Source organism: Labeo rohita, chromosome 13, assembly GCF_022985175.1.
Source record: "Labeo rohita strain BAU-BD-2019 chromosome 13, IGBB_LRoh.1.0, whole genome shotgun sequence".
In the NCBI taxonomy this organism is placed as follows: domain Eukaryota; kingdom Metazoa; phylum Chordata; class Actinopteri; order Cypriniformes; family Cyprinidae; genus Labeo; species Labeo rohita.
This window is the reverse complement of record NC_066881.1, coordinates 1-71,812: the sequence shown is the minus strand read 5'-3', so window position 1 is coordinate 71,812 and position 71,812 is coordinate 1. Positions and strand designations below refer to the sequence as shown.

At 40.7% G+C, this 71,812-nt stretch overlaps 3 protein-coding genes and 1 long non-coding RNA gene across 10 annotated transcripts; 3 read left to right on the top strand and 1 right to left on the bottom strand.

The window, feature by feature from the left end:
• Positions 1-7,116: 7,116 nt before the first annotated feature.
• rtn4b (reticulon 4b) lies at positions 7,117-25,195 on the top strand. Of its 6 annotated transcripts, none has more exons than XM_051125922.1 (10): positions 7,120-7,964; positions 8,208-9,105; positions 14,316-14,375; positions 15,290-16,579; positions 19,332-19,539; positions 19,689-19,827; positions 22,416-22,485; positions 22,601-22,647; positions 22,828-22,886; positions 24,556-25,195. In XM_051125922.1, the coding sequence occupies exons 1-10, from the start codon at positions 7,491-7,493 to the stop codon at positions 24,596-24,598; spliced, it is 3,288 nt and encodes a 1,095-aa protein (XP_050981879.1). In that variant the 5' UTR covers positions 7,120-7,490; the 3' UTR covers positions 24,599-25,195. The 6 variants fall into 6 exon arrangements, with proteins under 6 accessions (XP_050981878.1, XP_050981879.1, XP_050981883.1 ...); XM_051125925.1 differs by having other exon boundaries at positions 7,123-7,964; positions 8,424-9,105; XM_051125924.1 differs by having other exon boundaries at positions 7,123-7,964; positions 8,397-9,105.
• A 4,120-nt stretch (positions 25,196-29,315) lies between these two features.
• ppp1r21 (protein phosphatase 1, regulatory subunit 21) lies at positions 29,316-59,453 on the top strand. Its single transcript, XM_051125841.1, has 23 exons — positions 29,316-29,559; positions 29,723-29,852; positions 30,027-30,095; positions 30,208-30,354; positions 31,493-31,594; positions 34,525-34,689; positions 35,001-35,059; positions 35,699-35,793; positions 35,879-35,931; positions 36,032-36,181; positions 41,914-42,015; positions 42,104-42,192; positions 43,020-43,156; positions 43,235-43,327; positions 44,868-44,995; positions 45,141-45,287; positions 45,549-45,641; positions 45,716-45,937; positions 49,074-49,109; positions 49,212-49,328; positions 51,778-51,876; positions 51,953-52,081; positions 58,750-59,453. The coding sequence occupies exons 2-23, from the start codon at positions 29,793-29,795 to the stop codon at positions 58,777-58,779; spliced, it is 2,322 nt and encodes a 773-aa protein (XP_050981798.1). The 5' UTR covers positions 29,316-29,559; positions 29,723-29,792; the 3' UTR covers positions 58,780-59,453.
• A 329-nt stretch (positions 59,454-59,782) lies between these two features.
• On the top strand, positions 59,783-68,150 carry LOC127175468 (stonin-1). 2 transcript variants are annotated; one of them, XM_051126549.1, is made up of 4 exons: positions 59,783-59,912; positions 63,977-65,842; positions 67,085-67,287; positions 67,414-68,150. In XM_051126549.1, exons 2-4 carry the CDS (start codon positions 64,006-64,008, stop codon positions 67,477-67,479), a joined length of 2,106 nt encoding a protein of 701 aa, XP_050982506.1. In that variant the 5' UTR covers positions 59,783-59,912; positions 63,977-64,005; the 3' UTR covers positions 67,480-68,150. The 2 variants fall into 2 exon arrangements, with proteins under 2 accessions (XP_050982506.1, XP_050982505.1); XM_051126548.1 differs by having other exon boundaries at positions 59,814-59,912; positions 63,980-65,842.
• On the bottom strand, positions 61,537-62,549 carry LOC127175469 (uncharacterized). The gene is made up of 3 exons (XR_007828994.1): positions 62,510-62,549; positions 62,297-62,391; positions 61,537-61,702 (listed from the first exon to the last, which is right to left on the bottom strand). It is a non-coding gene; the product is annotated as an uncharacterized LOC127175469 (long non-coding RNA).
• Positions 68,151-71,812: the final 3,662 nt, after the last annotated feature.

The window sequence follows — 71,812 nt, the reverse complement described above, 5'->3', positions numbered from 1 at the left end:
AATGCATGTGCATAACGGAAGCACAAAAACAAAGATGAGAGCAGAGAGAGATACGCCGCCAGAGAAACAGAGCTGATCAGACCAGATGAAGTCTTCAGTAAGGTCCAGGACGTCCTGAGACAGGACCCAACATCTCTCCTGCAGATATAGAAATATCCATGAATTAAAGACACCTTAAAATGACAAGAAATTGTCAGGCTATGTAATTTAATATTTTACACGACTCACTTTGTTCTTTCATCAAGTCATTCCAGACAGACTGGATGTAATGAGATCAGATCTCTGTGTGGAGCACTGACATCTCACTGGATTATTACCATTAATGGCAAAATGAACATTTGGAGATGTAAACTTATTAACGCATTACAAGTAATGTGAGTTACCTAATATTATTCTTTTTCCAAGTAACTAGTAAAGTAACGCATTCATTTTTAATTGACAAGAAAGTATCTGAGTTACTTTTTTAAAATAAGTAACACCAGTTACTTTCCCCCCCATTTATTGATTAAAAGCTCTCCTGTCCCCATGTTGAGAGAAATCGGGAGTAAGATGTTAGTTCAAGAATAAATGTGAACGTGCATTAATTGATCTCACTCACAAAAAACAGATTCAGTTCCTCAAAATGAATAAAAACTGTGAAATTCAACTCAGAATATGATGCAAACCTGCAATAATTAAATATGTTAAATAAAACAAATATTCTTTATGCATTTAATCCCATTTTATTAACCAGTGTCTTTGCTGCCGATCTTTGATGATCCATTTCAACCATACTAATAAGCAAAAATTACTCAAGATAATCTAACATTTGATTTTCTTTTTTTATTGCTGAAGAGTTGACATTTGTTTCTTCTGCGGTCTACTGTACAGACATGAATTTACTTTTCTCAAAGCCTGAGGCTTTTGGTGTGAAAAGGCTTTTACATTTGCCAAAAATAGAACTTTTTATATTAAAAACAAACAAGCAAGCCCTGCCCAGATTTAAAAAGTAACGCAAAAGTAAAGTGACGCATTACTTTCCATAAAAAGTAACTAAGTATCATAACTTGATAATATGCTCAGTTCAAAAATACAGCTAAAGAAATCTAGCCCATGAAACCACATGACAATAAAACGTGATTTTTGACACGTGACAATATTGTGACAATATTCTGATCCCGCTGAAACTGTGAAACAAGCTTCTAGTTAGAGCCCTGATCAGACTACAGTGAGCTCTGTGTGGTGTTCAGAAGATGACAGGCAGGTGAGTTTGATTCGGGCTGGAGCTCATCTCTGCAGGACCAGAGCAGAGAAACCCTATGGATAAAGACTAAACAATGGATACATATCTCAGAGTCTGTTTTGTCCCATGATGGACCTTAACCAGGTGCAGAGTCCTGGAATTGTTAAAATAATCTGAATGACCTTTTTTGATGGTGAAAACATGTCTGATCAGAAAGACTGAAAATGCTGACCATGCCAGCGATGGCGTCACTCTTGGGGAATCTTACGCATGAGGAACGGTTTAGCCACCATAACCTCCTCTGACTTTCTCTCAGACACTTCTGCTGGCTGTTCATCGGTGCGTTCGCACCTCAAAATGTCATGTATTCAACTGCCTGAGCAAGGTCTGCATCTTCCCTTTGTCAGGATGTGTGTAGACCCTTAGAAACTGAGAGAAAGAAACTGAAGTGGATGGGATGAGAAGATGTATGGAGGAGAATTTGTCATGACTGGATGACTTGGTCAAAAGTCACACCAGCCGCCGCTCGTCTCATCCTCACCGCCGCTCCATCACGTTACATCATCCCATCCACTGAGTGCCGTCCGGTTCAGTGCTTACGGATTCAGCATCAGATTGATTTACTCTCCTCTAACCCTAACAAACACAGACAGACTCTGCTCAACAACACTGTCTCATCTGCAAACACCACAAACATCCCTTAAACTTGTATTGCTCTAATGTTGCTTGTTGTCTCTTCTCAGGTGTGTGTTTGTAGGAACGGGTCAAGTTTATTAACGAACTCCATGCATTTCATGAAGTTGCTCTGGTTGTGCCTCTTCTCTCTTTCACTGTGTCCACAGAGAGATGGATTCCTTCTTTTACTATGAACATGATAACTGAAACTGAAACAAGAGATTCTCTTCTTTCTTTTATGTCTGCCTCATTATTTGCCTAAAGCTGACACTTCCATGAACTGAACTGATTCTGTAACATCTCCATGGTTTTACACTAGCCGTATGTGCTGCTGGTTGACCATGTTCCCCAAATAAGATAAATAATAAAGAATAAATAATTCTTCTTCTGGTTTGTAAATCCACTTCTAACACACGTACTGTGTTTGACTTTATTACCAAAAGTTTAACACGTGAAACAAAGCGCTGCATCTCTTTCACAGGATACTCTCTGAAACCAGCTGCGGCTCAAATCCGTCTCGTAGGTGTGTGGAGTGAATATCACTGTCTCCACCCTCAACATCGAGAGGTGAGGTGCGACCCTTGAGCAAGGCACCAAACCCCCAACGGTTTGCTGGTGGCTGTCCACTGCTCGGGGTGTGTGTTCATTGTGTGTGTGTTCACTGCTCACTGCTGTGTGTGTGTGTGCACTTGGAAGGGTGAAATGTAGAGCACGAATTCTGAGATGGGTCACCATACTTCTTCTCCATTACCTCCTTTCCTTTCCCTTTTTTTAAATAAGAAAAACAGACAAACCAACAACTTGCCCTATGACAGAAAACCAGTGCTGGACTGGTAATCTGGTATACCGGGCATTTTCCTGGTGGGCCATCGCACTTTTGGGCCGGTATATTCAACATCTATATGCTAGTGTTCTGATACACACTGACAAAACTAACTTTATAAAGATATGCACATTTCAAATTCATAGTCTCACTCTTCAATCAAGGCAGATCAGACTGACACTGATGACTCAACTACCATACAGGATCTCATCGTCTGAATTTCTCTTCCTCAGGTATGAACAGAATATTGAGCTGAGACTAAACAAACACCTGTGTATCCAAACAGCACTCATCAGAGCGTTTCAAACGTTTCTTTATATTCTGATTCATTCCTTTAATCTGAAATACTGCACACTAGAATCCAATGGAGATATGCTCTCATTAGCAACACAGGCACAGTGTAAAATATATACATGACTATACGAATACATCCCACGTGCACACTGGCATTGGACCGCTAGTTTCCTTTCCTCAGATACGACACTATATCATGTGTGATCATCTGACTGCAGGTCACACATCCACGGGGAAAGATGAAAAGCTCATGTGACGGGGGGGATTTCATTTCAGCTAAAAAACCTAAACCCTATTTAAAAACACCATTTGACTTCAGAACGATGGGAGTGGAAGAGCTAAAATGCAACTTCTTCCCTGTTTTGGCTGAAAAAATAAAGTCATCCCTGCGTCACTCTGTTGGACCGGCTCTTCGTGCCCAGAGATGCTGCAGTTACATACAGCTGTGACTTGGTGGCGCTCACACAGAGAAGAAGAGGCTGTAACAGCAGCAGAGACCACACTGAGCTGCTGCTGAACCACATACAGCACGTACATCTGGACATCATCTGGCAGTTTGAACACAGAAATACTGCTTGGCTTCCTTTACACACCTTAGTCATGGTAGATTCATGTTTATTCTTAGACAAGAATGAAATCGAGTCTGTGACAGACAGAAATACTGTGTGTTCAGTGGATTGTGCAACAACATACTGGTTATTCAGCTGACGAAACGTCTTTCAGAAAAACTTTAAGTTGTGAGTTGTGAAATTGACACATGATCTATGAGCTCGTTCTAGAGCACATGCCACTGTATATATATCCTGTAAATCAGCTGCTCACAGCTGCAGTTTCATCCCTGTTTCATTCAGGATGGCATCACCCCTGCACTACTATGTGGACCGTCATCAGCGCAGTAACCCCAGGTATTTCTGCCTTTCTTATGAGCGCCTCTACTGACAGAGAGAGAATATACGTGTTCATTCACCCCACCTCTTTTTGGCACCGATCAGGGTAAATCACATGCAGACACTGGACAGATATTTTGTGACCAACTTTTCTCTCATCCACAGTTACCGTTTCTTCTAACTCACACACTGTGAAGTGTTTATGTGCGGTTCATCATCAGTGTTTTGACAGCATGAGCAGGAGCTTCATGGCTCCCGTATCACCACATGTACACATCCAGTCTGTGTTTTGATGCTATCAGAGTAAAGGAAGTCACTGAACTCACAAAACTCATTTAATTCAGCTTTTGTCTTCTCAAGATGTTAACTGATGGACTGGAGTGGTGTGGTGTGGATTATTGGTGATGTTTTTATCAGCTGTTTGGACTCTCATTCTGACGGCACCCATTCACTGCAGAGGATCCATTGGTGAGACAGTGATGGAATGACACATCTGATGAACAAACAAACTCTTCCTTATCCTGGATATCCTAATTTTTAGGGGTGAACTGCTCCTGTAATGTGCTGTAATTCTGATGTAACAGGCTGCCCAGAGATGAAGGTGTCCAGTGCTGCTCCTGTAGCGTGAGTATCCGTCAGCATTCAGCTCCAGCACACTGTCCGGACGTTTCTAGTGATACTGAGGATTTTGATTAGCTGGTTTCAGGTTGGAGCAGGAACGGACACCCCTGTATCTCAGAACATCAGCCCGTTTGCTGTAGTTCAGTGTGTGCGAGAGGCTGTAAAACCGCAGGCGCTGCGGCACAGATCTGATCTGAGCTCCTAGAGACGTGTCATCAATAAAACAATGCAGCAGCAGCACACGGCCGTGCCAAACACACACAGCAGCACCGCATCTCTGTTTACCTCACGCTTCCGTCCCAACACCTGCACTAATGCTGTGTAATGTGTGCTAGTACACCAGTGCTGGACTTACATGTGCGCAAACGTCAGGGGGATTGTGGGTAATCAGCTGAATGCTCAGCACAGTGACTCGACACTTTTAGTCGTGGCACAAGTCCAACTCTCGCTGATGCAAACCTCAGACCGACAGAATATTCCCCACAAAACTCACTGACACTCAGCATTACCTCAGTTCAAAACCATGAGCATACACACGATTACTGCAAACTAGTCCTGTCCACATCTCTGTGATGGGTGTGGTTTACATACATCATCATTGAGAACATTATTTCATCCTGAATGAGTCGTTCTGCTGCTGTATCTCGGGTCTGTGGTACACATGCACACGTCACACACGTCTCAGATATGTCAGGCATGCAGGAGCAGCAGAGAATATGAGCGCATGATGGAGGAACACAAGCACATCTGCTCTCTGAGTCACGCCGTTCATTCAGCACTGTGACAGATGAAATCAAATATAGTTGATCAGCTCATCTCCAGCTCACATGGTCAGACATCTCGTCTATCTTTGCTCAGCTAATGAAAATAGCTCAACACTGAACCAAAACGGCATCACAGCGTCTGTCCGGTGCCGCTGAAGCTCTGCTCATCCTGAGCTCACGGCTGAATAAAGGCCTTACGCAGTGTTTGTTCACAAGATGAATGAGCTACAGCTTAGTAATGTTTTGACAACACTCTAGGCTCGTTGTTATATCTGGACTCGTTTAGTGAAGTACACAAGACGCTCGTGTTCAGTCGCCGGTGTAATGCGTGACAGATCAAACAATAAACGCATCTTGTTGAATATGTGAGGTCAGCAAGCCCTAATCCAGCTTTTTGGCATATTACCGTCGGCTAGTGAAGCGCTTCAGAGACCCTGCGAGAGCCCCAGTCCTCACACTTGAGAGCTCTGACAGATGCTCTGCTTATTTTGGTCTGTTATCATAGCGAGCGCGAGGGCCTGAGCTCAGATCAGTACAGAAGAATCTACTGAGACGGGTTTGAGGGGACAAGTCACACAAAAAACACATTTACTCTCCCTCCTGCTGTAGGTGTTGAGATATTTCGAGTGAAACCAGTGAGGTTTAGTGATGTTGGACTCTAAAAAAACAGCTGACGTATTCTTCAGGAGCTCTACTTTTGTGCTGCACAGGTTCATTTAGGTCTGAACGGCTCTGAGAGTCGCTGACGGCAGGATTTTTCACTGAACTCTCTTTAATAATGTGGTTCGCACAGCTCATATTACTAAGAGTCTGAGCGCTGCACTTTCATCACTTTGACTTATTTTGAGCAACTGTTTCACGATAGACTATAATATGCAGTCTGTCAATCATCCTGACTGTCACAACCAGGACATGTGTTTCTTATAAGAGCAGATTTATTCATGTTTGATAATCATAGAAAATCACTATGAATGTGTCATTTTAAGCAAATTAGGTACTTAAGGGAATAGCTCATTCACTCCCTTGTTCCCAGCAGCACACACGTGTGTGTGCTTTTGGTTTCTATATCCTGGTGGGGACTTAAACCTGAATACACACATACTAATGGGGACTCGTGTCACGATGGGGACCTAAATTGAGGTCTCCATGGGTACAAAAGCTTATAAATCCTACAGAATGAGATTTTTTGAGAAAGTAAAACTGCAGAAAGTTTTCTGTAAGGGTTAGGTTTAGGGGTAGGGTTAGGGTAAGGGGATAGAAAATACAGTGTGGACAGTATAAAAACCATTGCACCTATGGAGAGTCCCCACAAAGATAATAAACCAGACTGTGTGTGTGTGTGTGTGTGTGAGTGACAGGGACAGCAGCGCTCAGTAACCCAAGAGCATCTGCCATGTGAGCACGCTGATGGATGCAGATGTTTATGAGATGTGCTGCTCACTACTGGAGTATATATTGGAGTATATAAACTGCTCAAGACAAATCACCAACATTCATAGATCAGACTGTACATGTGCATATTTCTACACGTATGTGGACGGCATGTGCACGTATTTGAAACATGACCTGCGAGATATATGTGTAGCACATGTGGGATATACTTACATTTATATATAGTTCGGTCTATGCAGCACAACATACTACACCAAACATATATACACAACTTCACAGCAACTCTTTCTTTTTTATTTAACATCAAACAAACAATACAACAGAGAGAAAAAAATAAAATCTCAAGTATGAGTCTTCACAACTATCTGTTCAGATTGTATGAGCATCCTGTTTGGTTTTAGTATGTACAGAAAACACCATTTATGTGTGTGTGTGTGTGTGTGTGTGTGTGTTTACTGTGGTGCAAGTTTATGAGGTTAATGTCTAATCTAAAGCACACTGATCGAGCACATCACAAAGAGGCAGCATGAGAAAGAGGCGCAGACGAAACAGCGATGGGCGGGGCTTAGCGCTCTTCTGCCTCTCGATTGGCCACTCGTTACATCATTCAACCGTGGTGTTGACTGATTGGTGCAACAATTCTAGTCAATATTCCGCTTAGTCACTTCGGCGGAGTCTGTGAACTTTCAGCAGTCTCGGGGTTCGTCGGCTTTTCTCCTCTCAGAGAGAAACACAGCGATCGGCTCTTCTGCGGGTCACAGTCTGCTCTCACTCACGACACGACACACTGGAATATCCAGCACAGATTCCAGATGGAAGAAGCAGATAAAGTTTCCTCCAGCGCACCTGATGGAGCTCCGCACGATACTGCCGTGAATGAAGCCGCTGCGCCGGCAGACGAGACGCTGCGGAACGCGGAGAATTTACTGGAGAAGAACAAGACTACCGCACAGACGACTGAGGTAACTAGTGCTCCACAGATGACTGAGATACCTAATGCTCCACGGATAACTGAAAAAACTAGTACTCCACAGACCATTGAGATAACTAGTGCTCCACAGATGACTGAAGAAACTAGTACTACACAGACCACTGAGATAACTAGTGCTCCACAAATAACTGAAAAAATGAGTACTACACAGACGACTGAGATAACTAGTGCTGCACAGACCATTGAGATAACTAGTACTCCACAGATGACTGAAGAAACTAGTACTACACAGACCACTGAGATAAATAGTGCTCCACAAATAACTGAAAAAATGAGTACTACACAGACGACTGAGGTAACTAGTGCTCCACAGATGACTGTGATAACTAGTGCTCCACAGACCATTGAGATAACTAGTGCTCCACAGATGACTGAGATACCTAATGCTCCACAAATAACTGGAAAAATGAGTACTACACAGATAACTGGAAAAATGAGTACTACACAGATGACTGAAGAAACTAGTACTACACAGACCACTGAGATAACTAGTGCTCCACAAATAACTGAAAAAATGAGTACTACACAGACGACTGAGATAACTAGTGCTCCACAGATGACTGTGATAACTAGTGCTCCACAGACCACTGAGATAACTAGTGCTCCACAGATGACTGTGATAACTAGTGCTCCACAGACCACTGAGATAACTAGTGCTCCACAGATGACTGTGATAACTAGTACTACACAGATAACTGAAGAAACTAGTACTCCACAGACCACTGAGATAACTAGTACTCCACAGACGACTGAGATAACTAGTGCTCCACAGACCACTGAGATAACTAGTGCTCCACAGACCACTGAGATAACTAGTGCTCCACAGACCACTGAGATAACTAGTGCTCCACAGACCACTGAGATAACTAGTATTCAACAGACAACTGAAGAAACTAGTGCTTCACAGATCGCTGAGGTAACTAGTACTTTACAGATGACTGAGATAATTAGTACTACACAGATACCTGAAGAAACTAGCACTCCTCAGATGACTGAAGAAACGATGACTCCTCAAAAACCTGAAGAAGCCAGTGCTCCCCAGATAACTGAAGAAAGAGTCACTACACAGATCGCTGAAATAAGCAGCACGTCGCAGATAACTGAGGAAACTAGTTCTCCAGAAGCAGCTGAAGAAAGCGTTACTGCTCCTGCTAGTGAAGAGCCCGAGACTCCAGCTGAAGCAAAGCCTGTGACTCCAGCAGCAGAAGAAGCACCATCATCTTCAGTGGCAGCTGAAGCATCTTCATCATCTTCATCATCATCATCTTCAGTGAGGGAGGAGAGCGTGACTGCGGTGATGGAGAGCGCCAGTGCTCCTCAAGCTCCTCAGGAGGAGGAGGAGGCTCCTCACACAGAGCCGGAGAGCAGCACACAGATCGCGTCTGAGGACCGAGAGCAGGAGAAAGAGCCGCACACTCTTCATCCATCACCATCCCGTGAGTACGGCGCTGTTTTCCGCCTTCTTTGTGCGGTGCTGCTCGGGCGGGTTCTGATGCGGCTTTTGTCATCGCCTCTTTCTGAAATCGCAGCGAGCGGACAGAGATGCCGAGATCGTCTGATCGACCTTATGTCAGATGCTTGAGTGTCGCGGTGGTAGTGGTTTGCTGTTGCGGAAACGTGGCGTGAGACGGCATTATTGTGTGAATGTTGAGGCGGCATTATGGTGAATTTGGTCGACGCGGCCCGCCCGACTCACGAGACAAAGACACGCAGCGCGACAGGACGCTTCGCGAGGACGAGCAGCCTTACAGTCGCGTGCGTGTGAATATATGAGGCTTTAGATGTATTTGTCTGACTAATGAGGCCTTTTATACGGTTATTTAAAATCTCCATGTATGTGTGTCTTTAGATGTGAGGGTGGGACTGCTGTATGTAGAGACAGCATTCGACAGATGTGTTTACATATACAGATATATACATCATCATCATTCAGCAGGCATTGCTATATATTTGAAGAATTCAGTCAATCATAACTGATTGTTCAGACGTGTATGATGTTGCTGATGCTGTATTATGTAGCTGTTCATCAGAGATTCATTGACTGCGGCTGATTAAGAGTTTGTTCTCATGTTCTCAGAGTTCCTGTAGGTGTTGTCGGTCATAGGTCAGTTCTCACGAATCCAAACTGTCTGTTTCTGCAGCACCTCAGACTAATGTTCATCCGTCTGTAACACTCTCGTCTAATCATTCAATATCATTGCGCCGTGCTGCTCAGATCCAGCCTGCTTTCTTCTGTCAGGACAGAGGCTTCTTCTCCACATATGCTGCTGTTTCTTAGGAATTATATAACGCAAGGTTTTGTGAGTAGATTACAGTAATGACTGCTGGAGATGTCACTGTGATTATTAATTACGATCATCACAATTTACATTGAATGATGTTTTGAATAGCTTTGAAGCAAAGCTATTTTTTTTTCATTGTTTGAAGCAACTGCATGCCACATTTTTATATGTAGTTTTTTCTTTAAATATAAAAAAGTAAAAAAAAACAAAAAAAAAACCTTAAGATACCCTATAGGTAAAACACACAAACTCTCTGACGCACACACCCACATCTTAAGCAAGAAGAATAATGTAAGTGGATTTATTTTTATTTATTTATTTATTTTTTGTAATTGTGCCTTTGAACGATCACATAATTGTGGCATCTGTAATTGTAATCATGATTAGACATTCGATTAATTGTGCAGCCGTTATACAGTGGATGATACTGCTGTCAGATGTTACTGGAGTGAAACTAAGGAAATAAGTTCATCCAAAAAATGGAAATGTGCTGTTCATTCACTCATCCGCAGCCCTTCCAAGATGGAGGTGACTGTTTTTCTTGAGTAGAGGAGTAAAGGAGTTTTTTAGCTGAAACTGCGGTTCTTGGTGAGACTCATAAAATGCAAGTCAGCAGCTGCTCGTCTTTGAGAATAAAGGAGAGCGTATCAGGCGACACAAAACGACTCCCCTTGGCTCCTGATGATATATTGAGCTCTAATGAAGTGAAATGATCACTGAACATAATAACAGTGCTGAATAGTGATTAATAGATGCCCAGTGAAGAGTGCAACCCATAATGAATGAACATGAATGAATGCACTGAAAGTCAGATGTTTCTCACGGACACATCAGAACATGAGAGAAGATGAGATCAGGAGCAGATGAGGTCAGACGACAGCACAACCTGACTGAACACAGCGAACTCTCTGTCTCCCCATGTCTGTCCAGTCCTGGACCTGAGAATTCATTCTTAAATGACCTGCCTGGTTAAATATTAGCTAATTGCATGGTGAAAATGAGCGCACGGTGAGCAGCAGCTCTATTACTGGTGATGCTGCACTGGTGTGAAATCTATGACATCATCACCTAGTGATCGTCACATGACAGCAGCAGCGGTGCTCAGGGCTGATTTATAGATCAGCTCATACTGACATTAGCATTGCTTCATCAAACGAAGCCACGGCACAAACATCACATGTGTCTGAGACACACACACACACACAGAGGAAGAGCGGTAACGTGAGATATCATAGAGCTCAGGGTGATGCAGCAGGATGGACGACAAACTCAATTAGAGCTGATCTCAAACCTGTTTAGTCCTCCATGCAGGAAATGTCTGTGATTCAGCATGTACTTCCTGTTTGAGTGTGAAGTGTGCTGTATTGATCTGGACGCACCTCACGTCACCTGACTGTAGTGGAGAGGCTGTTCTCCTGCTGTCGTCTGTGTGTGTGTGTGTGATTTAGGACAGCTGTTGTCTAAATACAGACTGAGATGTCTTCATGCTTGTTTCCATCAGGGTGGAACAATCTTAAGTGAGTGTTGAGTGACGCTCGGCTTCTGTTTCCTTGTGAGATCCAGATCAACACATGAGACCGTAACACTTTATTCTGATAGTCCACCTCAGTTATTATACTGATTATCAGAAACTCACGTCAACCTATTCTACTAACCCTAACCTAAGAGTTTACTAGTACTCTAATGAGAGTTGGTTAACATGTAGCTGTAAAGTTACTTAATATGGAATTAAAGGCATGAAGATCATGTCAGCAGCACCTGATTTACTTACTATTATTAGCTGGAGGAAACGAATACCATCACAATATTACTATTGCATTTCACTAGTAAGTGTTACTAATAGCTACTAATGATGTTTAGTGTCATGGAAATGCACAGTAATACAGATATATATATGTATTCTGCTGGTGAGATCAGACTCTACAGCCTTGATTATATTTGCTCTTATTAAACTCAGTCTCTGCTCTTCCGTAATCTCATTTGTACCACAGATTAAACCATGTATTGCTCATCACTACCAGAGTGAAAAGTAACCATAGAGCTTATGACTAAATGCTTTTTTAAAACACTCCGGTATTTGTTATGAAAAACTGCAGTTTAAACATATTTATGATAAATATGAATGCAAAACACTGATGTCAACTTTATTTTGTGCTGTAACTTCAGTTTACTGTAATTATATTCCCTTACTTCTGAGTCAGTATCTGTGCGGGGTCAGAGCGGGCGCTTTCACAGACGGTCCAGACTAACCAGACTGAGCCGATTTAACCTAAAGAAACGTGCGCTGGCTAATCTCAAAATATGTCCGTGCCATGGATTTGTCTCAAGATGTACGCCAGTAGTGGCATGTTTATAAAAATGATTTAAATATCCTAATTAAACTATGGCCTAATCCTGGTTTAATTTAAGCCCTGTCTGTGAATCCAGATTGAGATGTGTTTACTGCGTAACTACAGCTGTGATCTGAACACACTCACTCCTGATCCATAGATCAGTGCATATGAAGACCAGTGACATGAGTAGATGCAGACGTCACTCTCTAGATCAAAACAACACATGATGCTGCTGGACTGCAGTGACCGAGGGCGGATTGTGTATCTGATGTGACGGATGTGTTCACAGATCACCTTCATCCGCCCGCCGTCACATGAGCGCAGTCAGTCTGTTTGTGACTCTCGCTGGATGAGGAATAAATCTCTTGGTTGGAGAGGATTGGCAGCTAGTTAGAGGTTTCTGTTGAGTATTAACAGCACTGCAAGCTCATGTGTCGTGCTTTATTTATTTATTTGTTTGTTTATTGTCAGTTTGTTTGTTTTCCAGGGTGTCCATATCACAAGTGCATTTAGCAGTTGCTTTGATAATCAGTAAATCTGTTGATTTATTTCTTTGATTAATCACCTTTATTTAAAAATGTTTCACATATCAAGAAGTTTCACACAGTCAATAAAATGTTCATATAGTGTATAAACATTATATTAAGGCAAAAAAATGTTAAAGGGTCGTGAAATGCATTTTCAGATCGTTGTATTATCTTTGTAGAATTTAGCGTAGTGTGGACGATTTTTGCACCTTTTCCCATCCCCATTTTCACTGTCGAAACCTTCAGTTAGAAACTCATGTAAACGTCCACTGCTTCATCACAGCGTATCCTCATCCTCCTGCGCAGCACACGTGTGATGAGTGTTTGATGCGGACAGTGCCGTAATACAGCCAAATATGAGTCTGATTAAAATTAAGCAATGCAACCACAATGACCATGTAGCACTGCACAACATCCTGAGCTGTTTATTGTTCATGTAATGAAGTGTGAGAGAGTGGCGTAATTGTGCATCCTTCACATTTAATTGTGAAACCGCACTCTTCCTGCTGTCAGAGAAAATCCTCTCGTGGGAGATACAGTAATATGTGTGTGTGTGTCTGTAAATATCATATACTGTTATAATAATAATAAATGACCGCACATGAGATCAGCTCCAGTCTCATCAGATGAGGTGTGTTTCAGATGAACAAACTCCTGCTGCTCACAGTCACTCTCAGGAGCTGTTTATCTTTGAAAGGATGTTTAAAGATTTACTTCATAAAATATATTGGTGCATATTTGGGCCTTTAATATTTGCATTGACTAACTGTGCCCTCACTACTGTCCTCATGTTGATTCCACATTGATTTGGATATTCATTGTGACAATTCTGTTTGTATATTTTATTATAATGTTGGATGCAATTGATTATAGAATCTGTGATTTGTAATTTTTTTTCAGTCAGCTGTTAAGCAAAAAAAAACTTTTCTGTTTTTTGAAGTTTGTGAAATAGGATTGACTGTAGAGTCGCTGTCATTCCAGACACACAGGCCTTACATTGACCTGAAGAACAGCACTGAAGCGGTTTGTGAGTGATCTGCTCTGCTCCATTTATGTGGATTATAAGATATTGTTCTGTTCTGCTTCAGAAGGAGCGTCAGTGCTGTTATTCAGGTGTGGTTAAATAACCTTTGACATGACGTGATTCACAGTACAGCTGATTTTATTCTGTATAGATTATTAACAGAATAGCATGTGGTGGCATTGTCACCATTTTAATGAATGACCTGTATTTAAGATGGTATTGTTTTTGAATTGTTTTTAATGCATACAAGAAAAAACGGCTCCTCGTAAACTCCTGAAGCAGCCCGTGACGCTGGCGTTTGTCACGCTGGTCTTGAATGTTCACAGAGTGAGTGTTGAGAGACTGACACTGACTCATTGTCTGAATCAGAGCTGAGCAGCCCCTGTAAAACTGTAAAAGATCTCCTGTAAAACTCTTACAGGGTGACTAGGGTTCGAGTCAGTGTTGTGTGTGTAACTGCTCTCCGTCATTGTTTTTCAGATGAACCTGAACCTCCTGCTGCTCCTGCCGTCGCTCCTGCCCTCCTTCAGTTTCCATCAGGTACGTTTCGTCTTTCCTGGTGTGCTGGTGTTGTTTTCGTCTCTGTCGTGTTGCCGTTTGATTATTGTTTGCATTTCAGGGTGACGTTTGACCCGTGCGGTGTGATGTACATGTAAAGTTAACAGCTGAAGTAACCGAATCAGTTCAAGAAGTGACAGACATGCTTGATTTTCCCTGATCTGCACTAGAGCTGTCATGATGCCAGGACTCAATACAGTACCAGTGAACCTTGTTGATTTTTCAGTCATATTAATACCACTATAAAAACTGAAATGCTGTTAAACACATTCCATTATTTGGAACTCCAATAAAGTGAATCAGTACAACCTTACTGACATTCACGAGTCACGCCTTCACTAAAATACCACTGGTTAAAGCACCCAAGTACCAAACTCACTCTGTGTAGCCGATACCATGGTAAAACTGCGGTGATCTGTGGTATTTGGTATTGAAACACTGGTATTGACAGCCCTAATGCAGAGTGAGTCTTGCTGCAGAATGTGTCGTGGCCCAGAGCGGCTCCGATGATTGATGACGTTAGTCTTGATTTGTGCCGCTTTGCTCTTTGTCTGCTCAGATGGTGGATTGTTCTGCCTTCATACTGACTTTCCTTTGTAGCGAGAGAAGTCTGGTCTCCTTCAAGTCTGTGATGCTTTGCATCAGTTAATCTTTACAGCAAGCCTCAGTCATCATATTTCATTCTTTCAGAGCAGATATGGATAAATAGTTTTTAGAGAGAGCAGCAGATGCTTTCACTGAAGAAGAAATGGTCTAGAAACATAATCAAACTCTTGGAAAAACAGAATTTTCATGTATTATGATTACGTTTAGTTTGAAGTTAGTGAAGCCTCACGGGATCATCCGTGTCCCAGACTCTGGTTAACCTCAGCTCATGTCTCACTCTGATCCCGCAGACCGCTGCGATTCTCCATCCGTAGTCTCACAGGTCAGCGCTAGTCTCGCTATGGATTCGTCGGGAGGTAAGGACTCGGCAGCGTTCGACCCGGATGTGCTGAGCCAGTCGGACGACGACTTCATGTTCGAAACCAAAAAGAGTCCATTCCAGGCGTTTTCCCCCGTGAGCGACGGCCTCGAGGAAGCCACCGCTGCCAGGAGATCTGTGGAGGTGTCTGAGAGTCCGTCTCCAGACCTGGTGCAGGACGCGTACGATGAAGGCCACGTGCAGTCAGAGGAGCTCAGGCCGGAGACCGATGCGGACGCGCCGCTTTCCCTTTCGTACGCTCCTTCCGACCTTTTCTCAAACGTCAACGCCGCGTCCGACGACCGACCGACGTGTCTCCCAGATATTCTCAAATCTTCTCCGCTGAACCCCGACAAAGTGGACTCGGGCTCGTCAGAAGGAAGCCCCGATTTCAGCCCGGTTCACAGAAGTGCGGACGATTCCCCAAATTCCCCGTTCCCCGCTATCAATCCGTTTGGATTCGACTCCAAGATCTTACTGCTGAAGGAGATGGCCGATGAGACGGAGGCCAGAGCTGTGGAGAAGGCCAAGCTGGAAGTGGAGAACATCGACGAGCAAAGTTTCACCGCTTTCGATCTTGTGAAAGAGACGGACGTGCCTCTGAAGAGTGACGGCCTCCCGAAGGACAAAGATGGAGCCGAGGAGCTCAGCCAGACTTCAGTTCAGACGGCCGACAGATTCGAGTGTCTCGGCTTCCCCGGAGGAAACGTTCGAGAGCCGTCTGATTCCGAGAGTCCGTCTGCGGACTCCTTCTCCCCGGTGCTGGACGCGGTCCCGCAGGAAACGTCGAGCTTCGGCGCGGAGCAGGAGCGAGGAGCCGTCGGGGAGGAGCTGGACGCCGCCGAGGAGGTGTCGGAGCATGAGGTCTCGTCTGAAGAGTTCGAGTTTGTGGAGCGGCCACCGCGAGGAGCCGCCGAAGAGTTCCTGGAAATGCAGGACAGCCTGGCATTCGTCAAAGCGTCAGAAATGCCGCAGGACGAAGACAGATCTCCTAAACCGGAGCCTCAGGAGGCGGCAGATCAAACGGCTGCAACCGAAGACGCAGAAAATCAAAGCTCTTACCATCTCCTCACCCAGGCGTCAGACAAACCTTCCAAAGCAGGCCTGGAGTCTGATTTCCAGGAAATTTCCCCAGCTCCTGTAATCCATCCTCCAGTGGATGAAACGGGAGCTGAGAAGACGGAAGCTGAAGTGGTCACGTGTGATCTGAGCGCAGCAGCAGGTAAATTCAGCACGGACCGCCGTCTTCATCGGAACTTCTCATTTACCCATCGTTTTCTGTCCGTGTACCTTCATCATTTGTGTTTTGTCATTTATTCCCCTCATCGTTCATGTGTCCCTCGTGCATCTCACCTTTGGCACGGCATGATGTTGCATTACGATTGCGTTTGCATGATCACCTTTCCCTTGATTTCAGCGTCTCACAACTGCAGCCCCATATAACAATGTGATTGGTTTATGATTGACTACTTGCTGTCATGTTTGAATCAGGATTATCTCAGATATAAGTAAATGTGAACAGTTTGTAGTGGCAGAGTATGGAGGTTTTCAGCACGTTTCTCAGCCGTGATGAAGCAACGCAGCAGGTGTGCTGTAGGTCAGGAACTGGATCACTGTGTTTACAGAGCACTAACGCTGCTCATTTGTGTATCTGAATCAGGCTGGACTTTATGCTCTTGAGTGTCAGGACTGATGTGCGGTGAGGGCGTGCAGGTCGGCTGAGCGGGAATGTCTGCGTTTATGGTGTGGAGATAGATTCGTAAGTGCGGTTTGTGTAGGCGGTGGCCGAGAGGAGCCGCGTGTTTCACTTTCGAGCGCTGCGTTTATCTCGTGTGTAGGAGACGCGACTCCCTCCTCCTCCTCCCCCTCCCCCTCCAGCTCCACCCGCCGCTATAAGCGCTGGTCTTCCTGTCGGCTCTGATAGCCTGCAGTCTCCAGTCACATCCACACGGCAGACATGGACGAGGCGCTCGAACGGCCTGCAGCGCACTGGAAACACAAGGGTAGACTCTTATCGCACACACTAGCTCTCTCACTAGGTTTATGACGCTTGAGTGTTTTTCCTTTTAGTTGTGCTGTGGATGTTTGCAGACGTGTGATGTTGGACTTAAATGCGCAGATGAGCTGCTGGTTGAGATGTGTTTGAATGCAAATCTTTAGCTGAACGTGCTGCTGTGACAGAGCTGACCTTTGCTCCGGGAGAGTGTCAGTATCGCGCAGATAATCTGGCCAAAGGTTCTGGGTGCGGTGGGTGAAAAGCAGTCGTAGTTTAATGATTTGCTGCTGTGTCTTGCAAAATGAGGCGGCCTAGAAGCAGAAACGTCGCTCACCTTGCGTGTGTTGACTCCAGCCGTGTTTCTCAGCGTGGTTTGAAACAGATCTGGAGTCCTTCACACGTGTCTTGCGTGCTGTCGCAGGAGATGCGTGTGATGAGAGAGATTCACTCCATGAAATGCCCGTTTAATGATGATGAAATCAAACTGTTTAATTACTGTATTCAATTAGCATGATGTTAACAGAGGCATTATACTGTCAAGAAATATGGCAATGTCATGGTGCTTTTCTGTAAGGGTTACACTGTTTGAAGGAGTTTTCATATTATTTGATAGCATAGTAATTGGTATTTTGGAAGAAATTCTGGTTATAGTGAAGTTTGAAATGGTGGGAGATTTCAGTCTTCTGTTATGACAGTATTCCACATTAACTCCCTTACTACACGTGGCCAAGCAATCTCCATAGGACCACTTTCGTTTTGATACATTCGCACAGTCATTGTGAACGTAGTTTTTGCTTTATCATGTATGTTTAGAGGTGAAAAAAAAAAAAAAAAAAAAACAATTAACGATTTTTGGCAAAAGGCTGAAGCATAAAATGTGGGGGGAAACTGACGAGGTTGACTGTGCACTACTAATCAAAAGTTTTTAAACAGGAAGATTTTTAATTTTTTTTTTTTTTAAGAAGACTCCTCATCAAGCCTGCATTTATTTGATCCAAAGTACAGCAAAAAGAGTGAAATTCAAAATATTTTTTACTATTTAAAATAACTCTTTTCTATTTGAATATATTTTAAAATGTATTTATACCGGTGATTAATGATGGAATTTTCAGCATCATTATTCTGGTCCTCAGTGTCACATGATCCTTCAGAGATATTCTGATTTGATGTTCAAAAAAAAAAAAAACTATTATTATTATTAATAATAATAATATTATTTATTATTATTATCAATATTTAAAACAGTTGAGTACACTTTTTTTTAAGCTGTTTTCAGCATAACAACAATAATAATAATAATAATAATAATAAATGTTTTTTGAGCGGCAAATCAGCATATTGGAATGATTTGTGAAGGATCATGTGACTGGAGTAATGATGCTGAAAATTCATCTGAAATCACAGGAATAAATTATGTTTTAAAATATAATATAAAAAGCAGCTATTTTAAATAGTAAAAATATTTTAAATATATATATTTTTTTTACTGTTTTTGCTGTACTTTGGATCAAATAAATGCAGGCTTGGTGAGCAGAAGAGACTTCTTTAAAAAAAAAAAACACTGAACACTTACTGTTCAGAAGCTTTTGACTGTATATGATGACAGGTTTCAGATACATTTTTCCCAAATGTATATAAAACAGCGTGCCACAGATCTGTGTGATGGGAGATGTGCTGCTGAAGATGTTTGTGAGTGTAATAGTAGACTGAGGTGTCATCAGATGTGTGTTTCAGTTGTGTGCGAGTACAGGATCAGACACACTTTTATGGACTGGCATCAGTCGGATCATCTGCTGGTTGATTTATGAGCAGGTTTCAGTGAATCAGAAGTGAGTGTGATCTGAAAGTGGAATCATGATCCACAGCTTGTGCATGTTCAGCATTTCTCATCTCATTGTCTGCTAACGTCCATCCCGTCCCTCGTCGCGTGTCGTCAGGCGTGTTCCCGTGCGGCTGACGTGTGTGTGCTGTGTTTCAGTGCTGGAGCTGCTGTACTGGCGGGATGTGAAGTCCAGCGGGCTGGTGTTCGGCTCCAGCCTCTTCCTCCTGCTCTCCCTCCTCACCTGCAGCATCGTCAGCGTCCTGTCCTACTCCGCGCTGGCCCTGCTGTCCGTCACCATCTCCTTCAGGATTTACAGGGGAGTCCTGCAGGCCATCCAGAAATCTGATGAGGGACATCCATTCAAGTGAGTCCAGAGCAGAAGCACCGTGTGTGTGTGTGTATGTGTGTGTGTTATAAACTTGTCATAGTGTAGTGTGTGTTCAGGTCACGACCCCTACATTAGTTCAGTTTAATAAATATACTAGAGTTGTTGCTCTTTTCTCATTTTCACAGACGGTATCTGGATCAGGAAGTCACTTTGTCTAAAGATGCGGTGCAGAGACACAGTGATGTTGTTCTGAGCTGCGTCAACTGCACGATGAAGGAGCTGCGGCACCTGTTTCTGGTGGAGGACCTGGTCGACTCGCTGAAGGTCTGAACAGCCTTTCTGTATAGTAAATGAGAAATATGTAAACTAACCTAAACATTTAGTAGAAGTTAAAGTAGGTCACGAGAAAAAAAAAAAATTGTATTAACTGAATAGTTCACTGAAAAAATTATGAATCTGTCATCATTTACTCCTCCTTAAAGGAGAAGTCCACTTCAGAACAAAAATTTACAGGTAATGTACTCACCCCATTGTCATCCAAGATCACATGTTCATGTCTTCCTTTCTTCAGTCATAAAGAAATTGTTTTTTGAGGAAAACATTTCAGCATTTTTCTCCATATAATGGACCGATATGGTGCCCTGAGTTTGAACTTCAAAATGTAGTTTAAATGCAGCTTCAGACGATCCCCCTTTTTAATCTCAAACACTCGTCTTGTCTTTCTCTCCCTGAACTCTGTGTATTCTGACTCAAGACAGTTAGGGTATGTCGAAAAATTCCAATCGTATTTTCTCCCTCAACTTCAAAAATCTTTTCAAAATCATCCTACATCGCTGCAGAAGAACAGACACAGTGTTTGTAAAGTGAACATGCAAAGAAGATCAAACACCCTTAACAAAAATGGTAAAAAAGTGATATAGGACGATTTTGAAGTTGAGGGAGAACAAGAGATGGGAGTTTTTCAACATACGCTAACTGACATGAACCAGAACAAAAACAGTTCAGGCAGAGCAAGACAAGACGAGCGTTTGACATTAAAAAGTATATAAATTGTATTAATTTTATGAAAATAATCGATTGTTTCGCTAGATAAGACCCTTCTTCCTCGTTTACAACCGCATTTGTGATCGTTTGAAGCTGCATTTAAACTGCATTTTGGAAGTTCAAACTCGGGGCACCATATCAGTCCATTATATGGAGAAACATCCTGAAATGTTTTCCTCAAAAAACAATTTCTTTATGACTGAAGAAAGAAAGACATGAACATCCTGGATGACAAGGGGGTGACTACATTATATGTGAATCTTTGTTTTGGAAGTGGACTTCTCCTTTGATGTTATTACTAAATTTCTTCTCTTCTCTGGAAGTTAAAAGATGATATTTTGAGATGCAGGTTAGGAGCAACATGAAGTTGAGTAAATAATGATGAAATTTGAAGTTATTTGGTGAACTGTCCCTGTAAGTATCAAAAGTGCATTTCATAAAGCTTTCAGTCAAATATAGTGGAGTAAAAGTGCAATATTTGCCTCTGAAATGTAGTGGAATTTAAGTATCAGGTTGCTTTAAATGCAAATACTGAGGATGTTTTCCAAAGCTGTTAATGAGGTAGAGATTACAGATACAGTTTAATGCATCTCTGTTACGTGTGTGTGGACATTGGCTCAATTTCAGTTCAGTTCAGAGAATCTGAAATTAAATAATGTGTAATAACTTGTGCTAAGCCCTCTTAACCACACTTCCTCATTACATCATCACAAGAAACATCATGACAATCCGTTCAATCTCCTTCACCTTCTTAAATCCATACAACCAAATGCAAAGCAACACCAGCTGAAATTGACTTTGCTCAATATTCATTCACTCAACTGACATGATTTTCCTTGAAACCTCTGAATTATTCCTTACATTCATACGTCGACAAGTGTCATCTTCAGGGGCTGGGCTGCTGTTGCGTCGTCTACCGAACGTGTGCCGTCTTCATCGTCCTTCAATACTTTGCCTGTCTTTACTGCAGAAGTCTCTTACCTCTCGCTCTGCTCTCTGGGCCTCTTATGATTGTTTCTGTCCCACACCCTCCTGCTGTTCACCCGAAACTCATCAAATGAAATCCCAGCAGACGTCAAAGACTCAGTACATCTTCAGATCAATCTTCAGTACAGAGCTGCTCTCTTCACAGTCCTGTCAACCTGTCAGTGTGACCTCCAATTCACAGACTGAGCGTGAGGCTCTCTCTTCAACAATAATTAAACTCCTCAAACCTACCGATAACACCTCCAGCTCAGCATCCATCGCCCTTTCTACTTCTCCATGTATTCAACCTCTGTTCACTGTTCAGCCTGTCTCAGTCTCAGTTTTTCAGAGATGTCCAGCTGTACGGAAGGACTGAGATCCCATCCCATCTTCTGTCCTATCTTGAATCCTCCTTCATCACTGACTCTGTCCCGTCCTGCCAAAGGTCAAATGTGAGTGTGTGTGTGTACTTCCTCCACAGCCGCTCTGTGTGGAGGTGTGCCCCAGGGTTCGGTGCTCAGTCCTCTTCTATTTCTGCTTCACATGCTTCCCCTTGGTAGTATCACATGTCACCGTATTCTGCACTTCCACTGCTGCGCTGATGACGTCCAGCTCTACATCTACAGCAAATATTACATTACCGCTGAAATCCAGTCCTCTCTGTCAATCCAATCACCAGAACCATTTTACAAGTGTCCTGTAACAGAGTGCATAAAGGATAATGTAGTCACATAACTATATTTGATGAGAACAATTATATATTTTTATTGTAAATCGATTGTATTGTAATGTACAATCCCAATAATAATCCTAAACACTGATTTACTCTTTGTTGTTGTGATCTGAAGTGTAGTCATATGCTTGTTGACACACTCGTTCAAGATGTTTTGTCTGTTCTGTAGTTCGCGGTGTTTCTGTGGGTCCTCACGTATGTCGGCGCCTGGTTTAACGGACTCACGCTGCTCATTCTCGGTAAGGACGCTGAGAGTTGATTTCACTTTATTCTATTCATTCGTGCTTCCTTCAGTCATTGTTGTCGTGGGTTGTTGTTCAGTGTTCAGTGGTGTTTTGATGTCTTGTGCTGCAGGTCTGATTGGAGCTTTCAGCGGCCCAGTAGTCTATGAGAAACACCAGGTAATGATCACGGCTGTTTTTCCAGCTAAAATCATGACATGTATGATTGATGAAACTGCAAAAGGTGATTTAATGAATGAATTAGATGGTTTGACATGTAGTGACATGTAAAGAAAAGATATGTAGTGTTTTCTGGAGTGTGTGTGTGTGTGTGATGGTCATGTTGTGTGTGCTCTGCAGACACAGATCGATCAGTTCATTTCCACGCTGAAGAACCGGATGAAGGAAGTGATGGGCCAGTAAGTCAAACTCACTCATCAGGGTTTATGTAGACTGGATTAGACATGCTGGTTCAGTCTTTCTGGTTCAGATCTGATCAATAAGCATTAACTGACCAGTTCAGAATGTTAAATTACTGTTAGACGGGATGAGTGTTTGTGAGGCATTAATAAAACCAGCAGGTGTGTCTTTATGAAGAAAGGGGTTTATTTTTTACACACCACATCAGATGATGAGGATTGACACACGGCCGTGTCGTCACACACCTGAGGTGCTGATGTGAACAGAACATAAAAGAAATCGACCAGCACACACACAGTACATTTCACTGTAATAATGAACCGATTAATCCATTAACGAACAGATCCTCCAGCACCCAGAGCATCAAAACATATGCAATAACTTATTCCCAGACCTCAAACTCAGATCAACAGGTCTGGTCTACTTCAGTCCTCATCATAGCACATCCACTGGTTTTAATGCTAAAGAAGCGTCATGCTGTGGTTCATGCTGTGGTCTGATGCGCAGCCTCTCAGATTCATTTGACATTGATTTCTATAGTGCTTTTTACAATACATTCCAGAGTTATAAATACAGTTATTTATTGTAGTTATATAAAGCATAGTATAGTGTTTATAAAGTATATGTAGTAGATTTTGCGAGCATGTCACATTTAGTTTATTTACTTAGATTTTTCTCTTTAAATAAAATAATAAACAAATAAAGTGTGATAATACTATTATACTTTAAAATAAAAAGGCAGTATTAAACACAAATCAAATTATTTTATAGTAAACTTAAAAATAAAATGCTAATATTTACTTCTATTTATATACAAATTTTCATCATTTTTAAACTTAAAATCAGCAAGCTTTTATTCTGGCGGGTTGCTGGCAAGTATATGCGCTTCCAGGTTTAGCCCTGCCGACTGAGGAACGTGAGCGAATGAAATGTCACAGTTTTGCGTTGTGCTTTGAAAACGGCAGCGTGTATCCTGGATCTTTCAGTTTGAATAGAATAGAAATCAAATACAGTAAAGTTCATCGGTCTAAAATTCTGAACTTATTTACAGAGCACTGTTTTTATTTTGGTCGTGCATGCGGACCTGCGTACAACTTGTGTGCACCCCTGTGTATAGGCTGTATCACAAATAAAGGCAGTTATTATTGGTTTTGGTATTGACATTTTGTTAAGTTACTTGTCAGATTGGGCAAGTAAATTTCTCTTTTACTTGCCCCTACAAAACATTCACTTGTCCTGGACAAGCCTTAATGCCGAGCCCTGCGTATGGTTTTAAAGCAGCTTTTCAGGAGATGCTTGTTTCTACATTATAGTGAGGAGTGACATGTAATCAGAGCCAACAGAGTCAAAGCAACATCCTTATGACACCGTATGTGTGTGTTTTTATGACATATCAGGACACATTTGTGTAATGACATGGGTATGACATAGCTATTACAAGGAGAGGGTGGCTTATGAGGACATTCTGAGTGTCCCCATAATACAAAAGGCTTATAAATCGTACAGAATGAGTTTTTTTGAGAAAGTAAAAATGCGTACAGTCTCCTGTGAGGGCTAGGTTCAGGTGTAGGGCCATAGCAAATATGGTTTGTACAGTATAAAAACTATAGAAGTCTATGGAAAGTCCCCACAATTCATAAAAACAAACCTGTGTGTGTCTTGTCTCAGGATTCAGGCCAAGGTTCCTGGAGCTAAGAAGAAGTCTGAGTGAGTCTGGAGCGGCTCTGATCTCCACACGTCATCTTCATCTCTCTCTCTTTCTCTCTTTCTCTGTCCGTCTGTTTTCTTCACTCTTCGGTTCGTTCACATGACCGCATCTTCATGAAGTTGCTCTGATACTGATTGTGAAACACTGGTTGCAGAATAAATGAAATGTGTTGTTTAATGTCTGAGAAACGTCGTTTTGGTCCTTCAGAGAATGAAATGCACTACAAACCTTTCTTTTTTAAAGAGGGAAGTTGAAGAGTGTCAGTATTGGCGTTTTGTGGTGTTTTAGTTTCTATGACTGTGATTTTACTCGATTGACTGGAGTTTCTCTCTCATACTCTGTCATCTTAGCAACTTTTCTAGACGAGAGTAGATATCGAGACATTTGAGCTCCCCTGCAGGATCATCTCTGGATGAACACGTTTACATGAAGCTTCCTCCGCAGAAGTTATTGTATTTAAATCTATTTATCTCTGGACCGACTCCTAAAAAGCGAGCAGCGTTTGCCATGCCAATAACTGTGAATGAAACGCGTCCCGTCGTCTGAACTCTGTGAATGCATTTTGACATGTTAATGAGAACCAATAAAGCTTCTAGATCACTCTGTCCCCTGCTTGAGATTATTCAGCTCTATTCAGCCAAATGAAGGTCGTTGCACTCGTGCTTTTCACCTCTGTGAATATTATAGTGTCACTTTAGTTAATATGTCAAAGTAGATTTTGTTCTCGTTTTGATTTTACTTTCAGTAGTTGTGTTGAGTTTTTGTCATTTTTATTTGTTTCAAATGGTTTGTAGCCAGTTTTAGTTTTAGAACATTAACTTAATGAGAAAGTTCGCACTGACAACTAGGTGAAATAAAATATTAAAAAATCTTGGAGAAGTCCACTTCCAGAACAAAAATGTACAGATAATGTACTCACCCCCTTGTCATCCAAGGTGTCGTTCATGTCTTTCATGTCTTTCTTTCTTCAGTCATAAAGAAATTATGTTTTTTTGAGGAAAACATTTCAGCATTTTTTCTCCATATAATGGACTGATATGGTGCCCCGAGTTTGAACTTACAAAATACAGTTTAAATGCAGCTTCAAACAATCATGAATCCGGTTGTAAATGATCCCAGATGAGGAAGAAGGGTCTTATCTAGCGAAACGATCGGTTATTTTCATAAAAATAATACAATTTATATACTTTCTAATGTCAAACGCTCGTCTTGTCTTACTCTGCCTGGACTGTTTTTGTTCTGGTTCATGTCAGTTAGTGTATGTCGAAAAACTCCCATCTCATGTTCTCCCTCAACAAAATCATCCTATATCACTGTTTTACCTTTTTTGTTAAGGGTGTTTGATCTTTGCATGTTCACTTTGCAAAGACTGTGTCTGTTCTTCTGCAGTGATGTAGGATGATTTTGAAATGATTTTTAAGTTGAGGGAGAGTTTTTCGACATAACTGTCTTGAGCCACAATACACAGAGTTCAGGGAGAGAAAGACAAGACGTATTTGAGAGTAAAAAGTATTTAAATTGTATTTTTTAATGAAAATAACCAATCGTTTCGCTAGATAAGACCCTTCTTCCTCGGCTGGGATCGTTTACAACCGCATTTGTGATCGTTTGAAGCCGCATTTAAACTGCATTTTGGAAGTTCAAACTCGGCGCACCATATCAGTCCATTATATGGAGAAAAATGCTGAAATGTTTTCCTCAAAAAACACAGTTTCTTTACAACTGAAGAAAGAAAGACATGAACATCTTGGATGACAAGGGGGTGAGTACATTGTCTGTCAGTTGTTGCTCTGGAAGTGGACTTCTTTTTTAACTTTCAGTTAATGTTTAAAGTAACTATATTTTTTTAAGGCACTGTCCATATGAAGCTGTTCAGGCTGAGGTTCCTCACAGGGAGACTGTGATTTGTGTTCCTGTTAGTTATTTTAGTTCTGCACTATTAGTGGACTAGTACACACTAATGGGGACAGCCCATCACTGTCCTCTCTGTGTTTATAACACCAGCATTTTGACTGCAATTGTTGTTCAGTTCCACACACACCTGTACATTTCCTTTTGTAAAGTACATCAGATTTTCCTTCTTTATGTCCTTTGTTCAGTTTTAAACACAACATCTGTAATGTCATATCAAGAAACATCATACTGACAGAATGACTTGAAAGCAAAGACCGATGGCATTTACACAGAAAGACAGCGAAAAAAAGAAAGAAAATGCTGAAAAAGAATTCATTTTTATCAAAGCACCACTGCATCTAAGTGTGGTAACAGTTCAAAGTCAGATAAATATAGTGTTCAGGCAGAGCATTTCTTCTCTAGTAAATGGGGACAAACAGTGATGTTTGATTCATCACCTGGGCAGTGAAACTACACTATCTCACAGTCATGGATATGTCATGAAAATGTGCTGGGCTGCATTTCCCAAAAGCATCGTAAGCCAAAGTTGACTGTAGAACGATTGTCATCTGTGGAGCTACGATCAACTTAGGTTTACGGTTCTTTGGAGAAACGCAGCCCTGGCTGAAATGTTCACATGAAAACTCCCCACGCTCCCAGAATCAGAAACACTGCAAACACAAGCAGTGCAAACAAAGACTGATTTCACAGCACGACACTCATTAGAGCAGGGGAGCCCAACCCTGTTCCTGGAGATCGACCTTCCTGCAGAGTTCAGTTCCAACCCTGATCAAACACACCTGTCTGTAATTATCAAGTGCTCCTTCAGATCCTAATGAGCTGGTTCAGGTGTGTGTGATCAGGGTTGGAGCTGAACTCTGCAGGAAGGTCGATCTCCAGGAACAGGGTTGATCACCCCTGATTTAGAGTATCGTTAGCAGTCGTGCTCATGAGACACAGGTCTGCTACAGCAGCAGCGCTGGGTGATTTCAGTCCTGGACCGCCGCTGTCCTGCAGAGTTCAGCTCCAAACCTAATCAGACCCTTTGAGTTAAACTGCAGGAAGACTCGAGTGCATCTGAAGAGCTTGATGATCTGCTTCAGGTGTGTGTAATTAGGGCTGGAGCTGAACTCTGCAGGACAGCGGCCCTCCAGGATTAGGTTTGGACACCCTGTCTTACATGAAACATGGGATCTTTTGGCTTTGAGGAAAGGACATGTCGTGAAGGAAGAAGGGATCCTGGGACTGGCTGCAGGGAGCGACTGGGAGACGTTCCTGACACGTTCTGGGATGAGAGAGGGTCTCGGCTGATGACGGATCAGTAGGAAACACCCCATCATCAGACACAAAAGAGGACACGGTCCTGTTGACCTGCGTCAGTCAGCAGCTCTTCAGGTTCTGCACAGCTCTGTGTGTCTGTACACCATCAGCTGTGAATCAAGCAGACTGAGCTGCTGAGCATCTAGGGCTCGACTAAGACCAGACCGGACTATTGGACACAGGACTTGGTTTGTCCCAGTGAGGGAACAGGTTTGCTCATGTGTAGTACACACTCACACAACACTAAACACTTACTTTTGTAGAAAGTTTCAGACTTGACTCTCTCTCTCTCTTGAAAACACTTGAATGTTGTTTTCATTTAGATATCGTCGTCTTTTCAGATTATGACTCGCTGATCATAAGCACAGCTTTCCTTTTGATGACCCGCTGATCTTCAGGCCCTTCCTAAAGGAGCAGCTGCACATCTCCTCGCCCTGATTTGCCTGCGGCTCTAGTTTACAAGAGAACAGAGACAGGAGTAGTATCGGTCATGACGTCTAGACAGAGAGTGATGGTGCTGGACAAAGAGTAAACTGAAGGAAGACTGCATCACCTGTGTGCACACTGTCAAAAGGAGCATGTTTTCATATGTGTTCAGCTGCACGTGTACACTAACTAGTGTTCACTTTACAATGTAAATAGACTTTGGGAGCTTTTGAAACAATATCTGTGTCTGAAAGCTACAAAACATACAGAGGAAGGAGGGCAATCCTGTCTACTGAGATCCCTTCATCACAACCCTGCGTTCTGTTTCATTACAGCTGAGCTAGAAAATAAAGACGACGCCTGAAAGTTGGCAGTCGCTGGTCAGTTTGTGTCAAATGTATGTTTCTGACCATCCTTTTCCACTTTTGATGTCATTTCTAGTGAGAAATTAAGTATTAGCTGTGTTATTCCTGGACCCCTCTGTTTTGCTGTAGCTAGTTAATAATAATTTAATAACCTAATTATTTAATAGTCTCTCATTTGCCTGATTTGGCAAACTCTCCATGAAACAAACAAAACAGGTCCTACAAATGAATAAAATAATACACACAGTGAACACACACATTTACTTCTATGAGATCAACTGCATTTAACAGGTTACACTCTCAATAAAACATTCAGCGCTGGTCAGGGTGCCGTAACAGATTAGGACACTTCCAGGGGTCTGATGAGGGACACCGAGACAATGTGCTGTTCAGGGGCCCAGAAACCATAGCGGCGCCCCGCAGCTGTAAAGCTGTTTTTGTGAATAGGTTCGGGACGTGTTTTTGATCCATTTACGCCGTTGTGACCGGCAGGCGGCAGCAGCGCGTGGCGCTTCGAGCGACTCAAAACAGTGAATCATCCTGCGAACATTTGATTCAAAGTTTTTATAAGCTTCTTGACTCCTATTAATCTTGCTCAATAAACGTCACGTTGTTATTATTATTATTATTATGGTTATTGTTGCTGTTGTCGTTGAGGTGGTTGACGTTCATGTGATAGTTGATGAGACGTGCTTTTATTTTGAAGGGTGCGCGCGGTGCCGTGTTCACGTGATCAGTCAGTCCGTTGACTGTCGCTGGTGTCCACGGAGCCGCTCGGCAGAGAAACCAAATAACACATCAGTGAACGCCAGTGTCATCTCGTTTGTTTTCGTTTGTCTGTCGGGAGTGTTTGACAGCGAAAGTGTGATTTGACAGCGCGATGTTTTGATGTGTCTGACATCATCCTGTCTGCTAACGACTGTAGAGACACGGATCAGATCAAATGAACGATTTTAACAGGTTTGACTCATAAGAATGATCGACGGTCTCGTAGACTGAAATATGATACATTTTACACTGTTTTGGTGAAGTCTGTGTGAAGTATCCAGTGTGATTGGTGCAGATATTAGCTTAGCATTAGCTTTAGCCGCAGCCGCTCACGTGACTGTATCTTCATGAACAGACGCTGATGTTTGACAGTGATGGTCACACGCTCCTCCTGAGTCACACACACACATCTGACAGACCACAGCATGGCAAACGTGACGGATCTGCAGAGTAAATACAGTAAACTGGCTCAGGAGTACTCAAAGGTGAGCTCTTCATCATCATCATCATCAGACTTTTATGATACAGAAACTTCTTTTGTCTTTTAACGTTTAAAGTGTGTAAATCATTAAATGTGTTTTGGTGAGCTCAGTAACAGCCTCGTGCTGTGTGAGTGACTGCAGTGCTGTCATATGTGTGTGTGTGTGTGTGTTTGTCAGCTCAGAGCTCAGAATCAGGTGCTGAAGAAGGCCGTGGTGGACGAGCAGACCACCTCCAACTCCCTGAAGGTATCTGCTGATATCTTGCCCGTTCATGCGGTGGAGGTCTGTTGTTGTTGTTGTCGTGTCTTGACGTGTGTGTGTGTGTGTGTGTGTGTGTGTGTGTGTGTGTGTGTGGCAGGATGAGCTGAAGCAGAAGGAGCAGAGCTTACGGAAGGTGGAGCAGGAGATGGACAGCCTGAGCTTCAGGAACCAGCAGCTGACCAAACGCGTGGAGCTGCTGCAGGAGGAACTGCTGCTGTCTGAGAGCAAGAACAAGAAGAGCAAAGTGATCTCACACACACACACACACGCTGACTGTCTGTTGTTCTAACATGGTCCCTCTCCTAAACCTCACTGAAACACATCTGCATATATTACAACGTGGTTTAGAGTGTTTATTAGTCTGTTTTTCTTGCAGTGACTATCGTCTGGTCTCACAGTGTAGCTAATGTTTATTGTTCTGCTGTACACAAACATAATCAGAGTCATTAGCAGTGTTGGGGGTTACGCATTACAAGTAACACGAGTTACGTAATAATATTACTTTTTTCAAATGACTAATAAAGTAACGCATTACTTTTGAATTTCTAAGAAAATATCTGAGTTACTTTTTCAAATAAGTAACGCCATTTACTTTTTTCCCCATTTATTGATCGACAAGACTCCTGTGGGGAAATTGTGAGTAAACATGATGTTACTGTATTCTAAATATGAACACAAAAAACAGATTCAGTTCCTCAAAATGAATAAAAACAGTGAAATGCAAACTCAGAATATGACACAACCCTGCAATAATTAAATATGTTAAATAATACAAACATCCTTTATGTGTTTAATCCCATTTTATTAACCAGTGTCTTTGCTGCTGACCTTCAATGATGCAGTTCAACCATACTAATAAGCAAAAATGACTTTAGATAAACTAACATATGTGCTTCTTCATTTTTTTTTATAGCTGAAGAGTGATCTCCTGCATCAGTGTACTTTTCTTTCAGCCTGTGGTGAATTCATTTCACTTTTGGTGTAAAAGGGTTTTTACATTAGAATTATTTTATATTAAAAACAAAGAAGCAAACCCTGCCCACATTTAAAAAGTAACACAAAAGTAACGCAACACATTACATAAAAAGTAACTAAGTATTGTAATTAGTTACTTTTTCAGGGAGTAACACAAAATTGTAGTGCATTACTTTTAAAAGTAACTTTCCCCAACACTGGACATTACACACACTCACAGCTTTTCTGTCAGAGTTGATGAGACTGAAATGATCCGTTCAGAAGCTCTTTCTCCATCATTCACTGTCCAGGCACAGGATTAGGATTAGTTTTAGAAATCATAGGGACCAAATGAGATGCTCTCATGAGAGCGTGAGGACATTTAATGTGCATCATCACTGATTGTTGGTTTGTGTGTGTTTGTGCAGAATAAAGGCGACTCGCCGTCTCAGGTCAGTCTCCAGACACAGAGCGTGTTTGATGAAGACCTGCAGAAGAAGATCCAGGAGAACGAGCGGCTTCACATCCAGGTGTGTGTGTGTGTGTGTCAAGGTTTTTTTTCGTAAACTTAAAACTAAGACAAAAATGACTGTTCAAAAAATATTTTTGGAAACTGAAATAAAATAAAAACATCAAAATAAATTAAAAACTAAAACGAAACTAAAACTAACTGAAATAAAATAATAATTATCAAAAAAAAAAAATTGTTTTCATAATCACTGCATGCTCACTGTGTGATGGAAAAATATATGAGCTGTGTGTCGGCCGCTTTAGGGAAATACCTGTAAATGACATGTCATGCATGTGTGTTGTTCTGATGGAGAGATGCAAAGCAGTTTAAAGGAGAGTCCTGCACGAGTCCCGTTTGGTAAACCCGCACCCACAATAGCCTGCTAAACGGAACGGCCGACCCGTCATCCGACAGCAGCGCTAATTTAATTCTGTACCCGACCCGTTTGGCATAAAGACCACGACCTGAACCACACCTGCATTAAATCTAGGCTACTGCATCAGTTTGCCAAAATTATTAATTTTCTCATGTAACAAACTAAGATAGACATTCCAAGTTGGAGCTTTGAAGAAAAGTAGACAAGCAGTGCAACAGAAAAAATATGCATCCTTACTGTGATCAATAAAAGCATTTGCCTACATCTTGTGAACAATCTGCCAGTCTGAACAACTGTACATAAACTACACGCTTATAATTCTTCAGTGAATAGAACATATTTAAATATGCCTTTACTGTTAAAGGACATTATCTCTCCTTAAACTCTGCAGTATATATGTGGCTGTTGGTTCTTTATAGCAGCATTAAAAATAAAACATACAAATGAGATCTAGCTAGGCTGCAGAAAGTGAGTAACAAGCGCTCCCTAAACTGTCATTCACTTCAGCTGCAGTCTGAATGGCTAAAACTGAATTTTGAGGCTCCGCCATTATTATTACATTTTATTATTCCCAGTTATGCACATAAAGTGAGCAAAACAACAGTTACAGTATCGTGATTGTTGTTAAATAAGCTAAAAGACTGTATCTAGGCAATACAAACAAACATTCGTATTCAAATTTAATATCACAACACACATTGATCATTCAGTCTCCTGCTTTTAAATATGATAATGTAAGCGCAACTTGTGTAGATTTATGTAAAAAGGCATGACTGCTTGATTTTGGTGTGTATTTGTATTTCCTTTTACCATCTAATCAATCTCAGCATGCTTTAATTTTGTGTCGCTAAACATTTGCGTCACTAGGTTAAATGAAGTCTTACTCTGGCCTGCGCTCTGAAAGTGATCTGTTAATTCTGCTTGACTTTAATTACTAAAACTAAGCTATATCAGGGCTCTAGAGTAAAAAAAATCTGAGGTCGCACCGGTGCGACCAACTGTTCGAGGGCAAAAAAAAAAAAAAAAAAAAAGTCTCTGGGACTGTGGTTCAACAGACACACATTAGGCCCATATCGTGGTCTAAACCAGTCAGAGATAGTGAAGGGAGTGTGGGAAGACTATGGCCGGGAATTAGTGATGCGCGGATGGCGGTTAATCCGTGGGTCAGGTAATGAAAAATTGCATTCTGATTATTTGCGGGTGGGTCGCAGGTCGCAATAATGATGCAAATATTAACTACATTTTCTAAAATGTGAACCCGTTTTAAATACTTTTTCATCAGGCAAACAATTTCATTTGTGTGTGTGTGTGTCTGTTGGAGAAGTTGTGACAGAAACATTCCAGATAAAGTCTGAGTTTATGTCTGTGTTAATGCTGTACAGTAGGGTAATATGCAGTGTAGTGCAGAACCTGTGTATACCCGTTTCTTTGTCAGTCGGCTTTGCGTATACCCACTTCTAAATCCCCTGTGATGTGCATCATTCAGTAGTGTCCTGCATTAGCCAAAATCATGACAGGCCACCATTTCTAATTCAGTCGTATGTGAATAAATGCAAATTTTCGCTCAAATCACCTAGTACAGACAGTAAGGACCGTGGCGCCGCAGCTTCCTTTGAAACATGTTTGATGATTGCGTCTGATGCGTCTGCGCCAGCACCACATTTGCTGACTGTTCATACACGAGAGCATGTCAAGGGAGGCACGCCGAGTATTAAAATAAGAATTATTATTGATTATTAATTTGAATCAGTACATTATAATGAAAACAATACATTAAAAATGTGAAGAATTAGATTTTTACAATCAGAAATGTCTTAAACTGGGTGAACCCCTGTAAACTTTTGTCCAAGGATCCAGTAGGCGCTCAAACACCCAACCCATTTCATCAGAGATTGCGGAGAGAAACGTCCAGATGTCAGTTCACGTTATTCTTTTTAGCGTGAATTTGGCTAAAAAGGACGAGTGATTATAAGCTTATATAAGTGTGCAGGGCTGTTAGTGTGCTGTTAAAAACAAACCATTCATTCATCGTATCATCATGCAAAAATAGGAATTAGAATAATTGTAAATGGCAATTAAATGCGATGTGGTCGAAAATTTGGGTGCACCAGTGCAACCAGTGCAAAAAGTTAGTCTAGAGCCCTTTATATAAAAACTACATAGAAGTACGTTCACAAAATAAAAACAAAACTAAAAGCAACGAAATAATTAACGAAAAACGCAACTAACTTTTATTGCAAATTTTAAAACTATATTAAAATAAAATTAATTTAAAAATGTAAAACTTCTTTTCTTTGGTCAGAATGAGCAGATTGGCTCTAGATTTTAGCACCTGCACCCGCTGAAAGAAAAGTTCACGTAAGTTAAGCAGCGGGGAACCTCAGGGTTCGGTGTCCGGTCCTGTCTTTTTCTCCATGCACACAATGTTACTAAGAACAATCATGCAGATCTTCCTCCAGAGTCAGCACATGTAAAAACACTATCAGGCTATCAGACGGGGGAGTTTCAGATCTCAGCGCTGAGAGTTCAGCTGTTGACTGAGGTGTGATGATGATTTGTTCTTCTGTGTGTAGTTTTATGAAGCGGATGAGCAGTACCGTCGGCAGGAGGCCCAGCTGAGGGCGCGACTAGACCAGCTGGAGAAAGAGTCTGAGCAGCATCAGGCCGTCGTTGACACTCTCAGCCTCAAATACACAGACGCCATTGAGAAACTGCAGAACGACAAAGCCCGTCTGGAGGTCAGACACACATTCACATGCTGGAAACCCATTAAGTTCATTAATCAGCACTCATGACGGCACTTTAAATCACTTGCGCTTTCCACGGAGTAATGTTAATGACAAAACAGCTTTGAACATTAACATTAGATCATTTAGTGCATGATTTAATGTGAGCGCACGGGCCTTTGTTTTACGACATGATTTTTGAAGTTGACCGCTGTTTAACCCAGCGCTCCTGTCGTAGGATGTGATCTCCTCAGACACATCTGTAGTGATGTTGATGTATGTGTGTGCATGAGGAGGTGTAAACATGTCTTTAATGATGTCAGGTAAAGGCTCAGACGCTGGAACGAGAAGCCAAGGACTGTCGAATCAGAACTGAAGAGTGGTAAGAAGACACCTTCAAAGAAGCATCCTTCTTTACTTTCTTAGTGCTGGTCTGCTAGTGAACACTTTATCAAGTCAAGTCCAGCTTTATTGTCATTCTATTACATGTGTGGACACAAAGTGGAACGAGATGTCGTGTCTCGCAGGACCACGGTGCTACAGACTAGTTAAACATGATATAAACATACAACAGTACACGAATAAGAAAAGTAATTATAGACCTATACAACGGTTAACCATCTGACTATACATGTACTATAAATATTATAACTATAATAAATAGTTGACTGTACGTACAAAACTGAGACAACAAAAACGTCATATAAGTACTGTATGTGACATTTTGCAAAAGAGACATTTGAACATGGAAAGAAAAAAAAAAAACAGCTGTAACCGGTTCACGCTGGCCCTGGACCATTGGGCAGTCCTTATTGTTGAGCCCTGAGTTTTAGTTTTTAGTTTTTAGTTTTTATTTCATTTCAGTTTACGAAAATGTAAATGAAGATTAGCAGACACACAGACAGTGTGAAACAGATCTTAGTCAGATGTCTTCTGAAACTTGGCCATTACATACAGCTGTGTGACTGACAGTGATGTTGAATAGCTGATGTGTGTGTGTGTGTGTGTGTGTGTGTGTCAGTCAGCAGCAGCTGAGGAAGTACCAGAGTGAAGTGAGCAGTCAGCTAAAGCACAGCAGCAGTGTGATCCAGGAGAAAGTGCCCTTCAATGACACCCGTGAGCATCTCTCTCTCTCACACACACACACACACACGTATGGTGTTTATTCACTGTGTCATCGTGAGTATTGTGTTTCCTGCAGAGCTGAGTGACTACAACAGTCTGAACGTTCCTCTGCACAACAGAAGGCATCAGGTGAGGGCGATCGTCCTGCTGTCAGTGTGCCTGATACGGCCGTCTTAATATCGTGTCAGTGGTAATATCGTGTTAACGTCATGTCTGTGTTTGTGTGCAGCTGAAGGCCCGTGACGTGGCGGCTCAGGCTCTGGGTTTCGTGCAGAATCTGGTCTCTGCCCTGCTGAACTTTCACTCCTACACCGAGCAGAGAGTCCACATTTACCCACTGGACTCATCCATCGAGGCCATCTCACCCGTCAACCAGAAGGTACAGACGGCACTGACGCTATCTGTTCAATTCATGATCAACTAACACAAACTGAAAAGCACTGAAATTATTAAAACAAAAGTCCACTTCCAAAACAAAGATTCACATATAATGTACTCACCCTCTTGTCATCCAAGATGTTCATGTCTTTCTTTCATCAGTTGTAAAGAAATTATGTTTTTTGAGGAAAACATTTCAGCATTTTTCTCCATATAATGGACTGATATGGTGCCCCGAGTTTGAACTTCCAAAATACAGTTTAAATGCAGCTTCAAATGATCACGAATGCGGTTGTAAACGAAGGGTCTTATCTAGCGAAACGATCGGTTATTTTCATTAAAAAATACAATTTAAATACTTTTTAATCTCAAACGCTCGTCTTGCCGTTCTCTCCCTGAACTCTGTGTATTCTGGCTCAAGACAGTTAGGGTATGTCGAAAAACTCCAATTGTATTTTCTCCCTCAACTTCAAAAATCATTTCAAAATCATCCTACATCACTGCAGAAGAACAGACACAGTGTTTGTAAAGTGAACATGCAAAGAAGATCAAACACCCTTAACAAAAAAGGAAAAACAGTTGAGGGAGAACATGAGATGGGAGTTTGTACTACACATGAGCAAACCTGTTCCCTCACTGGGACAAACCAAGTCCTGTGTCCAATAGTCCGGTCTGGTCTTAGTCGAGCCCTAGATGCTCAGCAGCTCAGTCTGCTTGATTCACAGCTGATGGTGTACAGACACACAGAGCTGTGCAGAACCTGAAGAGCTGCTGACTGACGCAGGTCAACAGGACCGTGTCCTCTTTTGTGTCTGATGATGGGGTGTTTCCTACTGATCCGTCATCAGCCGAGACCCTCTCTCATCCCAGAACGTGTCAGGAACGTCTCCCAGTCGCTCCCTGCAGCCAGTCCCAGGATCCCTTCTTCCTTCACGACATGTCCTTTCCTCAAAGCCAAAAGATCCCATGTTTCATGTAAGACAGGGTGTCCAAACCTAATCCTGGAGGGCCGCTGTCCTGCAGAGTTCAGCTCCAGCCCTAATTACACACACCTGAAGCAGATCATCAAGCTCTTCAGATGCACTCGAGTCTTCCTGCAGTTTAACTCAAAGGGTCTGATTAGGTTTGGAGCTGAACTCTGCAGGACAGCGGCGGTCCAGGACTGAAATCACCCAGCGCTGCTGCTGTAGCAGACCTGTGTCTCATGAGCACGACTGCTAACGATACTCTAAATCAGGGGTGATCAACCCTGTTCCTGGAGATCGACCTTCCTGCAGAGTTCAGCTCCAACCCTGATCACACACACCTGAACCAGCTCATTAGGATCTGAAGGAGCACTTGATAATTACAGACAGGTGTGTTTGATCAGGGTTGGAACTGAACTCTGCAGGAAGGTCGATCTCCAGGAACAGGGTTGGGCTCCCCTGCTCTAATGAGTGTCGTGCTGTGAAATCAGTCTTTGTTTGCACTGCTTGTGTTTGCAGTGTTTCTGATTCTGGGAGCGTGGGGAGTTTTCATGTGAACATTTCAGCCAGGGCTGCGTTTCTCCAAAGAACCGTAAACCTAAGTTGATCGTAGCTCCACAGATGACAATCGTTCTACAGTCAACTTTGGCTTACGATGCTTTTGGGAAATGCAGCCCAGCACATTTTCATGACATATCCATGACTGTGAGATAGTGTAGTTTCACTGCCCAGGTGATGAATCAAACGTCACTGTTTGTCCCCATTTACCAGAGAAGAAATGCTCTGCCTGAACACTATATTTATCTGACTTTGAACTGTTACCACACTTAGATGCAGTGGTGCTTTGATAAAAATGAATTCTTTTCAGCATTTTCTTTCTTTTTTTTTTCGCTGTCTTTCTGTGTAAATGCCATCGGTCTTTGCTTTCAAGTCATTCTGTCAGTATGATGTTTCTTGATATGACATTACAGATGTTGTGTTTAAAACTGAACAAAGGACATAAAGAAGGAAAATCTGATGTACTTTACAAAAGGAAATGTACAGGTGTGTGTGGAACTGAACAACAATTGCAGTCAAAATGCTGGTGTTATAAACACAGAGAGGACAGTGATGGGCTGTCCCCATTAGTGTGTACTAGTCCACTAATAGTGCAGAACTAAAATAACTAACAGGAACACAAATCACAGTCTCCCTGTGAGGAACCTCAGCCTGAACAGCTTCATATGGACAGTGCCTTAAAAAAATATAGTTACTTTAAACATTAACTGAAAGTTAAAAAAGAAGTCCACTTCCAGAGCAACAACTGACAGACAATGTACTCACCCCCTTGTCATCCAAGATGTTCATGTCTTTCTTTCTTCAGTTGTAAAGAAACTGTGTTTTTTGAGGAAAACATTTCAGCATTTTTCTCCATATAATGGACTGATATGGTGCCCCGAGTTTGAACTTCCAAAATACAGTTTAAATGCAGCTTCAAATGATCACGAATGCGGTTGTAAACGAAGGGTCTTATCTAGCGAAACGATCGGTTATTTTCATTAAAAAATACAATTTAAATACTTTTTAATCTCAAACGCTCGTCTTGCCGTTCTCTCCCTGAACTCTGTGTATTCTGGCTCAAGACAGTTAGGGTATGTCGAAAAACTCCAATTGTATTTTCTCCCTCAACTTCAAAAATCATTTCAAAATCATCCTACATCACTGCAGAAGAACAGACACAGTGTTTGTAAAGTGAACATGCAAAGAAGATCAAACACCCTTAACAAAAAAGGAAAAACAGTTGAGGGAGAACATGAGATGGGAGTTTTTCGACATACACTAACTGTCATGAACCGGAACAAAAACAGTCCAGACAGAGTAAGACAAGACGAGCATTTGACATTAAAAAGTATATGAATTGTATTATTTTTATGAAAATAATCGATCGTTTCACTAGATAAGACCCTTCTTCCTCGGCTGGGATCGTTTACAACCGCATTTGTGATCGTTTGAAGCTGCATTTAAACTGTATTTTAGAAGTTCAAACTCGGGGCACCATATCAGTCCATTATATGGAGAAAAATGCTGAAGTGTTTTCCTCAAAAAACACCATTTCTTTATGACTGAAGAAAGAAAGACATGAGCATCCTGGATGACAAGGGGGTCAGTAGATTAGACGTGAATCTTTGTTCTGGAAGTGGACTTCTCCTTTAAAAATGGAAAAAATAAAAATCAATTGATTCACTCTGAGCAGAAACAGTATTTTAATGTTTCTGTTCCTGCGTTCCACTGTGTTATTACTGTTCCAAAACCGGTTTAAGTAGAAAAAATACTGGTTAATAATGTTACTTTTAAAACTTTTTCTTTGCCAATAATATTAATAAAGTACAGCATTTTCTTTACTCAGAAGAGTCTTGATCTGGTAGCCTATCTTGCACTAGTCATAGCCAATACAGCATCATCTTTTCTAGATTTTGAGCAAATGTATTAAAAAAGAACAAACCGTCAACACTTTAAAGACATTTGCTGCATGGATACAAAAATGCTACTTGTATAAGCGCTTTGAGAGGGAAAAAGAGCATAGGCTGTATGTTTAATTTTATTATTACATTCAGAAAAATAAATAAGCAACGAAAGTGAAGCTAAAGCCTTCCTCTCTCATTCTGCATGAATCCAGATGTTTCCATATTTGTGTGCACATATATTGTTTATTATGTAACCTGTAGGCTTTGCTTTTCACTTGCATTATCAACGTAAAACTATATTACAAATGTATTTTGTGTATAGGCTTATATATTCCTTTATATATATATTTATGGAAACACCCCTGGCAAAGTGTGGTTTTGGATGATATCAGCATAAATCCTTATCATTTTTTTGGTGCAAATACATTAAAGTAACTTGACATTATCATTGAAGAGCAGCAATAATAATTTTCATTTTGATTACATAATAATGGCAATATACACATGCCCCTTCGCCAGCTGTGACGCCTGGTTACTGGTTTAAACTTGGCCCAGGTTTTTAAAAGATTTTTGGGTCAGCACACCTTAATAGCTTCAACAATTGATTGCCAATTAAGTTTACAATACATTGATTAGTACATAGATTGGTTTTTTTCTATGTGTAAACTGTTTATGTAATAATATGTTTTCGTAGTTTGTGTTGTCCCTTATCAGTGCAAAATTATCACAAATGAAAAAGGATTCATGCCAATGTTGTCTAAAACCCCACTTTTCTCTAGAGTGTTTCCTAACTTTTATATTCTAAATAAAATATATATAGTTCTGTTTTCTCCATTCACACATGCTGCAGGTGCATGATATGAATCCATGTTCTGCACTAACTACTTCTGCAGTTTTTGCTGGTTTTAAACACACAACAAGCTGTATATTACCATTTTCATCTCATTTTCACTTAAATGTAAACCTAATGGCCTAATGCCTGATAGTTCGTGACATATCCTTGGATAAACTAACTGTTAGAATATAATATCTAATCAGCTGCTGAGATTCAGTCTGGTTGAGCGATGGAGCACAGAGTCAGGGTCCTGGACCGGTGAATGAATGACCACACACAGAAGTGCAATTCACTCAAGGCCATTTTATTAAGAGGATTTAAATATATATAGTAGATACAGGGAAGTGAAATATTGGTTGTCAGCAGAAATATGGAAAGGTAAAACATCACATCCAAATAAGGAAGTACAACATGTCACATGATTCTGTGAGTCAGTCACATTTGCGTAGGCCGTACTACAACTACTGCAACATTTTTGATTCGGAACTATTACATTTCTAATTTACAAATTGACTAATTACGTATTGGTTTCTGTTTCTGTTCTTGTCAATTTTATTCATTTCTGATTTTCATTTTCTTTCCTTGAGCTAGTTCAGAGCCCTGAATTAAAGCTTTCTTAAAAACAAAACAAAACCAAAACTGAAGTTAATTTTGTAATTAATGCATTAATCATATTTAATTAATAATCAACACTCAAATAAAATCTAATGAAAAGTTGTACAATTATTTAAATTGTGCATAAGGCAGTTATTGAATTGTGTTTCTGCCACAAAAGCACATTTATTAATTGAATTTCATAATAAAATGAACAGAGTTTGGATTGACTTGTCATATTATAAAGCAACATATTGCAATTAGTGGATGGCAAGAGCTACAAGTAATGTTTAGTGAAGGTGAAGTTTTGTTCACACATCAGCTGAGTACAGTGTAGACTAAAAGATCTTGTTTCATCAAAGTGAATGATTAAAATGGATAAATGGACACTGTTAATTCAGCTCTAGGATCCGTTCAGCAGGTATGTGTGTGGAGCTGTTGTAGTTCATTCATGCTGTGTGAAACAGACGCTGACACAGTCTGGGAAATGACGATTAAACGCCACCCTGTCAGTCAGTCTTTTCAGACAAATCCATTTTTGGCCAAATATTTTCAGTTGCTGAAGTGCGGGTGCATCTCAGAAAGCCAGGTCCTGTTTCTGACAGTGACGTGTAGAAGAGGCATCAGGGTGATCCGTCACACTTTAATTCTGCAGTAACGGCCGGCTGACTGTTCATTATCTCTCACATGTCGTTCTATGATGTGTGGTGATACATGTTGTGTTAAGTGAACAGTATATGGCACTAGTGCCAAAATAGTGAGTGACTGCTTACTTCAGGCTAAATCTGCAGCTCTGTCAGCCATGCTGGGTTAGTGACTTTAAAACATATTTTAGTATGTCCAGTGAAAGAGCTCATGTAATGTTTAGTTGATCGTGTGCTGTGTCTGTCTGTAGTTCTCTCAGTATCTGCATGAGAACGCCTCGTACCTGCGTCCGCTGGAGGAAGATCTGCTGCAGTTACATCACAGCATCACAGAGGACGCCATCACCGTTCTGGTGAGAGACGCCACACGATCTCACACACACACACACACAACACGATTACGTTTGTCACGAACGCACCGTTTGTCCTTCACGCCTGCAGGAGACGCTGGCCAAACTGCAGGACTTCTCCAGATCTTTCTCAGCCTACAGCAGCTTCCTGCAGAAGATCCTGCCCTACCAGCTCAAGAGGTCTGACACGCTGGTTTGAATGTGTTTTAACATGGTGGAAAGTTCCCAGTTGACATGTTCACACTTTAAATGTAAAATCATGTTGATTTTTAGTCCTGAAAATCTTGACAATGTGTAAAAATGTTTGTTTAGTGCAGGTCAACATGGCTTTTTTTTTTTTTTTTTTTTTTTGTCTCAGAGGCATCAGTAGGTACGTTCACATGGACACTTTTTGCTTCCATTAGAATGAATTCATTCTGATTGACGCATCCGCATGTAGTGTTTACATGAACGCTAAATATCAGGTCGATATGCGTGTTTGTACATTACACGCTTCTGATCGGATTTAATCTTTTGACATGCTCACGCTACATGAATATACAGAGTTTCCCACTGTTGTTTTAAAAGGCACTCTTGGTATTTATCTACTTCGAGTCTTAATTAGGCGACGACCAGCACATGAACTGTTGTGCTGTGCTGCTTAATTTAGAAAGCATCAAAAGTGCCCCTTTCCGCACCCAAAACCAGTCGTCTGTTGATAAGAGTCTTAAACACGGACTGGTGGGACGTTGTGCTGCTCCACTTCACAGACGCTGGGTGAAAGCAGGATTTTAGAATGACCGAAACCCATTTTATGACACTTTATTCACCAGGAATGACAGCTCGTATTATGCGGATCTGGACAATTCAGTCCGATTGACGTGGTTACATGTCACTTTTTTTTTTTTATTCTGATTGTGCTTCTGGTCCTATTATGATCGGATTACTAGGGTCCGTGTAAACGCAGCTAGTCATGAATGTGCTCTTGTGTGTTTGGTGTGTGTCGTTATCTGATGGTGTGTGTGCAGTCTAGAAGAGGAATGTGAGGCGTCTCTCTGCACGTCAGCGCTGGCATCCAAGAACCGCCAGTTACAGAACGACATGAAGAAACTGACGTCCATCTTCCAGAAGCTCAAGTCTTACGTGGCTCTGCTCGCCGTGCCCAGTGAGTATGAGGCGACGCGTGTGAGCCGCTGCTGTGGAGTGTGCGTGTTTGTTTAATGAGTGATGTTTTGTGCCGCAGGTGTGCGTTCAGATGCCATGTGTCAGAGCAGCGCTAACGCCGCCTTCACCCAGATGAGCGCGTGCTTACACGGCCTACACGACGCCGCCACGGGTGAGACGTGACGCCGATCCAACCTGTGTCACCGACAGCACATTCACGCCCAATGTGTACTTCAGCCATCCGTGCGATGGTTTTTGTGTTCCAGTTCAAATATCTAAAACAGCTTTAATCAAGATTTACTGGAGATTCAAAATGAAGACATGACGTTTAAGGAATTGAACAAAATGATGAGTTTATGCTTAAAACAAGAACAAACGTTTTGGCCGATATTTGTTCTTTCTTTAATCATAACAGGGTTTGTACAAGGTGCTTGAAGCGCTTGAAGTACTTGAATTTGAGTTTTTGAAATTTAAGGCCTGGAAAACCCTTGAAAATAGTAATATTCATGAAGAGGTACTTTAAAAACCGTACCAGGCAGGAAAGACAGTCTATCTTAAATAAGTGTTCAATTTTTTAATAATCTTTTAAAAATCTTTTTGATTTTTTATTTTATTTTTTTTTTAACCTACTTCAGTTAATGTAATAAAATTATTGAGCTAAACCAGTAGTAGTACTGACAGTGTAGTGTTAACTTGGCTAAAGACACAGAAAGAGGAACAGATGAACCAAATCATTTGAGTGAGTCATTTAAGTTGGAGCTGCTCCGACTGATTCAAACTCGTGTCGACTTTTCATTTCAAGCGTTTTGCTAGCAAAAACCCGATCAAATTAGAAGAGCTGTTCGTTTTTGAATTTCGACATCGCTTGTAATGAGTTTACAAAACGTTGTGTCATAACACAATTCAGTTTCGAAGCACTCCAATTGGATCAGGTGCTGTGACTCATTTAATTCTGATCAGGCTTTCGCAAATCATTTGATTTAGATCAGAACTTTGGAGCGGAATTGAATGATTCCCGATCCTCGCTCCGGGTCCTGATTTGAAATGATGGTTCATGAATTATTATTCAGACCAGGACTTTTTGGATGGATCATGAATAATTTGACTTTGATCAAGACTTCGGACTGGGTTCGCAAATCTTTTGCTTTAGTTCAGAACCTAGGAGCGCGGTTGTGAAAAGTAGAACAGTAGAAAACATCAAACTATAAGAGATCTTAACAGTCCTTAACAGTCCTGGAATTTTATTTTACAGTATCTGTACGAGCCCTGTCATAAACTCTCTTCATTTTGATCAACTTGATCAATTGTATCTCATGTCATTTAAGTAATTTAAGAATCTTCAGACATTTGCACTGGAAGACAAGATCAAATCAGTGTGATCAGAAGGTGCCGTACGAGTTATTTTCACGTTCTAGTGTGTGTGAGCACAGATACTCAAGCCTTAAGCTACTTTAATGTAAAATTACGAAGTATGGTGATCTGTAAGAAGTTGTGCTGTTGGACTTCAAAGTGTTGCTAATAAAACTCAGTGTTTGTCTAGACATTTACATTTAGAGATTGATATATTGATATATTGTGTCCCCTGCAGATTATTCTTTAAATCTTCTTTACTTGGTCTTAGACTAGTCTTTAGTCTAGAGTCTGACCTGTGTGTGTGTGTGTGTGTGTGTGTGTGTGTGTGTGTGTGTGTGTGTGTGTGTGTGTGTGAGCAGAACTGTCGCAGCACTACAGTCAGAAGGCGTCTCTGGAGCAGGATCTGCCCACCGTCACGCAGAAGTTTCGCACCACTAATGAGTGTTTGCTGTCCTCACTGGCGTCCCTCACCAACAGCTGCAGCAAGGTTTACACACACACACACACACACACACACACAACACACACACACACACACACACAAACACACACACGCACACAAACACACACGCACACCTCTGACATGCAACTCTGCGCTTCTCTTCATTCAGTCATATTTGTATCTCCTCCAGATGGCCACATTCTTTAGCAACAACCTGGATTTCTTTGCGTCGTGTCCTGGCTACAGTCCGCGAGGAGGCTTCCTGAACCCGCTGCAGGCCGACGGCGTGATGGAGAACAAGAGACGTGCCGCCACGTACATGAGCACCATCAGAAAGGTCATAATTACTGACACGCATACGTCTGAACTCGTTAAAGTAGGGCTTTGGGGTCTTGCGGGACAGGCTTTGAGTTATCAGACTCCCACGAACAGGAATTTGATTTTGCATATTAATACAGATTTTTATATGTCTTGTGTGAAGTGGGGGAAAGGCATGAGATAAGAGCAGAGCGGGTCTCTAAACTAATGCCATACAGACTTCAAAACCTATGAGTGAGTCGTTGTATTGTTCACTTGACTGATGCTGTTGTGTTTTCAGGTGCGCTCAGAGTCCGTGCCCTACAGAGAAGCTTTAGCAAACAGACACGTTCTGACGAGCTCTACGGAGAGCAGAGAGGGACTCATGCAGCAGGTATATCTGCAGACGGCTGTTTGTCTGCGCGCGTGTCTGTCTGTGCGTGTGCTGACGGTGCGTGTGCTGCTCAGGTGATTCAGAGTCAGGAGAAGATCTCGCGTCTGGAGCAGGAGAAGGAGCACTGGCTGCTGGAGGCTCAGCTGGGACAGGTGCGCCTGCAGAAGGAGATTCAGCGCATCGCTCAGCTGGAGGCTCAGGTCGCAGACGGGCGTATAGCAGAGACGCACGGCGCCGCCGACGGCCCCGAGCCTACGTGTGCTGATGCTCCAGAGCCCGTTCAGGACAGCAGCGTGGTGAGTGAGACGCAAACACACGTTCAAATGGTGAATCAGCGGGACGGTAATGGCTCTCTGATGGGTTAATTATTTTAAAGACTATAATTAACCAGTCAATTAGTCATTTATAGATTAAACCGCACTAAGAAATCTACTTAATAAATTTAGTCTCTACTTTTATTTGAGCCCCATCAAATCCTGTTGTGTTTTCATAGAATTCCACTGACCGTTAATGAACAAAAACAAGCAAATCAAAATATATTGACATATTCATTCAGTGGATTTGTACAAGTTCGAATGATTACCAGTTCATAGACTCTTACTGAGATCAAAGGAAACGCTTTTAAAAACATCTGCTGTTTGCATTTCCACCCAAACCTCTAAATCCAGAACACGTTGACAGTACCTTAAATAAACAAACCCAAAGATTGCACTTAAGCCCTATTTGGACGGTAGTTGTTTCTCATATGGACGTATGTAAAAGTAAATTGATCACCTCAGTGATAAAACTCATGGATTGGGATGGTGATTTATTCACAGAAGCAGCGAGTTCTGTGATTCTACGAACTAGCGATGCTCATTTTGACTAATTAATACAATCAGTTAAACGGTTTAAAAGGTCATTTAATATTTTTTTCAGTAATTTATCAAAATATTTTACAACTTTTGCTGGAAGGTTAAAGTAAAATAAAATTGCATTTTTGAGAGAGAAAAAAAATCGCATAGGCCTATAACATTAAGTCCCATTTTATTATTACATTCAGAAATAGACCTGATGCCGAGCAAAATGTTTACATACGCTATAAACGTAAGCCAGGCTATTTTAGTTCACTCCACAGAAAATCTGTTCAGTTTAACAGTGTTCAGAAAAGAACAAGAATGAAAAATATAAGAAGCTAGGCTATAGAAACGACAAGGCAAAACTAATTCATTTAGGCTAAAGCGAAACTCAAACTAATGTTGGCTCTCATACGACACCAATCCAGATGTTTCCGTAGTGTGTGTTATGTACACCTAGTTTTGTACTTTACTCGCATTCAAGTGTCCACATAAAACAAATTGTTTTTGCATAATCACGGCAGTACATTGATAATGATTAAGCAGTGTGTTTTCTCCATATGTTTGTCTGAGTGTATTTTATTATGATTATGGAAAGGCTGCACTGTGAAGTTAACAACGCTTAACTGTGTGTTAACCTGACTCCTAGTCATACAGATACTCAAAACTGTAAACGAGTGCCTTTTATTTGCGTACATTCACAATAAAAACAAATCTTTGTGTATTTCTAAAATAAGGAAAATGGGTCGCCGCTTTCAGCAGTCTTCCTTTTGCACAGCACAAAAATGAGCCAAAAGTCTGCGCACTGGCTACTTATTGAAGGTTTTTTTTTCTTTCGTTTTGTTAATTAAGTAAAAATATTTAATGTATAGGCCTATTCATTATTTTTTTTTATATATATATATATATATATATATATACTAAATGATTATTATTTACTATTTAAAAACAAACAAAAGGACAGTGGGGGCGGTGCCGCGGTGGGCTATATATATATATATATATATATATATATATATATATATATATATCTATATATCTGCTATAAATTAAATGAATTTTATTTACACATTTATTCTTATTATTGTGTAAAATGTATTCTTATTATGTCAAACATATTTCATAATATACAACCCTATTTATTATTTGATTATTTAAATCTTGTTTGATGTCTTGTTTGAAAATTAGAAAATAAACGTGCTATAATTGTATATTTATACACGATATGGTTGTGTATATCTGTATATAATACACATTTTAAAATTGTATTGCATAATCTTGTTGCGATAGTCTGTCTTACTGGTATTAAGCCACAACACCGGTTTCGTCACTTGCTCACTGCGGCACCGCCCCCGCTGTCCTTTTGATATATATATATATATATTTTTTTTTTTTAAATAGTAAATAAAAATCATTTATTTCACTGAGAGAACAGACAGTACAATTAAAAACTGAATGCAGCTGCTCAATGCAGTGTGAGGATCAACAATCGCATCACACTTCCGGAAGTGATTTATTTAACGTTTTGCCTATAGCCTGTATTTTTATTCGTTTGTTTTGTTTCGTTTGTCGTACTGTTTTGTTGTTGTCCAGTCAGTTGATGGCGAATTGCCACCAATTGGAAAGTGAAAGTACAAACGGTCACACCCCGACTGCTGCTGTCATAATACAGACCCATTTAGAATGTTTACGTGCTTTTCTTCTCTTTCTGCTCCCACTCGCTGTGGTGAAGCAGTTCTGAAATATTGTTCTTTTAAATACTTTCCAGCATTTCAGAAACATACATGCAAATTACAGCAAAGTACAACGGTTAGGCTACCGTACAGTGTTCGGCAGGAGTCAAAGAGGTATTAAACAGTGAATTTTGAATCGATTTCTTCTCGTAAACTCAGAGATGACGGCAATTAAAATACGACACGACCAGTAGGTAATTCGGCTGTGGACTTTTACGTGGCCGGTGACATCCTGAATTCGGACAGCGATTAAATCTTCAACTACCCCCTGTAAATGGTGACAAATCACTTACGTCCCCATGAGAAACTATTGCTTTCCGATTAGGGCTTTACACTGTCCTTAGTGTGTGTGATTCATCACCATTCTCTGTTAAATCAGGTGCTAATAACTCTTTGCATATTTAATACAACAAATGGCATGTTATTCAAGGGCAAACACCTTTCTAGTGAAGTTCATCATAGTGTATTGAGTTTGTGCTCTCAAGAGTGTCTGTGGTTTCATTTGCAGTCACAGCCAATCACAGACACAAGCTCATGAACACAGTAGCCAATCGGAGGAGTTTGAGTTCTCACTCAAGGCCAGTTAAAACACTGGAGTCTGTGTTCAGCTCAGTTCATTTTCATTTACATCATTCAAATTTCCTGTTTGTCACAGATTTCATGTGTTTTGTTTCCTTGTTGCAGGTGTCAAAAAATTAGTAGGTTTTTTTTTTTTGTGAACTGAAGTTTGTTTAGAACCAGGTTATGCTGTACAGGTTATATTATCTGTTATCAGATATTACTGGATGTAGAATAAATGCATTATTGTTTTTTTTGTATTTTGTTTTTATCTGTAATGTGTAATGATGTGTCTGTATTGTCAGATTGGGATGTTGACCATCACTCCCTGCAGCGAGAGCGTATGTATTCATCTTTCGTTCTCTTCATTAACCGCTTCTGCACACTCGCTCACACCGCACGAATGTGAATCACGAGGTGTCGCCGATGTTTGTGTGCCGTAGGCCGCAGATCAGGAGTCTCGCGAACATCTGATCAAGCATCATTACGTGAGCCGCGTGTCGGAGCTCACCGCTCAACTGCAGATGTGTGACAGTAAAGCCGTCCACTTCCACGCTGAGGTCAGTCATTCACACACACCGACGGCACACTGATCCTTGAAAAAACACATACACAGATGAACTTGTCATGTACAGTTTCTCTGCAGGTTTACAGTGAGTTTTAGAGCTGGCCAGTATGATGATATATAACACTGAGATCCTCTGGATTCAGATGGAGATGGATTGTGTTTATATTGTGCTCGTATGTCTGGGCCACAGTGACTCGAGTAAATGACTGAGCTGTCAAAGACAATTAAGAGATTTCAACACTGGTCAGCTTTGTTCTAAATGAGAATAAACAATACTCAGAAATGATCAATAGACAGAATAGTTGTATTAAATGGAAAATAGCCGTTGTCACTGATGTTTTTCCCATATCGTATGATAACAGTATTTATTAGGATTATTCATTTACCATTAATGGGAAAGGAAATTAAGGCAAAGATAACTTTGTATATCTGATCTTAAGCAAGATACCTGGTAATTTAAGGCCCCATGAGTTCTGTTTTATTTTCCTTTAAATTCTGTTTTCTCATTCAATTTTTTCCTGGATTCTGTGTTTTATCATTTTAAATTTATAGTAAAAAATAGTGAAATTAATTAAATTAATTTATAAAACTAACTAATTAATTTTAAATGACATCAGTTAATTTTCAACAAAACACTGGATTTTAAAATTTTGTCAAATAAGATGCAGCAAGAAGTAATATTGTTATAAGTACATTTTAGTATACAACAGTAATATATTTCTGTTATTTTGGTTATTTCAAGTTAAACTGGACGTTTATTTTGGCAGGTTGTTGTGAAGGTCTTTTAGTTTGTTTCAGTGTGTATATTTACATTTACATTTAGGCATTTAGCAGATACTTTTATTCAAAGTGACTTACAAAAAAGGACAATGGAAACAATCAAAATCAACAAAAGAGTAATGAGATGTAAGTGCTATGACAAGTGTCAGTTAGCCTAACGCAGTACACGTAGCAAAGGTTGTTTTTTTTTTTTTATATAATAAAAAAAAAGAAAACACAGAGAATAGAAAAACAAAAAAACAAGCTAGTGTTAGATGCCTTACAAAAAGAACAGAGAAGCTGGTGTTATTTATTTATTTTTTAAGAAAACAAGCAGTAAGAATTTGAATAGAGTATAAGTCTAAAAGGACTAAAATTTTTTTTTTTTTTTTTAAGAATAGAATTAGAATAGAGAGTGCTAGAGTTGGAGGGTCAAATAAAGATGGAAGAGATGTGTTTTTAGCCGATTCTTGAAGATGGATTGAGTAGGGCAGGTCATTCCACCAAGAGGGAACATTTAATGAGAGAGTGATTTTGTGCCTCTTTGGGATGAACAATAATGCCCCGTTCACTTGCAGAATGCAAACTTCTAGAGGACACATAAGTCTGAAGTAATGAATTTAGGTAAAGGGGTGCAGAGCCAGTGGTGGTTTTGTAGGCAAACATTAATGCCTTGAGCTTCATGTGAGCAGCTGTTGGTAGCCAGTGCAAATTGATGAAGAGAGGTGTAACGTGCGTTCTTTTCGGCTCATTAAAAATGATTCTCGCAGCTGCATTCTGGATTAGTTGTAAAGGTTTAATAGAACTGGCTGGACGACCTGCCAAGAAAGCATTGCAATAGTCCAGCCTGGATGGAACAAGAGACTGAACAAGGAGTTGTGAAGCATGTTCTGAAAGAAAGGACCTGATCTTCCTGATGATGAATAAAGCAAATCTGCAGGACCAGGCAGTTTTAGCAATGTGGTCAGAGAAAGTCAGCTGATCATCAGTCACCACTCCAAGGTTTCTGGCTGTTTTTGATGTGTCTAACTGGATGGTGAAATTGTGATGAAATGATGGGTTTGATGGAACCACAGCAGTTCTGTCTGGGCAAGGTTGAGTTGAAGATGATGGTCCTTCATCCAGCAAGAAATGTCTGTTAGACAATCTGAGATGCGAGCAGCTATCGTCGGATCATCAGGATGGAATGAAAGGTAGAGTTGAGTGTCATCGGCATAGCAGTGATATGAAAAGCCATGTTTGTGAGTGACAGAACCTAGCGATGCCATGTAGACAGAGAAGGGAAGTGGACCAAGAGCTGAGCCCTGAGTTACCCCAGTTGTGTATGTGATGGTAGTTTTGTGTAAAGCTGCTGAAGTGACTCAGAGTTGCTCTGGAGATGAAGTTCATGTCCTCATATATTGAGACGGCAATCGCTGAAACACCGCGAGCGTCACGTATGTTTGAGTTTGTGTATCGGACAAAACCTGTGCCATTCATTCACACGGAGACATGCGGAACATGCAGACTTATTAGCGATGCTTTGACTGAACACTGACATGTTTGTTTCTGCTGTTAGATTAGACTGTTAATCCATATCGAGTAAAAAAGCTCATCATTAACACAGTAAACACTACAGCACATGCTGCTTCATTTGACGTGGACAGTCATGTCACGTCCAGTGTCACCGTCTTCTCTTCCAGTGTCGAGCCGTCGCCAAACGTCTGGCCATGGCCGAGAAGACCCGCGAGACGCTGACGGAGGAGCTGAAGCTGGCTAATCAGAACATCACGCGCTTACAGGTACTGCTAGCGGCAGCGCTCGTCCAGACTCGTCTGTAGTGGAGCGTGTTCGCTGACGTGTTCCGGTGTGTTTCAGGACGAGCTCAGCACCACCAAGAGGAGCTACGAAGATCAGCTGAGCATGATGAGCGACCACCTGTGCAGCATGAACGACACGCTCAGCAAGCAGCGCGACGAGATCGACACGCTCAAACTCGCCTCCAAGGTCAGTCCTCAGCGCTAGCACCCTTCACGCTAGTGCTAATGCTCGTTAGCATTCACATCAAGCAGCGTCTTTTATCTTTTAGCATTTTAGCTCAGAAATATGGTTTAGATTTCTTAAAGTAAACTTTTTAAACATTTTAAAACTCTACATGTAATTTAATTAAATTACGAATTGCTGAAAAGTGTGACAGTTGAGTGGAAATGAATGCAGATGTTATAGGAAATAAACTCTTTTAGCTAAACATTTTTAGTTGTTCAGCTGCTGATTCGTTACTGTTAGTTACTAGATTTGTCCACCAGTGATTTTCTATGACCTTTAGACATGTAAGAGATCAATGTACTGAAACAAAATACTGTGTTTCAGACCTTGTCCTGTTGAAAAAACAGCATATGCTGATAGGTAGGTTTTGATACTGGTTTATGCTGGTCCAGGACCAGCTAAAACCAGCAAAGGACCAGCATAAACCAGCTAAAACCAGCATCCCAGCATAAAAACCTACCTATCCAGCAAATGCTGGTTTTGTCAACATGGTGGTTTCCTCCGCACTGGAGAATTTGCTGAAACCAGCTGACAAAATAATTTATCTTCTACATCCTCCACATTATCAGACGACAACCGTTTGTTTGGCTTTTTTAAAGATTTATGACTTCAGCATCCATATTTGACTGACTTTTAATACATTGCTGGGTAATGTTGTAGTATGTCTACAGTTAAATATTAATGGATTATATGGTGACATTGAGAATTATGAAACCCAGGAGGTTTTGTTCAATTCGTGAGTTTTTGTAGTGACAAGCAAAATAATTATTAGTTGACACACTGACATGGTTAAATTTAAGGCCCTGATTTACTTCAAACGAAGTTTGTTTTCGTTTTTCATTTGGGTGCAAGAAGTTTGAAAAAGCTGACACAATGACACTATTACGAAAAACTCCTATTAGGATTCAGGAATTATTTTTTGCAGTTAAATGTCTATTATAGTATACAACATGAATTAAATCACAGATACTGATGTATAATTCAGGATTTAACTTTTAGGAGAAATTATTTTCATTTTACTACTGTAATCTTGCAGTAGATGAAAAGCACTAGAAATGTTAAAATAAGAGTTGTATTTGAGCTTGGTGTGCACCACAATACAGTACAGAAAAAAATAAAATACAAAAGTTAAATTCAGCATCCTCCGCACATTTGGCTAAATTTCATTACAGTACACAGGGCTATAGCAGTTTCTTGGTCTCCTGACACAAGACTTTATCTCTAGGCAGTCATTTCTCAGCTTTGCAAAAATGGTTACAAATCAAAATTTGACAATCACACATTTGAAGTTGTACAACATGTGCTACATTTACTGTAAATATAGAATAGTGAAAATTCCATCATCTAACGTACTGGTCCTGTATACTGTTATTACACTGTATGTGTAAGTATAAAACCCGTGTTGATTCGTCCAGCTCTCTCCTCTCTCCATTGTTAGGATGCAGAGATTCTTTGGTGTGTCATCAGTTTTGCTACCTAATGTTTAGCTTACTCTGTTAAACTTTCTGAGAAATGTGTCTTTGTTTTTAGCACTGAATGAATGGTTCGGGAAAATGTGCCGACTAAAATCAGTTATATTGTTAACAGTCGAGAAAGCTGCAATACGACTAGATTCTTACCTAACTCTGCTATCAGTGTCCGTGACCGGCATCATCTTATTGATTTCTTGTTATTGTTTCGTCGGATACGGCAAAAAGGCCTACAGTGTATCCATGATGAAAGTGGAGGAATAGTAAAACATTTATATTATCTAGAACTACTGATGGTGCTCCTAGCTTTAAACCACTTTGTTCATTTCCTTCAGGGATTTCATGTGTTGGTTAGATCAGACAACACAGCGATGGTTGCTTACAAAGTCGTGGGGTGTGCGCTCTCTACAACTTCGCAGTCCAGCTCCCAGACTAATCGTATGGAGCAGCACTCGGTTTCTATTTTTACAGGCAACACATATGTTGGGAATAATGAACAGGGAAGCGGATCTGTTGTCCAGAGGAAGTCCCCTGTATGGAGAATGGACACTTCACCCGCAGCTAGTGATTGAGTTGTTGCAGAGATGTGGACAGGCTGTCGTAGATCTCTTTGTATCGTGCAAAAACAGGCAGTGCCCTAGTGGGAGAAGATGCACCGTTGGGTGTGGATCCTCTAGCCGAACGTATTGTCGTAAGCGTTTCTCCACTAAGCCTCATCAGGACATTCACTAATTCTGATTGCATTGTATTAGCCAGTAAAATTGTGGATAGCGGAGATAATTCCACAGCCCTGGCTTTTCTAGTTGCACAGACCTTCTTTCTCAGGCGAATGGAGAGATATTTCATCCTGCCCTACACAAAATAGCTCTGTGGGCTTGGCTAATGAGAGGATGAACTGACTGACACAATTCAGAGTGAGTTCAGCCTCCACACACTCTCTATCATAAATGTTTGTATGATGGTGTGCAGAGAGACAAGTTCTTATGCTCTGTATCAGATGCTCTCTGGAACTATTGGATAAAGGTAAAGCCTTTTTGACTGTAAAGGTGCATATTTTCAGCATATCTCAGCATGTCATGTAGAGCTGAACTCAGGAATGAGTCAGATTTATGAGGGGAGCGAGACCGTTGTGCCCCTTGCAGCCTCCATTGGAACCAATAGGGAGTACTGAGCAGTGACGTCTTTCTTTACACACTGCTTTGTTGCTCACTCTCATTACAGCAGCGTGGGTGAGTGAATTGTATGCTTTGTCAGTACATCCTTTCTGGGTGCAGTTTGCATTGGATGGATCGTAAGCTACGCCAAGAACTAATCTGCTGTTTAGTCTCGTGGGTAGACAATTATTGGGGGAGACCTATTTCATGTCACGCTGTTCTCACTGGGTGGTAAATACGATTGTAATGTGTTACAAAGATGTACATTTTACAACCTACATCTGCGTTTCATGCTCACTCCATGAGAATTATAGCTACTTCCTAGGCATTGTTCAGGGGAGATTCTATTCAGGACATTTATGTTATGGCAAGCTGGGCATCACTGCACACTTTTGTAAGATATTATATATTGGATGTGACTGAGTCATCTCTGGCTCATTCAGTGTTTGGTGTGAGAGTGGTGCCATTCGCAGGTCATTCATATACTTTATATTTCAGTAAACACCTTGGTGCTTGTGTTGGCTGCATTATATTGTTAAGTGCATGTTTTGCACTAGCATCAACACCCTGATCACTTGTTATTGTCACTTTCCTCCGTGTGTTGCTTACAGCATATCTGCAATGTAGGAGTGATCAGTGTGCCATAGTGAGATACCGAACAGAATAGAAAGAGAATATAACCCTGATTCTCTGATAACAGAAGTGAGGTATCTTACCTCATCGCCCTTCTTGCAGACTACGCGGTGAAGATGTGCGGAGAACGACGCAGCAGCGAGCTGCAGTGAGTGATACACCAGAGAGGCAGGACTCCCTGATCGCTGCAGCAGTTGGTCTGTCAGTGTGACCGATGTTGTGTAATTGGTGCTTCTGCCGTCGATCACGCCTGAGGCATTCCTATAGAGAGAGATCTCACTTCTGTTATCAGAGAACCGGGGTTATGCAAGTAATGTTTTGGCACTGTTTAAAGGGGTGGTTGATTGTGATTTCTCTTAACTTAACTTTAGTGTAATGTTGCGCTTTGAGCATAAACAATATCTGCAAAGTTACGTCACTGAACGTTCAGTGCAAACTGAGATATTGTCTTTTTATGATTATGGCAGTTTATTGCCTACAAAAATGGCCTGTAAGGACAACAACAAGCTACTTCCTGGGTTGGTGACATCACAAACCCACATATTTACATAAACCCGCCCCAAGGGGTATACAAAGGCAAACGACAAAGGGGTGAGGCGAGAAGAGGAAGAGTTGTTGGCATGCCGTCAAAACTGGGGTGCACGAAAAAAATCTATTCATATATGAATCGCAATTCTGTCTTCTAACGATTCTAATGGATTCACAGATTTCAAAATCAGTGTTGTAAAGCAGTGGTTCTTAATCCTGTTCCTTGCGTCTCCCTGCTCTACACTGCTCTCCTTCTTTCTCTCTCTCTTACTCAGATCATCAGCTCGTCAGCTCCATCAGTGCACTGTGTTCCAGTTACACACAATGCGTTTAGACGGACTTTTTTTTTTTTTTATGTAGCTACGAGAAGCGTTAAACATGAAAGCACACGCAGTTGCCGTGGTACTGAGCAACACTTGCTGGCAAACACTTCTTATTGTTACAAAAATACTGCAACGCAGTCACTTCTTCTTTTGTATTGAAGCCTTAATCAGAATAAAACTGTATTAAAAGCTAACATAAGCAGTAGCATTTACAAATAATAGTGTATCTAAAATTATGAGACTGCGAACAAAAACATACCATTCTGAAACGTCCTGTAAGAGTCGTGCTTGCACAGCTTCTGTGTGATCCTCCTCACTAATATTCTCTGGGTCTCATCCAGGCTCAAATTGATAATTAGTATCAACAATGCCATTGTTTACAGTTGAACCGAAGCACTTGCACTAAGTGGTTTAGTGAATCACAACACACTGGGGCAGCTAACCAATCTGAACCCATTGTGTATTTCTGAGGGAGGGGCTTCACAAAACCAGGAAATCAACAGAGCATTCATAAGACAAGGGACAGAGCGATACAGAATTATGTCCTATGTATTATGTCCTTTTTTTTTTTTTTTTTTTTTTAAAATGAAGCATTAACACGTTAGACTGCACCCCATGAACACAAAAAAAGTCAACCACTGAACTGATGTGAACTGATCATCTCCCTCGCTTTAGTTACAGCACAAAATAGACATAAATAAACATCTGAAGGCATGTTAAAAGAGAGCACAACTTACCAAAATGTGTATCCTGTTTCATGTAATCGCTTAATCAGTGTTTCAACCACAGAAAGACAGCAGTGTAGCAGCTTGTAAATAATGTCACGTAATGTCAAATATTTGGTGACCATAATCTTGTTAGTCAGCTAGATATATGTACCATGTAACATTCTTTATATTCATATTTCATTTATTTAACCCTTGTGCAACCTTTTGGACATTTTTGTCCTTTTCTGTCTTGTTTTTTGTGATAATTTCACCTGTTTTATTGCCAGCTGCATGCATTTTGGCACAGGTTTGTGTATTCATTGTGGAATTTTACTACTTCACCTCCAGTTTCCTTTAATAAATGTAAAGTGTCACACTCAGCACCATTTGGACAAAAATGTCCCCATTGAAACCCATTAAAACTGCTATTTTTAATCACAGTGCCATTCAACTGTAAAATGATGCTTTTTTTGTTAATAGACTTTAATTTTAAAGCCTTGCCAACAGAATGAAATATTTTACCAGATGGTGCCATTTTTTTCAGGTTTGGCCAATAAAGCAAATACTCACTTTATTCCTGTTTTTGCATATTATAGAGCCATTTGGATAAATAATGCAGCTATAATTGTGTGGGTGTGTTTGTATGGATGTCCGAGTGTGGTTTGTACATGTCATATATAAAAAAAAAAAAAAAAAAAAAAAAACATTGTGTGTGTTCTTGTAATATTTGAGAGGAGAAAAACTACTGCAAATTGCAAATCCAACCACTGTGTGCACCAGGGGAGTTTTGCTGCCATTTTATGGGGAAAATTTGACACTGCGCCCCAAACAAAATCTTACTGAAAGCTCTTTTTTTTTGAGATATCAACCTCAAATTTGGAATACAACTTGTTTAGATTTATGGCTTTGGTTTTCTAACAGGTTTAGAGTTCAACATGTTTCATAAAATATATATTTTATATAAAATATAAAATATGCTTTATATAAAAGCATTTTCATAAACTTAAACCCCTATAACTTTTTTTTTTTTTTTTTTAATTTCACATTTTTTTTCTACTTTTTCTACTTCGTCAGTAATCTGCCATGGGTCTTCTTTAAAACGAGACCAAACTTAAGTCTGTGCTCCCACACTTCAAATTTATTTACACTTTTTTTTTTTTTTTTGGACATGGACACTTTTGCATTTTTGTCCATTATGGACTCATGTGTAACTTTTTTTTTTTTTGATTGGTGCACAAGGGTTAAATAAATCTGTCAAGCTTTTATGACAGCCACCATTTAAATGTTTATATATTAAAAAACGAATTGAAGTAGAAATATAATTATAACTTGATTAATAGTGATTATAACTTTATAACTTGATAAATTATAACTTTCTTACAAAAACGTCACTGTAATATAAATGTTTGTATACAACATAATTTTAACCGTCACTATTATAGTAATGTGGTACCAACTGACTCTCATGTAAATTTTACAGCATTTGCTGAATTTTTTTTTCCTAGAGAAAATTTGCCACATACTGCACCTGATATATATATTCAGAATAATCCATTTTGAATCTGAACTGAAATCCAATCAAATCGCAAGGTTGTGAATCAAATTGAATTGTGAGATTTTTGTTAATACTCAGCCCTAATAGGAATTGTGGGCCCTCAAGATCACGTTCAGCGAGGGCGTGGGGGAAACGGGCCCCACACATCAATGTCCTGCGTCACCACTAGTTTCGTCTCTAATAATGAAACTTTGCTCAGTCTACAGAGTGATGTGTGACGTTAAGTGAAATCTGAGCTGTGTTCTGCTGGACTCTTGCAGGGAAACTCAAAGAAGAACAAGAGCCGATAATGTGGACAGACGTCTGTCTCAGTGACGCCGAACATTCCCACACCAAACTGCAGACATGTGACAGGAAGCAGCTGATCTCCAGAGGAACCCATAGCTGTGTGTGTGTGTGTGTGTGTGTGTGTGTGTGTGTGTGTGTGTGTGTGATGGTGGAATTACAGCGTCTGTTTCTCCTCACGCAGATGTTGTCTGTTACTCATACACACTCAAGTCTGTTTTAGTTCTGCTAAGAAGCACGTGTGAATGATTCGCCAGGTAAATCAGTGACGTGAAGAGGTAAAATCACAGTAAACTTGTGTGCTGATTTTCACAAGAATATAATGAACAAAATCTTCCAGATGAGAGGGGTCCATGTGAATCAACACACTGAATCCACAGTGATTTTCCTGCTTCATTTCCTCTGAAAATAAACCATGTTTTTATGCACTAAATGTATTGTTGTTGTCTATAGTTCATGAAGTCATATATCACAGATGGAGATTAATGTGCAGTGGAGTATGATGTGAATCTGTCACTGAAACCATTCAGCTCTTGAATGCTCTGATAGTTGATGAAGAGCAGCGTGAGTGTCGTGATCATCTCATCAGAGTCTCTTTTATTTCTCTTTGTATGGATCTGTTTAGCAGCACAATGTACTGGATTCAACCAAAATCAAGAAAATAAAGCCGTAAACTCAACCCTTTTGCGTACAGTTTTTTCATTTTAGGGTTTGTTTGCACGAGCCTAATGTTCATCAAAAGATGACCAAACAGTGGACTAAAAATAAAAAAAGGGTACGTTTTTGGGAGCTGGAGTTCCTCCCGTTCTCCAGATTACGATTCCTACTACGGCTGCGGCTGAGCTCATGAATATTAATCAGGTCAATCTGTCGTTGTCTGTGACCTACTAGAAGAAAACGTTCGCTTATGAATATTGATGTGATGCTGTAGCGTTATCTCGTGAATATTAATTAGGCTGTTGAGGTTGATTGGTGATCTTCCGTGCCTCATGAATATTAGGTGAGTCCTTCGCCGTAGTAGAGCGGCGGAATCCGCTTCCCGTTCGGGATGTTTTGGCTGGAATCTCGTCCGCTCCACTTATTTCTGCCATTTTGAGAAAACAGCGTCTGGACCGGATCATTCATCTAAAACCATGAGGTGACAAAATATTTCAGACACACGCACACAACCGCTGTTTCCACTTGTTCTGCAGCTGTTTGCCGTTGTTGTATGTAGTTAGAAAGTTTACTGCAAACAAAGAGACAGAGAAATAGCGGATCACACAGTCCCTGAAGTTCATCAGAATCCGTTTTAATCTTGACTGCGAGGAGAAGACGAGACTTTGATGAAGAATATATTTTTAAACCTCCAGCAGTGTGAGAAAAGTGAGCCAGCATGTCTTTTAGGGTTTTTTCCTCAGGATTGACCGAGTTCTTTGTTTGTAAGTTCATTTCAGAGTTCACTTTATTCTGTCAGAGCAAATGTGACTCTTTTCACTTGGTGTGTTGAGCTGTCAGTTGTTTGTGATGTTGAATTTTTTGCAGCACATCAGTAAAAAAACTGTGTGTGTGTGAAGTTGATGTGGTTAAACCGCTGCTGGCATCATCTGGTCAACCATCTCAAGACTAGATGATGCAGGATTACCAGAGGAGTTGGTTGCTAATCGCTTAACTTAACTTGTTCTGGAGAAAAACAAACAATATAATTCTTGTTCACAGTCGCATCAAAACATCAGGTTCTGCGTCACTGAAGTTTTTCACGGAGACACAGGAGATGATTGGAGTGATTGCACAGCTGTCCTGTAGGTGGCGATGCGCAACAAGAATGTAATTCAACATCATACAAATGAAGAAGAAAGAAATAAGCTGTTTTTCTGCTTAGCATCTGTTTCCATGCTGGAATCGGTGCTCTATGACTGTGTTTCTGGATAAGCACAAACGCTTGAGTCTCTGACTCTGAAATTACTGAGCTGTTGTGTCCCTGAACTATGTATTTAATAACAGGAGGGGCCACAACTTTATGCTGCTAAAATGGACAGTGTGTTTCCCAGTGTGTAAAGAACACATAGAGACAGATGTGTCTTATAATCCATTGGGAGGAACTCAGGAGATGGTGTCCGTAAGCGTCAGTGGTTCTCAAGGCCAGTCTCTGTCTTATTTCACACGTCTGATTCAGATCATCAGCTGCTTAGAAGAAACAGGAGCTCAGCTGAGGAGCTGTGTCTCATTATACAGCCGCGTGTGTCGTTATGGCTGCCTCTTTCAGAAAAGAAGTCAATTATATAATGGTTACGTTTCTGAAATGAGTCGTTCTTGATGAAGTCTGTGAGCTCTGGAGTGTGCGGCCTTTGACATGAGACGCCGCACGTGTGCGTCAGATCAGACGTGCAGATCACCAGGACTGACACACTGACACACAGCATTTAGAGTTTAACCTTGAAAGACCCAAATTTAGACAGAAAAAAAGGTGAAAAAATTATTTCACCATTTATATGTTGTGGTTGTGGGAGGCCTCTAATGCAGAAAAAAATGAGTTTTAACTTTTTTGATATTTTAGTTTTTGGTGAAATGTTGTAATATCGCAACATTGGGCTCTTGGGGAAGCAGAATTTCAGTGTTTTACTCACTATCTGAACAAATGTACATCTCGAGGTTTTTTGCAGGGTGTAATGCTTCTGTAACCTTGTATCAGTGGCCTCTATGAATATATAAAATAATAACCACAAAATAATGATACAATAAATCATATTTTATGAAAATTTAATTTATTATAAAATATATGCTCAGATTATATTTACAAAACCTAAACGAAAACTTTAATCACTTGACTTTAAACTTTCATCACTTGTATCAGAGTTCATCTCAAAGTCACTCCTCCCATGTTGGACAGCACCAGTGACATCAAACACATACTGTGTGAAGAGACGGTCTTTCCTGGCTGATGGCATTCTGAAATAGAAAAAAAACATTTTTTTTTTATGCTAAATCATTTCAATGCAAATCAATCCCAATCAAACTTACACATTGTGAAGGATTCACCCATTCCACTGAATTCACACATTACTGTCTGAATACAGCTTATTGTGCCCTTGTTTGTCATGCTAATAGCACTGATACCCCAAATTACAGAACATTATCACCTGTCCCTCATGCGGCAGGCAGATATTTGGGCAAACAAGCAAACCCCAGAAAGAAAAGTATATTTTATAAATGGTAAGATACAGATTTCAAAATATTGCTACACAAATTCTTGAGAAAATAATTTAAAACTTGTGAATGATCAAAAACAGTATGTTTCTACTAGTTTTTTTTTTTTTTTTTTTTGTACATGGAACAGGTGAGAAGCACAATTCATCCATGTAATGTGTAAGGTGCACAGGCAAATTTTGCTAACCCTTTAACCCAATGTTGCAAAAATACAACACTGACATAAACAAGCTCATAATCTAAAATGATCAAAGCATTCAACAAGACTCTAATATCTACATGATCTAGACATATTATTAATCACAGAAAAAAAAATATTTTGGGTATTTTACTTACTTGAATGCTGATTTATCCAGTCCTGAAAAACAAGATGGTGTGACTTATTTTTAACATCTAGCATCCAATTGCATTGGAAGGCTGAACAATAAGACCTAAATATGGGTTTAGAGAGGAAAATAAAAGAACAGGGTTTTTTTTTTTTTTTGGTCAAGTTAAAAATGATGTAATATTACAAGAGTGGGCCGTACAGGGTTAAAGCAGACAACTTACATCATTCAACAACAGCAACAGAAATCTAGCTTAACCTGGAGAGCATCAAAATAAATTCAATATAACAAGTGAAAACAAATACAAAATAAATATATACTGAGTAATCCACTATTTTGTAGAGGGAGGTGAAAATGGCAATTCAAGTTACAGTGGCTAAAATGACTTCAGAAATATGGCAGCATCGTGTTATTTTTACACAGAGATTGGTAGGTCCTTTAGTAAAATATGTTGTCCTTAGCAGTCTTTGTTGCATTATGTGCCAATGGTGACCATTCAAAAATGGTAAAAAAGCTGTTTTCTCCAAAGTTTGCCTGCCTGTAACGAAAGAAGCATTGGCTAAAGATATCTTAATGTCCTTTTAGATTTTGAGTCTTAACAAACTTTCTTTTTGGCATCTTCATTTTTAAGGCGCTGTATTGTTCAGTTCCAGAGATAATGGAATCTTAACGGGGCTCCAGGAATAAATAATTCAATTACACACATTTTCAGTGGTAAAAACCCAAATGTGGGTACACTTCTTTTCTTTTAAAGATGAATGTGTGAAGAACAAAAGAAATGTTGAAACTCGAAATGTATCTTGTTTCCTTTTATCAAAACAATTGCACAGATCCTACTTGACTGAGTGCCATAAATATTCTTTTTCCAAAGTTTGCATTCCTGTAACTGTAAAAAGAGTTAAAGATATATCCGTATCATTCTAAACGAAATAGTGGATTACTCAGTAAATATACATCCATGACATTTAATATTTTAGCTTTCATTGCTATACATGTTTAAATATTTGAAAAAATTAAAATTAAATATTTGAGCCAGGGACCTTTGTTTATGTCGACATGGAATGACCCAATTATAAATTTTTGTAACCGGGGCAGGAAACCACTTCTCACAACACGCTACTAAAGCAGATCCTTTTTATGCTCAAACAGCAACATTACACACTAACTGAAGCTGAAAAAGTGTAAAAGCATATTAGAACCCCTTTCATGAAATGACTGAGCATGCAGAATGTTAAGTACTACATGATCAACAATATAAACAAGCATTTCTTTTTGCCCCATTTGACACCCTGGATGTGTAAAGAGTCTTATAACATCATCCCTATGAGTGTCAGTGTGCAGCAGGGTGAAGGGTTGGTGTTTCCTGTGTTTATTCATTTGTCCCTGAGGAATGTGAGGATAGTCTGTCATGCACAAGACAGTTAAGAATCTCTGGAGCCCTTCAAAAAGACTCACTATCGCTCTCTTACTTAAGTACAATTGCTGCTTTCAATGTTTCCAACTAAGACACCCAGTAATACATCCCATGCTAATGTGTGTGTGTCCTCTCTCTGCAGAGTCAAAGCATCCCATGTGTCCATGCTTGTCAACACATAGTTATAAGACAACATTACCAGACTAATCCACTGGTTTGAAACTCATTTAGATTTGTAAGTACCTTATTTGTATGTGTCTATTTCTATTTCTGCAGAAGACTGTGCACACAAGAAGAGTAAAACGATGTGCTCCACGAATCATCCAGCCAACTGGGTAACGTTTGAAGATGAAGGGACGACCTTCTCCTCACCCCAGAAATCCCTGCGCTCTTCTACATCAAACTCAGGTTCAATACCTCGGCCCAACGGGTTAAAACTTGTTCTGCCATCCCTGGGGAGTGAATCATGGAGCTTCAGCTCTTCCATTGAATCCCCTTCCATGGATTTCAGTCTCAATGGGAGCTCATGTGTGCCCAGCAACACTCCTCTGAACACTCCGGTGGCTCTGACTCCAGCGGGTCCATCTCCCTTATGTTACGCTCCTCAGGAGCAGCCGGACTTCTCCAGCGGTCTGTCCAGCTTCTCTCAGAGAGGCTCCATAAAACTTCCTGAAGGTTCTGCTTTTCTCAAAGCATCTCATGATGAGCCAGGGCATTTTAACCCCTTCTGGGGGGAAGCTGAGCATAAACGAGTGTCCTGGACCTCATCGTCAGACTCCGACTCTGGACCCAGTTTGCCCCGTTTCTTCATCCGTACCAAGGACGGCAATGAGCCACCCCAAGACCACCTTCAGTACTCCTACTCCTATATATGCCATAAACTAGAACAGCTGAGAACAGAGGAGAACCAGCAGGAAGGTGATGATGGGAAAGCGGAAAAGGAGAAGCGACCTTCAGGCTTAGGTGCTGCAAAAGATCAAGTGATGAAGAGAACTCCGTCCGCCTTCGTCCCACAAGGATTGTTCCTCGGTCAGAGGAGACACGGTTGGTCCTTGATGCTTCGGATCCCAGAGAAGAAGAACCGCATGTCTTCGCGCCAGTGGGGTCCCATATACCTGCAGCTGCTGCCCGGAGCGCTGCTGCAGCTCTTTTATGAAAAGGGCTTGGAGAAACCCTTCAAAGAGTTCCAGCTGCATGCTAACTGCGCTCTCTCGGGTCCAAAACTCGAGAGTTACGGAGAACCGCGCAAGATCGCCACGCTGAAGGTCGAGCATGTGTCGTACGTCGAGAGAAAGCGCTATCATCCTAAACATGAGGTGACCCATGAACCGGAAGTGGAGCAACTCTTGAAGTTCGGCACCACAGAATACGGAGACTTGGAGAACTTGCTGGTGTCCATAGAAGAGGAGCTCCTGCGGTTACCAGTGCCGCACCAGCAGCACAAACACTACGAAGAGCAGGAGTTGTCCTTGCAGATATCTGACCGTGTCTGGATGCGGCAAAGCAAGGACGGCGCTGTTCTCGAGTGCACGGCCATAACGCAAATTCACTGTCTCGCCTTCTTGAACGGGGCAGTGGAGTGTTTCCTGGCACTGAATGACCTGGGGCTTCTCAGACAAGCCCCCGCGTACGGTTCTGATGAGGAAGAGGACATCTGGATGGAGATTGCTGACTACCATTTCCACCGGTGTGTCAGAGAGGCAGAGTTTGTAGACAAACGGCTGATTAAGTTCTGTCCTCCGGACGCTTGTCGAGTGGAGCTCATGCGCTACAGGACGGTGCCCCTCTGCTGCGGGGAGCCTCCGCTCTCCATTAAAGCCGTGGTGACTGTGCAGGGTGCCTGCGTCGAGCTCCAGGTCTTCCTCAATGTCCTGTCCAGTTTCCCATCGCCTACAGAGACGGTCTGTGAAAACCTAGTGGTTCAGGTGCCGTTCCCCGGCGACTGGGTCAAAGTGCCCAACAGCATGCCGCTGCTGCGACAGAAGTCTCTGAAGGCTCGCATGAACAGAAACACGTGTCTGGGCTCAGCGCATGTGGCCGAGTCTCAGTCTGTGATGCACGTGTCTGTCGGCACGGTCAAATATGAGAATGTGCATCGGGCCATCGTTTGGAGAATTGAGCGGCTTCCACCAAAGAACGTGGGTAAGAAAACACAAAGTGGCGCCCTATTTGAATATCAGTGGTGGGTATATTATCATAGGTTAATGAAAAATATATACATTATATGTTACAATTTTATCTCTGTGAGGTAAAGATTTTGAGTCAGGACTGCAGACTGAATCAGATGACTTGTGTTTCCACTGCATTGCAGACGTCATAACAGTCCAAGGAGTTTTGACACGACAGAAGTATAAAATATGGAAATAGTAAAACACATTTGTTTCCGGTGCCTATTGTCAGAGTCAAATATACCATTTAAGTAAATCATTTTCAACTTTAGATTAAATGGAAAAAAAAACTTGTCATGAAGCAACTAATGTTCGACAAATGAAGATCAAATTTGGGTTGCTTAAATTCTAATTTAAAAGAATTTAAACCCCATAACGAAGTCAGATTTATTGGATGTATTGGATAACTCATTAAACCAGTAACATATCTGACCCTTATTGAGGCAGGTTAACAACAGGGAACCATTTTTTTTTTTTTTTTTTTAGATATGTCTAACTCAAAATGACCTACAAACTGAAACTGATGGTGAATTCATACTAAGAGTGTTTGGATTGACCCAAGGAGCTCACTAATGGAGCAAACAGTAACATGCAACATACCAAAAGAAAAAAAAAGCATTTACTTAAAAAAAAAAAAATAAATAAATACTAACACTTGAATTTGAGTGGCATGAAAAAAAAAATATAAAAATCAATTTATATATCAATTTATGTCAATATATCAATTTAAACAGGACTAGTTCCACTGAAAAACTGGAAATAAATTCCCTCAATATGAATGTTTGTCAGATAAATTACATTTCTCTACATTGTAAAACACTGTACATTGTAGATAAATAGACATTATCTACGTGTAATATAAACCATCCATTTTTTTGCTGGATTGCTGAACCTGAATTATTGGCATTACACACATATGAAAACGATGTGTTTGTGAGGATATATCAGGACACGCATGGAGTTCTGTGTGGAGTGCTTAAAGATTGACTGCTGAACTTACAAAGACTGTTGTCTTCAGTCGATTCTTGTGGGATCTGCTCTTGAAATTTGATGTCTTGCTGATAGTTTGTTTTTGAGGCATTTACTGCTGCTAGTAACCCATAGTGCTGGTAATCTCAGGTGAGGCTCAATCTAATGGAACGGCTCTTATTTGGTCATTCATATGTCCGTAAGGTCGGTAAATCTCACAGGTTTTGTGATTTGTCTTCTCCGTTAGCTCTGGAGCAGCTTCAGTCACTGTCGTGTAAGCTGGAGTTGGCGTCAGATCAGGAGATTCCCGCCGACTGGTTCCCGTTTGTCAGGGTTGAGTGTGAGGTGGCAGATGCGGTGGCGTCCCACACCCGCGTGAAATCAGTGGGCATCGAAAGTGACGTTCAGCCGCAGAAACACCTCAGTAGCAGGGCGTACTATCACTGCCAGGTGAAGAAATGTTAACAGTCATATGCAGTGTGGTATTTCATACTGGCTACTGCTTCAGTGTTGGCTCTTTTAGTGAATACTTGAAATCGTTTACTATGTGTCTTCTGTATTTCACTTGTCTTGAAGGTGGAAATTGAGAAGAAGCTGATTGAGGCCGAGTCGGTGAAGCAGTCGAGCTGCGCGACACAGTGATGATGGAGGACGCCGGATCATCTGCGTTCATGTCGCTCGTTACAATAAAACCAGCAAAAGGGCTCAATCACAGATTTCTTATTATTATTGGTATTTTTCTACCATCATTTCTTATACAGAATTCACCCTCCAGTATGCCAACCATCTAGTGTTATTAGGTAAACAAATTTTATTAACCATGAAAATAATGCAACCTTATATGTAAATGTATTTTTCCAAAGTATGTTAATATCTATAATGGTCTTATCCAACAAGTTATAATATTGCTGCACTTTACAATTCTGACTCCATTTTAGATTCATATGGGACTGTAAGAAATATGGGAACATGCATATACATACACATAAAATGCACCTGTCTGACAAATGTTTGCAAAACATGCTTTTGCAAAACATACATTTTACTAGCCTCGAGACTTTCACATGTGCAATAGGATTTTTTTTTCATGCAAGCAGAGGAGCATTTATGTGCCTACAAGACACTTGATCTGAATGTGCATGTGACAGTCTCAGGGCTTTTACTGCAAGTGTCACTTTAGGGCCTCAGTAGTGTGTGATCGCCTAGGACGGTTATTAACATACACTTATGCATTCATCATTATTTATGTGGTTTCATGAAGTCATATTGTCCTAATAAGAGTGTGCATAATAAAGAAAAGCCCATTTGTTTTACTCGTCACATGTCTGTCACTCTCATCTCCACTGCTTCATAACCTGCTGACACTTTAAAACATATTCACTTTATTTTTCATATTCGTAGTATTTATGGAATGTTTTTGTCAGTGATTGGCACTCATCAGAGGCTTTGTTCACACTGCAGGAGAAATACAACTGTTTTTCAGACTGTTCAAACTGCAAGTTAAATGCTGACCGATATCGCTTCAGTTACTGACCTAACCTCGGTTCCCTGAGATAAGGGAATGAGGGTTGCGTGAAACGCAATGTTTTACTCTGTACTAAAGCTTGATTCGTTCACGTTTGTGTAGCTGCACAAACCAATGGCGCTTTAGACCTCCAGAAAGGGCAGAGCCGACCACTACATAAGTCGGCTTGCAGCACCATTCATCAGATCATTCGACTGAAGCGACATAGATTGAAGAAATAGATTATGCAGTGAGAGTTGCCTTCTGAGGCGAAGAGGTCGACCTCTGTCTTCCTGGAAATCTCCTAAATGTTCCAAACCATTTGAGGATGTAGCGTCTATTCGCCTGCGGCTACATTGCCTCTGGACAGCATGTCTGCACCAAGGTTCAATCTGCGAGGAGTTAAAAAACCAGAGGAGTTCTTTCTGTGGCCAGAGGAGGAGGTGATGAGCCATCCTGTAAAGGGGGTGAGACCTGAGACTGCCTTGATGATTGATGTAGGCTACCACTGTCATACTGTCTGACTGGACTAAGACATGGTGCCCTTTTAAGGCTGGGAGGAAGGTTCTCAGGGCTAAGAAAACGGCCTGCTTCTGGGCGGAGTCTAGAATAGTTCCCAGAAGGGCAACTTGCTGTCTGGGCAACAAGTGTCTCTTGTGCGGGTTGATAACCAATCTGAGACGCTCCAAGTGGCTGAGTACCACAACTCCCTGTGAATGATCAGCCCCCTGGCTAGGACTAGTTAATCGCTGACGTAATTCAGTATGCAGATTCCCATCTGTCTCAGAGGGGAAAGACCACATCTGTGCATTTCGTAAAAGTGTGGGGCCAGAGACATTTCAAACGGAAGGACTGCATACTGATAGGCCGCTCCCTCGAACACAAATCTCAAGTACGGTCTGTGATGGGGGGCTATGTGAATGTGAAAGTTTGCATCTTTCAGATCCACCGTCACTCTCATGCAAGGGACCCCTGCAGGAGCCACACTTTTGGTGCGACATTTGCAACAATGTGTGCTGGAAATTTGCTCTCAGGAAATGCTCTAGAATGTGCTCTTCACGCACCAGATGTCGGCGGGGAAAATCTTCACTGCAGAGGCTTCTTTAAAGGCGGCGGGCAGAGTGGAACTTCTTTTTTGGTGTCTTCCTACGGCTTCCTTGCAGAGTCAGCGGAGAGATGGTCCTTGTCGCCGAAAGAGAATGATCTGATGAATGGCGCTGCGAGCTGACTTATATAGTGGTCACCTCTGCCCTTTCTGCTGGGCTAAAGCGCCATTGGTTTGTGCAGCTACACAAACGTGAACAAATCAGGCTTCAGTACAGAGTAAAACAGAAGATTTCCCCATAGCGTTTCACACAGTGGGAGAGACTGTTCGAAAGGGAAATTTTGTTTAGGAATAAAGCTGTAGTGCAGCAATTAAAGTTTTTTTTTTCTTGTTGATCCTTTGGATAAATGTTGATTTGATCTGCAGCACAGATGTATAGAAACATCACAAACCCACAGCCAAAACTCAGGTATTTATACATGGTTCCTATTCTATCTGTCAAATAAACCTGTCATATTAAATTATGTATGTTGCAGGCTCCATAACAAATTGTTTTGTTCCTTTTTTGTAAGTCTTTTTTTAATTTATATACACTGTCCTCCAAAAGTTTGGAAACGCCCTAGAAAAGTGGGGTTTTGGACAATATTGGCATGAATCCTTTTTAATTCGTAATAATTTTGCACCGATAAGGGACAACACAAACGCCGAAAACATATTTTATTACATAAACAGTTTATACATAGAAAAAACTTACATTTTTGATTGATCAAAATATCCAGCATTAGCAGCTTTTACAGCTCTGCATAATCTGCGCCTAAATTCATTGTGTTCAATCAATTGTTGAAGCTATTAAGGTGTGAGGACCCAAAAATCTTTTAAAAACCTGGGCCAAGTTTAAACCAGTAACCAGGCGTCACAGCTGGCAAAGGCTGATGAGAGGGTTTGAGATACTGGATTTTTGACTTTCATGAGCTGTACGCTCTAATCATCAAAATTAAAACAAAAAACTTTAGAAATATTTTACTTTACATGAAATGAATCTAGAATATATGAACGTTTCTGTTTTTAAAATAAATTAAAAAAATTTAAAAAACTTTTTTGAAAAAACTTTTTCATGATATTCTAATTTTATAAGATGCACCTGTATATATTGCCATTATTATGTAATCAAACTGAAAATTATTATTGCTGGTCTTCAATGATAATGTCAAGTTACTTTAATGTATTTGCACCAAAAAATGATAAGGATTTATGCTGATATCATCCAAAACCAACTTTGCCAGGGGTGTTTCCAAACTTTTGGAGGGGGTTGTATATCTCTCTCTATATATGATAAATTATGTTTCTGATCAAAAAAAAAACTGGGTACCAGGTTTAATGATGTTTCAGAAGTAGTTGCTTTTTTCTCCATTTGTGAGAAAAAACGCTCAACCACTTGACTGTTGATACGGCCCGCAAATTCAGGAATAAGCTCAATCCTCCTTAGCACATCTTTCTCATACTTGGTGTTCTGCTCATGCTGTTTATCATAGAGCACATAATGCTCAGACAATCCCCATTTGCATTAGAACTTTTTTTTTTTTTTTTGCCTTTATTAATCATGAAAGACAATGTTGTTGGAAATATTAGATTTCCATGTCTAGCCAGTCCTCAAGCAAAATTTTAAATTGCTGTATTTAGAATGTGCTGCCAAGTCTATATAATCCCTTTTTCACTTTACGATTTTCTTTAGCAACACACAACACTATTCATCATTCCACAAATGTAATTAGTAAAAAGAGCATCCCATGCTTTAGCAAATATTTTGTCATAACCACTATGATTCTTTATTTCCGTGCAAAGTTGCAGAATGAGATCCAGGAGTCATGAGGTTTTTTTGTTGTTGTTGTTGTTTTTTTTCACCTTTCACCTCTTCCACTTGTCAAACAATAAACTAAAATTAAAATTGTATTTGTATTTAAAGACTAAGAATAAATTCATTTTGGTGGAAGCCTTCATTCCACAAGTCTGTCTTTGGGTATTTCTACATTGGTAATCTCAGATGATGTTAGTTTTTTGTGTACCTTCTCCCACTCTGTTATAGACCTACTTTGAGTTCCTCTTTTTTTGTGGCCCAATCCAGAGTGACCATTTATTATAGCCAGGTTGGACAAATGGGTTTGTTTCCTGATCTGTATGCACACAGGTAAAAGACAATAACTTTAAACAATATTTCATTTTTAGACAGCATTAGGCTACTGAATCCCTGAGACAGAAAAAGTAGGCATTCCTATTGTATGAAATCATGTTAAATAAATTATGCCTTTCTGAAGGTTTCCATTAAAAATGATTTCTGAAGAGACTGTAGTCCAAAATTCATCCATGCTGTCACTTACTTCACTTACTGTGAAAGACTGTTGAAGCAAGTTCATAAAAATGATGTGATG

Coding starts and splice junctions, on each gene's coding strand:
- rtn4b (XM_051125921.1), top strand. CDS start 7,491: ATGGAAGAAGCAGATAAAGTTTCCTCCAGCGCACCTGATGGAGCTCCG. Junction 14,376..15,289: donor CCTCCTTCAGTTTCCATCAG/GTACGTTTCGTC, acceptor CTGATCCCGCAG/ACCGCTGCGATTCTCCATCC. Junction 22,887..24,555: donor ATGAAGGAAGTGATGGGCCA/GTAAGTCAAACT, acceptor GTCTTGTCTCAG/GATTCAGGCCAAGGTTCCTG.
- ppp1r21 (XM_051125841.1), top strand. CDS start 29,793: ATGGCAAACGTGACGGATCTGCAGAGTAAATACAGTAAACTGGCTCAG. Junction 43,157..43,234: donor GGCTCTGCTCGCCGTGCCCA/GTGAGTATGAGG, acceptor TTTGTGCCGCAG/GTGTGCGTTCAGATGCCATG. Junction 43,328..44,867: donor CCTACACGACGCCGCCACGG/GTGAGACGTGAC, acceptor GTGTGTGAGCAG/AACTGTCGCAGCACTACAGT.
- LOC127175468 (XM_051126549.1), top strand. CDS start 64,006: ATGTGCTCCACGAATCATCCAGCCAACTGGGTAACGTTTGAAGATGAA. Junction 65,843..67,084: donor GCTTCCACCAAAGAACGTGG/GTAAGAAAACAC, acceptor CTTCTCCGTTAG/CTCTGGAGCAGCTTCAGTCA. Junction 67,288..67,413: donor GGGCGTACTATCACTGCCAG/GTGAAGAAATGT, acceptor CTTGTCTTGAAG/GTGGAAATTGAGAAGAAGCT.